The sequence below is a fragment of the Octopus bimaculoides genome, chromosome 5 (assembly GCF_046866305.1).
Source record: "Octopus bimaculoides isolate indiv1 chromosome 5, ASM4686630v1, whole genome shotgun sequence".
Lineage (NCBI taxonomy): Eukaryota > Metazoa > Mollusca > Cephalopoda > Octopoda > Octopodidae > Octopus > Octopus bimaculoides.
In genome coordinates this window covers 126,552,898-126,624,986 of record NC_142932.1, presented here as the reverse complement: position 1 = coordinate 126,624,986, position 72,089 = coordinate 126,552,898, and the positions used below count along the sequence as shown (strand labels likewise).

Sequence of the window (72,089 nt, the reverse complement as noted above, 5' to 3'; positions counted from 1 at the left end):
ACAAATTAATTATTTTCTTGTAAAATATTCTAAAAATAAGTTCCAAAATGCAAAATTGTCAAACTTTAGACTTTTAACTAACTTCACAGACATAACATTTCCTCCTATCTTATCTACAGTTTTCTTTTCTATTCACTTATTCTTTTACCTTAATTATTTTTCTATCGAGTTTCATAGACAAGAGATAATAACTGGTGTTCTTTAGCCCCTGGTCAATGCTGATTAAGAAGATCTATGATCAATGGCATTCCTACTGTGACCATCCTGTCCTATTTTACAGAAATAGAGCATCTTAAGATAACATATCTAAATCCTTCTTCTCTTTAAAATATTAGGGACTTAATTTGAAGGCAATTCAGCAGATATTTCTTGAAGGTTGAATGACGATGTAGAGGCTCCTTTTTTTGTCTCAAAAACCAAAACAATTATTTTTATTGAGAAAAATGAATCATAACTTGGTTGTGATTAAATGTTATGATTAAATGCTTGCTTTGATGTGGTTATACCATTCACAAGCAGCTTCACATGCATACCATCATAGCAACAGGGGTAACAATACAAAATCTGCAAGAAACAGCTCCCAAACCTAAGATTTCAACTTTTTATCCAAAAGACATATAAAGGTGAGATGGCCACAGATGGAATGTCTTTGATAATAGACAATATTGATAGATGGTTGTAATCTATAACAGATTTGTTTGCAGTCTCTTACGCTCATTAGTCTATGGTAACGCTTAACGAAATAGTTTTTGAAATTTGATGAAGGTCCCTGCCTAAATCATCATCATGTCTAACTGCTTCCTCACAGCAAAGAAAAAGGTTTGTCAGGTTACCTTATGGTCCCAGCAGACAAAAAGGAAAAGGTGCTGCCCTCGAGGATGGTAAAGGAGATGTGCTGGAGCAGCTGCTCTGACTCACACTCGTGGGTAGCCATCTCTGCCCTGATAGCAGTGAACAGGGATGTGGTCCAGGGGCTGAGAATGCTGGAAGTCTCCACTGCCACAGGATCAACCATAAACCTGTCAGAGAGCAGCCAATACTTTCACAGTTTGCCCTTCTATGACAACTGTGTTCGTACAATCTTGAATAAAATACAAGGTGATCAAAAAATATCTCTGAGGTAAGTATTTAATGGTTTTCAGGTGATTCTTGTACACTGATCCTTTACTTGCTCCCCAGAAAAAAAAGGTCTGGCAGTGTTAAATCAGGTGATCTTGGTGGCCAAAGTCCCTTCGAAATAATCCATTCACCAAAAAACTCTTGAAATTGCACCATGGGGATGCGCAGGATGAAAAATATTCACTGCGGAGAGACTTTTTGAACACCCTGTAGATGAATTCAGCTGGGTTTATAAAAATAGCAAAAGACGCTGATACCATCAAAGGAAGAAATAGTTTAAAAAAGACTTTGACATACAAGTTCCACAAAATTCTCAAACATTTAGAATGAAATATTTTCAAGATTGAAGTTTTTTCTGACACTGTGCAAGGCAAATAGATTCTATCAAATAGTTGGAAGGCTTTGACAAAGTGATTGATCGTTTTTGTTATCAAGGTAACCTAATTAGGGTGGATGACCTGAAAGCACAGCAGCCAGAATAAAACAGTTTGAAAAAACGTCGAAGAGCTTTTACCTCTGCAAGTAACAATGGCTTCTGTTTGAGAGTGAAGGGCAGATTGTACAGTGTGTGTGTACAAAATGCTATACCTCAGAGTAACAAGACATGGATTTTTGAAAAGTGAGGATTTGTAGAGAGACTTGAAAGAAACGAAGCAAGTGTGATTTATTAGTGTGAAGGGATGATGGAGTATTGAAGGGCATAAGAAGAATTAGAAGCAGAATGCAAGAGAGAAGACTGCACCATTATGGGTATTAGATAAATATGGAGGTTGAGAGATGACTTAAAATGTGCTGCATGCTGAAAGTGAATAAAATGTGTTGAAGAGGAAGACTAAGAAAAAAATGAGATGAAGTGATGAAGGTTAATCTCAAAATGTTGCATCTCTTGTGAGAGATGACAAAAAGTCTGGAAATATATGCTGCTGGGGAAGATCTTAGCAGAGAAAAAGACCTGACCACTCATTCACACATGGCAAGTCAATATGTAACTCTGTGCTCATAAGGTTTAAAAATTTCATTTCTACTATTCAGGTAAATGCTTGGGTGTTGGATTCTCTTTAAAATCGATCTTTTTTCAGTCAGGTACTTTCTTTCAAAGACCAAATGTGATTGGCCAAGTTTGTGACGTTACTTCTCTCCAGGATGCTGAAGGAGGACTTGTAGTTGTTATAGCGTTGTTCTAAAGAGACCTTCAGTTGCTCCTACGTAGTTTCACACGTTTGGCTACCCATTTGGTCCAATGGTTGTTACCTTTGCCTCGTATACGACAGCCTCCGTGTTACAGTGGCCGTTCAATAGACATGTTGTGTTACTCCCTACATGAGCATCCTGCCTCTGTCTCAGGTGTGGGCATACCTACTAAAATCTTTTTTACATTGGGTGCAAAACTAAAGGAAATTCTCAGGGAATGTCTATTGAATATTCTGTTGAACTTATTTGTACAAGGGAAGCGCTTGTCTACTACGCTAAGAAAAATCTTACCTAATCGGGTTTTAACACTTAGAGAGAAGGGCAGTGTAAATCACAACACTTTCTAGTGGCGCTTTCTCTTGGAGGGGTCAGGGTTTGGCATGTAACTAATCCTATCCTTGAAATTGCTGGCGGCCAGAGCCTCATTATGCGCCACCGAGTACAGCAGAAAGTGGAAGAGCCTAGAGAAATGTAAACCGCACTTTAATAGCAGCAGGAAGTGCAGGTTATGCCTGGCTGAGAAAAGAGTGATTTTCAAGAGCATCCCGACACCCAGGCATTTACCTGAATTGCAGAAGTGAAATTTTCAATCCTTGCCCACATGAAAGGAAATATATCCTATCATACCTGCGTGTCCCATCATGATTATAATCACCATTCCCCCAACTTCAGCTCTCCACCAATACCTGAGAGTCCGACAAAGAGTTTGACCAGAACATACACTAACGCACGCACAAACACACAAGCCCTAACACGGTGGACACCTACCCAATAGACTTTTTCTACCTCCTCAACATAAACTCCCACACATGTTGTACACTTACACGCACCGCATGCACACACAAACACCCCGCTGATTTAACCAATTCATAAGAGAAAGAAAATACGTTAAAGAACACAGATGTGTATGCTCACACACTCTGTAAAAGTTACGCACATAGTACCACTACACAAATTCCATTTCCACAGGAACACCAACCTTAAGGACACACACATTTCCCACAAACTTTTTCAGAAAACTCTTCCCGACTTGCAACACAAACACCCCAGTGGCGATGTTTTGGTACCAAGAGACATAACTCTTAACTCAACCCCCTGCTCGTTTTGTTTCATCATCTTTTTTCACAGCAACCGCAAACCGAAAGTGTCTGTTCCCCTCCAACAATAGAGAGCAGTCACTCATATTTCATTCCATGATGGATACCTCTGATGAGCGCAGGGTTACATAACTGGATTGTAACTTAACACTTCGGTCGATCCCTAGCACAAAACTGATTGGTAAGATCGGCCATAATGGATTTACAATACTACACGCTTCGGATTACACACCCACTCTGTTGACAGATATATAAGTGCAGTTTTTGCTCACTTATGGACTCGTAAACGACATACACACACGCACACACACACATATGTACACGCACGCTCATGAAAGCGCGCGCACACATACACACATATATCCTTCCTCCTAACTTGTTTAGTCATGGCTCGCATAAAAGAAATTGGTCAAGTATGTAAATACTTTATATATAGATTTTTTCCAATATATTTGTTGTGTTCTTCTTTCCATAGTGTAATAAGTCACATGTTATTTGTGAAAAACATGTTTGTGATTCTTTAGATTCTGGTCTTTCACTACTTATTATTTCTACAGCTCATAAATGGACAGTGTTAGTGATCTTCTGTGACCATACAGAGTATTTGAACATTGTCTTACAGACACTTCCATAGTTTGTAAATGTTTTTGATACAAACCATTATGTCATAGCTGATTTTTTCTAGTCAGTTATCAAACAACTGTCATTTTCATCGAACTGCAGTAAAATTTGCATGTACCCATTTTTTTAAAACTTTTTTTTTTTTTAAATTTTTTCTCCCTAAAAAATAAAATATTGCTTCTTCCCTCCCACCCCAGCTAGCCAGTCATACTGTCTCTTAAGACAGTAAAACATTCCTTCAATATACACAAGAGAAAAAGGCCAGGTCAGTTCCTTCTCAATTTTATTCGATTGTCAAAGAATATGTATGAGAATATGTATATGTAAGACTTTTGATAATCTTTTTCTAAAAAAGTGAAACCGGTTAAGTAAATAAATATTTTTTAAAAATAAGTGCATTTTCAAACCTTCTTTCATATATATATATATATATATATATATATATATATATATATATATATATATATACATGTATATATACATGTATATACATATATATATATATACATACATACATACATACACACACACATATATATATATACATACACACACACACGCACACATATATACATACACACACACACACACACACACACCTATATATATATATAGGCGCAGGATTGGCTGTGTAGTAAGCAGCTTGCTTACCAACCACATGGTTCCGGGTTCAGTCTCACTGTTTGGCACCTTGGGCAAGTGTCTTCTACTATAGCCTCGGGCTGAACAAAGCCTTGTGAGTGGATTTAGTAGATGGAAACTGAAAGAAGCCCGTCATATATATAGATATGTGTGTATGTGCGTGTGTCTGTGTGTGTGTTTGTGTTTGTATGCTTGTGTGTTTGCATTTGTCCCCAACTGATGCTTGTGTGTTTACGTTCCCGCAACTTAGCGGTTCGGCAAAGACACCGATAGAATAAGTACTAGGCTTACAAATAATAAGTCCTGAGGTTTATTTGCTCGACTAAAGGCGGTGCTCCAGCATGACGGCAGTCAAATGACTGAACCAAGTAAAAGAATAAAAGAATATATATATATATATATATATATATATAGATAGATAGATATGCAGGGCAGGGAATCGTCAATTAGTAATAAAATTAATAATTAACAATTTTGCCGGGTAGCTCAGTATGAAAAAACCTTTTCGGTAAAAAACATTTATAATCATAAATATATAGGGATTGACAGTATGTTGGAAAAGCAGGTTACTGTCAATCCCTATATATTTATGATTATATATATATATATATATATATATATATATATATATATATATATATATATATATATATATATATATATATATATATATATATATATATATATATATATATATATATATATATATATATATATATATATATATATATATATATATCTAGATGGACCAAAAACGCAATCGAGGGCATTAAGACGTTCGGACAGAGAGACGATACAAAGGCGGACAAGAGAAACAACAATTAGAAAGACAGGCAAAAAAAAGACGGGTCATTCGTAGCTTTCTTTCCTCAGTCAAGTCCCAGAGGTCACGACCATTTCGGACAGTTACGCTTGAGATGGTTCGATCTGGATGCCCCACAAATGTCTAAGCTAAGAGCCTTAGACACCTTTGTAAGAATGCTAGCGAATGTGTACGGCAACAAAGACGAAGAAAAAAACAAACCAAAAAACGGAGAACATGGTACACAATTACGCATACAACAACAAGAAATAACAACAGGCGTCTTTCGACTGAGAACGATTCAAATTGAGCTGGCGTGTATGAAGTAAAAGCCTAAAAGGAGGAACATGGGAGATGGACACAAGACGTGTTGGTGGTCGACAACAAGGCCAAGAAACATCATGGCTGGCCGGAAACAGGTCACGTAGAAGGAGGAGAGATGGGTAGGGGACAGCGAGATTGGAGGATTAGAAAAAAAATCAGAGACAAGCAGAAAGGTGTAGGGGATATAATATGGGTGGCTAATTCGCAATTTTACAACCGGAAGGCAGAATATATATCCGTCATTAAAGCACCAGTATTGCTAGAAATGAGAGCCACAGAAGCACTATTTTAATGACTGCCATTAGATTGTAAAATTGCGAATTAGCCACCCATATTATTCAGCGTTTATGAAATCAGCGTACGGAAATCTTATAAGCTGAGAAGGCGAGCTGAGTTTAACCCTAGGCGCAGTGAGAGCCTCTGATAAACATTAAGACGTGTTCAGCATCAAAATGTGAAATCATCGATGCTCTGGCTATATCTGCAACCGTAGAGAGCTTACCTCCCTTGTCAGTCATTAAGATAGTGTTTCTGTGGTTATTGAGTTGTTTTGACACTTATTTCTAGCAATGCTGGTGCTGATTGAAGCCCTTTGTCAATTTTGTGACGCATATATCATAGTTTAACGTCCATCTTCTATGCATGCATGGGTAGGACTGTTGACAGGAATCGGCCAGGTAGAAAAACTACCTGTCTATTTCGGCATGATTTTTACGGCTGGATGCCCTTCCAAACGCCAAGCACTCCGCAGAATGGACTCAGAGCATTTTACATGGCCCTAGCACAAGTGAGGTTAGTTTTGGCATGACTTTTACGGTAAGATGCCCTTCCAAACGCCAACCACTCTGCAGAATGGACTCAGAGCATATTACATGGCCCTAGCTCAAGTGAGGTTAGTTTTAGCCTGGTTGTTACGGCTGGATGCCCTTCCAAATGCAACCACTTTACAGAGTGGACTGGACGCTTTTAACGTGCTACCCAACATAAAATGTCTGTGTATTTTGCTTCTTTATGTATAATATTTTACTTGTTTCAGTTTTTGGACTGTGGCCATACTGGGGCACCTCCAATACTTACTTTTAAGCCTAGTATTTATTCTATTGTTCCCTTTCTACTGAACCCCTAAATTTTGAGGACATAAACAAACTTCTTACAGGTGGTGCCCCAGCATGGACACGGTATAATGACTGCAACCAATAAAAGAATAAAAAGAAAACATAGTTAACAGAGGACAGTCTAAAGCCATCAGCATTTCAGGGCCTGTCAGACTGGTCAGGCTGATGTCCAGCCTAAACAATTGCAGGTCAATGTTTGAAAATAGAAATAAGGATGAACAGGAAACAAGAGGTTGGGTCTGAATACATGTAACACAATGAATTCTCACAAAGGCATCCAAGGGTCGGGGATGGTGGTGCTGTAAAACTGGACTGTATACGAGATCTAAATTCTTGAAAACTGTGAACATCATGTCTTCCTTTTCTAGAATCTTAAGTTGTTAATAAGTCACAGGTGAACCAAGATTATAAGGACATCGGTTCCTAAGCTTCAAGTTGCAGTCATCCCATCATTTTGGAAGGATTTGATATACCATTATGCAATGTAACCAGACAGCTATAAATATCACCCTGAGTGACCATAAATGGTTCCCTCGTTTATGAATACAAACACACATGTACATACTTACATATACACATACGTGTATATATACATATATATATAAACACACACACACACACACACACACACACACACACACACATATATATATATATATATATATATATACATTATATATATGCATATATATAAATATATATAGATATGCATATATGTATATATACATACATATATATATATATATATATATATATATATATATATATATATATAGTTTTAGGGAAAATAACCAATTTTCAAGAATTCATCGATGAAAATCCACTATCACATATAGAAAAATTAATAATTAGAAGCACAATAAATGAGTATAATATAAAGTAAAGTAAATATCATAAGATAAATATAATAAAAAGATTACACGTGTTTCATAACCAATTTTCAAATAGAAAAGAAATTTAAATCGATTAAAATCAATTGAAATTATCGAAAATAAGTTCTATTCAAAAATATAGCTACTCATCAGATCGTAAGTAGAACAATAATTAGATATATATCTCAACCAACAATAAGTACCAAATGAATTAATATGAAATACTTATTATATAAAGATAGAAAAATTATTTAAAAAATATCATAATATCAAAATAATAACCATTCAATAATCATCCCTTCATCCATAATAATAACATGTATATTATATACAAAAAACATCTTACCTAAATTATCATTGTTTTAAATTATCATTGTTTTAAATACATATATATATATATATATATATATATATATATATATAAGCAATGTTAATTCTCTAAATGAAGTATTAACAGTAACTGCACGATAAAGTGTAGTATATTGCCACTTAAGTATGGCTGACCCCTAGGGGTGGATGTTACTGTTGCTTTTAGCCCCAGGAGGACATCTCCTCCAGCTGGCTTATCGACACACTACTGTGTCCTGTTTGCCAAGGGAAGTTATCCCTCTCACCATGATCTGTAGCACGAACGGATCCTTCGTGCTACAGATCATGGTGAGAGGGATAACTTCCCTTGGCAAACAGGACAGTAGTGTGTCGATAAGCCAACTGGAGGAGATGTCCTCCTGGGGCTAAAAGCAACAGTAACATCCACCCCTAGGGGTCAGCCACACTTAAGTGGCAATATACTACACTATATATATATATATATATATATATATATATATATATATGAAAGAAAATTAAGAAAATGGAGATATAGCATTTAATAAAACATAATGAGGTTAATTTAACCTCTAATTGAATGTATTTCTATGTGTGTGCGTGAGTGTGTATATATATATATATATATATACAGAGTGCGATGGGTAAATTGTTGCCATTTTATATTTTCAATTTCATGCATGAATATTGTTTGTTTTTGATTTTCTTGACTACACAGTATAGTAGGGGCAGTTGGGCACCATCTGTGAGAAAAACAGCACCATGATGCAATTCACTCTGTCAGAAATTTGGAAATGACATGCTGTACTGCTTGGCATTTGCGCCGGAAGCTCCAATATGAATGTTTCAGAGTGTTTGGGTGTTAATCTGAGAGCAGTGCAATCTGAGGACATGTACCAAGAGTGATTAAAATCAAACATACAGTGAACATCATGGTGTTTGGATTGATCAGTAATAATGTCGATGTTATGCCTCCATTTCTCTTCCAGCATGACCTCAGACTCAACACAGAGGCCTACATAAAGTGCTTGGAGCAAATAGTGCTGCCCTGGGTCGACCAAGAGAGTGGCTGTTGGAAGACCCTATGTCTGGCAACAAAACTCTGCACCATGCCACACAAGCAGGAGAACCCAGTTGTGGCTGTCAGAGAATTTTTGCGACCACATCACCCATAACATCTGACCACCTAACTCCCCAGACTGCAACCCCACTTCGTTATTTTGTGTGGGATCCAGTTGAGCGAGAAACCAACAAAACTCCTTGTCACATCAAAGATGAACTGAAGGCAAGGGTTATGGCAGCATTCACCAACTTAAACAAGGAGACCGTCCAGAAGAGTTGCAAGAGATTCCGAAATCATTTGGAAGCTGTGGTTGAAGTGAATGGTGATTTTATTGAATATATTTACTCTTTAGTATTTCAAGATATTTTTATGTAATTTTGGTAAATATATCTGTTAGAATGAGATGTCAGTGTTATTTTCATTTTGGTGTAATTTAGATGACAATATATTCATGCACCCAGTATATATATATATATATATATATATATATATATATATATATATATATATATATAAAACATTATGCAAATGTCATTGGAGCTACAATTAGCACCTTGAGGACTAAAAATGGCTCCTTCATTTATTATGTATGTATGTATGTATGTATGTATGTATGTATGCATGTATGTACATATATAAATAAATAGATAGATGTAGGAGTGGCTGTGTGGTAAGGAGTTTGCTTCCCAACCAAAGCCTTGTAAGTGTATTTGGTAGACAGAAACTGAAAGAAACCCGCAGTATACATATACATATATAAATATATATATACATGTATTTATATGTGTGTCTGTGTTTGTCTCCCCACCACTGCATGCCAAGTGATGCTGGTGTGTTTATGCCACCATAACCTAGCGGTTCAGCAAAATAGATCGATAAAATAAGTACTAGGCTTACAAAGAATAAGACTCAGGGTTGATTTCTTTAACTAACACCCTTAAGGGTGTACTCTAGCATGGCCACAGTCAAATGGCTGAAACAAGTGAAAGAATAAAAGAATGTAGGCATGGCTGTGTGGTAAGAAGCTTCGTTCCCAACCTCATGGTTCCGGGTTCAGTCCTACTATGTGGCACCTTGGCAAGAGTCTTTTACTATAGCCCCAGTCCAAACAAAGCTTTGTAAGTGGATTTGGTAGATGAAAACTGAAAGAAGCCCATCATATATATATATAGTGTTTATTCAGTATTAATTGAAATATCTCTAAATGAAGATGACCAATTTGCTGTTAATAATAAACAATTATCAACTTCCCAATCTCCATTTTCTTTATCTTTTAAATGAATATAAACTATATAGTTTTATACATACCTATTATTTTAAGGAAATTCATCCCCACAAAATACTAGGTATTGAACCAGTATTTACTTGGATGAAACCATACCTTCATGAGGTTAACACAACCTCCAATTAAATATATATATATATATATATATATATATATATAAACAATTGCAGTGTGGAAGGTGTTTTTAAGCCATTTAAAATAACACACAAAATCCGTTAGATTCACTTCAACATTTAAATTTAATTTGTCAAAATATTTTCGTCGCTTTGAGACCGCGACCTGTTCATTGACAAAATTCTGTGCTGCATCTCAGAGATGCAGCACAGAATTTTGTCAGTAATATATATATATATATGTATATATATATATATATATATATATATATATATATATATATATATATATATATATATGTATATATATATATATATATATATATATATGTATATATATATATATATATATATATATATATATATATATATATATATATATATGTATATATATATATATATATATATATATATATATATATATATATATATATATGTATGTATGTATGCATGTGTGTCTTTGTTTGTTTTCCCATCACCATTTCACAACCAGCGTTGGTGTGTTTACATCCCTGTAACTTAACGGTTTGGCAAAAGAGACCAAGAGAATAAGTATTAGGCCTAAAAATAATTTCTGAGATCGATCTGTTCGTGACTAAAACCCTCCAAAGCAGTGCTGAAGCAAATAAAAGAATATATATATACATACATACACACACATATATATATATACATATATATATATATATATATATATATATATATATATATATTATGATTGACCGTTGACTGAACACTATTCAATTTTTTTTCTCCGTGTTTTTCTCCTTGTCTCCGTATTCTTTCTGTTGAAGAGCGTAGCTCGAAACGTCAAAGACTTTCCGTATTCCCGAGCGTCATACTAATATATACTTTTGTTATTTACACCACCTGTCCTCGTCTGTTGTTATTATTTGTATATTCTCCCATATATATATATATATATATATATATATATATATATATATATATACATATAAAATAATTCTCTCTTTACAAACTAATTGCTTCCACAGTTACAAGTAGTCAGGCGTTTCATGATGTGATAAGGGGATGCTGTGCCGTTCATGCCTTCCTTAAAGATATTGGTGTCCTAAAAGAAGCGAAATGACTACAACCGCATAGTTGGTTCCAGACTTTGCTTGTTGATAACTTAGCTCAAGTCAATGAAATTAAAGTTTAAAACTAATATTGTAACTTGATGGTGGCGGCGGCGGTGGTGGTGTCGCTGGAGTCGATCGCAGTGACTGTTGTTGCCGTCGTGACGTTGTTGTTGTTGGCACTCCGTCGCTTACGACGTCGAGGGTTCCAGTTGATCCGTTCAACGGAACAACCTGCTCGTGAAATTAACGTGCAAGTGGCTGAGCACTCCACAGACACGTGTGCCCTTAACGTAGTTCTCGGGGATATTCAGCGTGACAAGGCTGGCCCTTCGAAATACGTGTACAAGAGAAACAGGAAGAAAGAATGAGAGAAAATTGTGGTGAAAGAGTACAGAAGGGTTCGTCACCACCCCCTGCTGGAGCCTCGTGGAGCTTTAGGTGTTTTCGCTCAATAAACACTCACAACGCCTAGTCTGGGAATCGAAACAGCGATCCTATGACCGCGAGTCCGCTGCTCTAACCACTGGGCCATTGCGCCTCCACCGTCGTGACGCAAGAAGCCGTTTATTATTATTGGCAGCAGCAGCAAGCAATAGTAGTAGTAGTCGTAGTGGCAATGATGTTGGTGACCATCTTACCTTTGCGTGCGGAGTGAAGCAATGAAGGGAGGTAATGCTGGGTGACTGTATGTGGAACGCCTGAGTTGTGCCTTGTTTTCGTGGGAAAAAAGACAAATCGGTCAGAGTTGGATTGTCGAGGGACGACGACAACGACGACAGGGCGACGACCGTGTTCAAGGGGAGGGCGACGCTTTTATTTTTTTTTTACCTTCGATTATACTTAAGTTGATGTAGACACGTCTCTGTCATTCAGCTTATCTTTATCACTATCTTCGTATTTTTTTTTCCTTCCTCAATTGATGACTTGTCTGAAAATATCTCGAGTTTTGGATTTCTTTCTTCTCGTCTCAAAAGAAAGTCATTCCAAAATATGAGGTTTAAAAAAAAACGTAATTATGGCTTAAAAGAAAAGAAATAGCAAGTTATTTTCATGCAAGAACCCGTACAAAGACACAGTCATTCAGATAAATGTATGAAGTGGGAAAAGCAACACAATTCGAAGTGAAAGGAACAGACTTACTTTGACCGAGGACTTAATTTTCCGATCAACCGATGACTTGGTAACAAATTTGTTATTCTATTCGTATAGATAGATATATGCAATGATATATATTTATACATTATAAATATTTATATATGTATATCAACACATTGGACGCTGCTCCCTAATAATAATTTGTTGTCGAAAGATCCAAGATAAAAGAAAAACTTCTTCTACCACCAGTGATAAGTTAAAACGATACATATATATATTCTTTTACTGTTCCTTAAAAAAATTTGCAACCATGGTGACCAAGAGCAAAGAGGTTCTAACAAATATTCAACTTCGACGGTTATTGGAACATCAGTACAAGGCAGAAGGTTCGTCTCTTCTTGAACCGGTCATGCAGAAATTTTGGCGATGGTTAGTTGAGCAAGTGCCCCGTTGGTGGGCTCCTAATGCTATTACGGCCACCGGTCTTGTTTTGAACATTATGACCACTCTGGTGATGGTTTACTACAGTCCTGATGCTAAACATAAGGTAAGTTTGATAACCAAGCACCTTAAAAATAACATGATAGTCATAACTATATACATTAAATATCTCGTTTCTTTTCTCTCTCTCCGGTTTGTGAGTAACTTACCGACTCCGTTCAGGACATTGGGTTCATCCTTACCTTTACTACCATTATTAATACCCACACCACAAGAACAAATATATCAATTACCCGTCTAATTAATAAACGAATAAACTGAAATATCAAGTCACTCCCCCTTCTAGTCATTTCCCCTTTCTTCAACTGTCAAGCGCCTTCACTTACAAACGATTCCCTTCTTTTCATTAAATTAGCAATTAATTATATGTAATTAATATTTCGCTTGATATAAAACAATATTTAATACAACACACACACGCGCGCATATATATATATATATATATATATATATATATATATATATTCTATGTCTGTTTACGACGTGTTTGGAGTTTAACACCAAGCCAGTCTTTATTAATATCATCCCGTCTACTATAGCTAAATAAACTATTTAAGGTTAATGTTTACCCTACTTAATTGTAACCTTTTATGTTGTAAGTTCGTATCATACCGAGGTCATCTTTGTATTTTGTCCTTCTGTGAACAGAAATAGCAGTCAGATCGGGACTGGCCAATTTGTGACCCTGTGCCAGTTTTTATTAATCGATATTACTTAACTCGAATTCAATAAAAGTCACATATATTGAACAGATGGAGTTATCAACATTAATAGCGAGCTGGTTCAATACTAAATTGTTCGTTATATAGTTTTATTGATATTCGAATGAATAGCGATTACCTTTTAAAAGTTTGGTTTTTTTCTATCTATCTATCTATCTATTTATCTATCTATCTATCTATCTGTCTGTCTGTCTATCTATTTATCTATAGCTCTATCTGTCTGTCTGTCTATCTCCTTCCACCCATACACGTCACTAAATCTCGAAAACTTTTCCTACTTTCTTCGATTCATCTCTCTCTCTCCTTTCTCTCTCTCTCTCCTTTCTCTCTCTCTCTCACACACACTCACACATTCTCTCTCTCTCTCTTTCTCTCTCACACACTCGAACGTTATTCAATGAATCGTTCATGACAAACCTAACCCGAGGCCATCACATGCTTCACTCACTGGTCTAACATGTGTTTTTGTTTATTGTTTTTCCTTTCCTTTATCACCACAATCATCTTTCGTTCCCTACTATTCATTTTTAATCCCATTTTTTTGTTTGTTTCGCTTTATCACCTCCAAATCCCTTTATAATAAACCCACGTACTCCCCTTACCCAATTTCTCCGTCATTAGCGACCATCTTGGGTGTTTTTTCTGTTTATATTATTTATATAACACACCCAATTGCTGCTACCACTGCTAACATCTGCATTCATTCTCAATATCTCCCACACACAAACTTCAATATTATTATTCGACAGTTGCCCATGAAATCTTTTAACCTAAACCAGGAGATCCAGTCTAAACTAACCTCATTATTAGTTCATTATTATTACAACTGATAAACTGCCACTACACTCTTCTACCACTACCATTCAGAAAATACCTATATTGTTTACACCTATCTGTTCATTTCGAACAGCTCTAGTCTAAGATTAGCTTATGCTCAACACATTTCTTTGCCTTTATTTTGCTTCTATTACGTATGTTCAGCGGTGAATTAGACCCAGATGTTTAAAGCATGCCGCACACACAATTACTGATCGAACTCTGTACCTGCTTCTCTGATCACTTGAAACCCCAATATTGTAGCTTTCACTACGGATATCGAGATTTCTTTCCAAGGCTGAACATTATTGGCCATATTTCATTTTTAATTCGGTAAATTATTATTATAGTAATATTTTTTATAAGCAAACCTGCAGGAAACAAAAAAAAACGAACACTCCAGAACATTCGAGTGCGTGTGTATTTATGTATCTACGTGTGTGTGTGTGTGTCTCCGTTTGTATGTGTGTGTTTGTGTATCTCCGTATGTGTATTTGTGCGTCTCCGTATGTATGTGTTTTGTGCATCTCCATATGTGTGTGTGTTTGTGTCTCTGTGTATGGGTATATACTTGTGTATCGACAGTTTTACATTTATATCGTTGATTTGAACTGATGAATGATCGACCTCCGAGTATCGCTGGTACTTTAAACCATAGAATGGTTTAAACCCGGCGAAATCTTTTCTTGAACGTAAAAAGTCAAGGTCTAATTACCTCAACTCATTTATTCACACACACACACACACACACACACCCAGAGAAAAAAAGTAATAAAGACAAAGAATCAAGGCAGAACGGCTGTGTGCCAATGCCCCATTGATAAAAATGTTTGTAATAACGTTTGTTAAATCTTGACTGCGATGTCTGATGGAAGGTGTTTCAACCAGGAGATCCCCTCCTTTTCTTATAGTTGAATGGAATTTGAGGCAGATTTCTGTGTTATTTTTAGCAGATCGATCGACCACGAAGAAAATCATTCACTGACTCTTGTTTAAACACGATGTTTTGGTATTATTGTCGATGTTTTTCTATTATAGAATGGTCAGGACAAAAGACGAACTTGGGATATTTTTTACTTCCTGCGTTCGAATCTCGTCCAAAATCGATTTTATCGCCAATGTTCTGGGGTCGATAGAAAGTATCGTGGTCGATTTAATCGGACGGTTCCTTCCCACTGACATTATGGTCTTGCTGTTTGTAATAGATATTTCATACAGTAGCAATGTGCATGAAATAGAAAAGCGTAAAATATTTCGGTGAACAGCTTCGCAAAAAAACGTTATATAAGGAAGCGAAAAGCAAAGGTAAATGACCGAGCAATAACGTAAACATTAACCACCAATGTTGCTGTAAAATATCGTATTACTGTCTAAAATACGCATTTGTGGTGGAAATGTCAACGATCTCAACACAAAAGAAACCTATTTTTATCTCCAAAATCCATTACCTACAAATTCTTATTCAAAATAATTGTATTTCAAGGATATCGTGCCAAAAGTTTATGCAAAAAGTTTAAAACCCAATTTAAATACAACCGAAGAATTTGCGCACTCGTGCGTGTGTGTTTGTGTAGAGTCCCGTAAACAGGAGTGTCTTTTTAATAACTATTTCGTCTTTAGGAATGGTCTGTTTGGAAGTCCATCCCTCGTCAAATATTTTTTTCCTCGCACGATGAAATAAAAATTTTCTCACAAATATTTCAAATCACTGTCGAAGTCCCCCCCCCCCCCGGTTGTTTTTCAGGTTCGCAATTCCTTTACGTTGTCCAATCTTGTGACTATTATAATCTTGATGGTAGGTGGATTAGCCACCCTCCTCTCACCGCTGCTACACACTAACAAAATACTTCAGTTATATAATAAAAAAAATACCTCTGTATAATATGTTACAGAATAGCGTGAATGTGCGTACTTCTCCACGGTGCCACAACTTATATAGTTTGGTGAGCTGGGTTAATGTTAACTGATTTAATATTGTATCGATCGATCGATAAGTGCTGCTATTATATAGGCCCAGTTCCTTTCATTTGTCTTATTTAGAAGGTGAAAGTTGGTCTAAGTTTTTATTTTACTGTTATGTTTTGTTTTTAAATCTTCCCTGTTAATACCATAATTTTCCTGAAAGATGAGATTAAATCGCATGGCTATAATCCAGTCTTTTTACAAACACATTGATCCTACAAAAGAAATCTTCTCTCGCCTCCTCTATTTTTGTTTCTTTTACTTATGTAAATTTTGATAAAGTCATTATAAACATTCAAAACTTGTTTTTTCTCAATCACTTAAAAGTCTTTCGTTAAATATCGACAACCCGATTGTTGAATCTTTTCGTCCTGTGTACAGATCATTTGACTAGAGTTAAATTAAATGCCTTAATTAAACTCTAGTCATATGTTGTAATTGTTTCAGCGGGATTAAATAAATCCCTTCCAAACATTAAGAAAAGTGTGTATTTTCTTCCCCAACTTTTACCGCTGCTCTCAGGGGACTCTGTTAATGCATTTCTGTATGAACCAAATTCCACATGTCTGGGATGACCTTGCTACATCCATCTACAACTAATGTACGGTAAATTGAGTACATAATAGGCGGTGGGGGGAGGGGACACCGAGTACACCGATTACCCATCCTATAACGATCTTGTCCCGAGTGAGGAGGAGTCGCATGAAGGAAACGTATTATAAATGTCATAATTCTGTCACACACGCACACACACACACACACACACACACACACACTGGATGACAGTTCTGGATCGAAGTCACAACATAGTTTGCAGATGATGATAAATAAGCACGTTGACGACACCAAGCGTGTTTACGCAGACAGTTTTTTCCTTTCCATCTAAGAATGTTGTTTATTGTTTACACTTGTTCATATAATAGCTGAATCACTCGGTACTTCTCATTTACTACTTCATGTCTACTTAGCTCATATTTCCACATCTACCTCTCAAAATGTAACAGGTTCCTTTTATCCTGTTATTTCGCACTTAGCACCGCCACCGCCATCACCACCACCATTTTTCAGTTTAAACATATCACGTTCTATGGCTTTGTTCCCACAATAAACACACACCTGTTGTGTGTGCGTGTTTATATTTGTGTTAATGTATCAACGTTGTTGTTTATTTTTAGCCAAGACATTCATAATGCAAGGATTTTTACAAATCTAAAATATTGGGACATGCCATAAATAATGCACTTTCTTTATACTTTTATTTTGCAAAATTAAGTATGATAAACAAATTTCTTTTTAAATCTGAACTATGCTCTCCTTCATTTTCTACAATGCTATTCCATCTCTCTGCTAGACTTGCAAGGCCTCTCTTCCCAAATTTACTTGTCCATGATGAAAAATACTCCTTCAGTACTGTTCTGACCTCATCTACATTATTCATATTTTTTCTGTCCAAATGATTTCAAAGACTGCAGAATAAATGATAATCAGATGGGGCAATGTCTGGTGAATATGGTAGGTGAGGCATAGTTTCCCATTCGTACTGCTCTAGCTTTTGGAATGTCATCTGCATTGTATGTGGCAAAGCATTATCCTGATGGAAGAACACCTTTCGTTCTGAAACCAAAGCTTGTCATTTTCCTTCTAGCGCTGACTTAAGCCACTCAAGCTGGCCACAGTAGATTTCCTTTGTTATTGCTTGGTTTGGGCTTAAAAGTTCAAAGTGGACTAAACCTTTCCTATCCCACCAAACAGATAACAACACCTCATGCGGTTGAAGACCTTTAGCCCAGTGTCACTTGACATTTTCATAGAGAACCCATTTCTTGTCACCAGTCACTGTTCGGTCCGAAAGAGGTTCGTTCGTGAGACATGACAGCAAAGAAGAGCACGCATTCATTCTCTTTGTGCGATTAGACTCGCAAAGTTTGTGAGGAATCCATTGACCCAATTTGCTGACTTTTCCAACGGCATGCAGGTGTTGATGAATGGTTGAATGACCAACTCCAAGCTTCTCTCCTAGTTCCTTAACAGTTATGATGGGATTTTGTTCCATCAGGGTTTGTAGGATGTCCTTGTTGAGCTCGACAGATCTTCCAGGATGAGGCTTGTCTTCTAGGCTGTAGTTTCCGGCTCGGAATTTCTGGAACCCCCACTGACACTAGCTTACCCTTATTGTCCGATACCCAATTACTGCATTAATATTCTTTGCACTTTCCATTGCGTTGTTGCCTTTATTGAACTCATAAAGCAAAATATGCTGAATATGCACCTTTGTCATTTCCATTATAGTTTTGAAAAAATAACTGTTAAAATCGAACTGCACTCTTCAAAACTTGCACTAAGAATAAGGACAATGTAAAACTACTACCTGCTTTTATAGCAAGTTGTTGCAGGTAATTTATCCTGTCCCCCTCCGACTTTTAGTTCATGCAATTGAGAAAACTGCATTATTTACGTGATGACCCAATAGTTGTTGTCTGCTCAGAAATAAATAGTGGAGGATTTTGACCCACGAGCCTTGTGGATTGAAACAATCATATGTTATTTAATAGTTACTGGTCATACATGTCTTACCAGAAGGTGATTTCCAAAGAGAAGCTACAGTTGGTTGTAGCCATGATGTGCTGGTCACTAAACACATCTGTTGGCTATTCACTGGTCACTCATCTGTTAGCCATTCACTGGTCACTCATCTGTTGGCTATTTACTTATAAAGCATTTTTCTTTTATGTATAATATTCTGAGTTCAATTTCACTATGGTCAGCTTTCCCTTTCATTTTTCAGTTGTCCAAAATTCATTAATCTTTATCACTCTCCAAATGAATTAGAATCTTTGTACCAAATACAGGCTCCCCTCTCTTGACGACCAGGTGACATTCCTAGCTCCCATACCCCAACTAACCCTCACAGACACAGAACTCTTTCTAAAGCAAATTCAAAGCCACTGTTTTTCACAAATAGAACTTAACCTAATGACCCCATTATTTTCTTGTTTTTACATGAATCGCTACCCCATTATCACCCCACTTTTCTTCAATGCTTCCTTGGAACTTTCCATCATCCCAGGGGGGCAGCACCACCCACTTTGGGAACCACTTGTCTAGCATATCAACCCCAGTATATATTTCTAAGTTTGATGCTTGTTTTCCCAATGGATATTTATTGAACTGTTATTTTACATTACACAAACATCACCAGCTCTAAGCAGCATACACATAAACACACACATACATGTTCATATGCTAGACTTCCATACACTTCTGTCTCTTGAACTTCATTCAGCACATTCAATTTGAAGTTATAGCTGAAGATAATTACCTGAGGTGCTACACCATGGGACGGAACCCACAACATATGGTCTCCAAGCATGCTTTTTAACCTTACAGTTATGCTTGGTATGTTGGTAATAGAATCCACTGCTCAGTGGGGCACTAAAATTTCTTTGTCCACTAGAACTATGGTTTCAGGTGTAGCTATATGGTGTTTTTCTGATATACAAGTAAGGATGTAGTACACTGTACAGGACCTTGCTAAAGCTTCACTGAGTGAACATACCACTGCAGAATAATACTATAGTTAATGTATTTCATTTTTACCTTAGTTAAGATTGCTTACTTCTTCAAGTCTTTAGCAGTGGTCTACCCTTGGGCAGTGGTCTACCCTTGTTTTAATATCAATTTATTATTATTGTTGTTGTTAATTTAAGTGACATGCAATCAGTAGTCTTTAAGGAGAGGCGGCAGCCAATAAATAGATCAGTTATCAATCTTTTAAGAATCAGGACTGCTTCTGTCCAATCATTGATCCTGTCACCTTGATACAACTTTCTGACATTCATTGCAGTTATGCTTTTCTTCATATCAGCAACCTTTTTAGTTTCCTCATCTAATCATACCTTCACTCCTATGTAGATAACAACCACTCCGTACCCGTCGAACACATTCTGCATTTAGATTAGACTTAATCTGCAAGTAACTATAGTGGCTGACTTAGACCCAATTGAGGCTTCATATGAGCCAATGAAAAAGCTCTTTGTAGCTACTCAGTCTGCTAGAAATAGAAACAAAATTTCTCTCAAATCACAGACAACCAGATTTAAAACGGAAGGTTACATTGACTAATATAGACCTAGGTATATCATCTTCATCATTTAACATCCGTTTTCCATGCTGGCATGGTTTGACAGGAGCTAGTAAGGCCAGGAGCCGTACCAGGCTCCATTGTCTGTTTTGGCAAGGTTTCTACGGCTGGATGCTTTTCCTAATGCCGACCACTTTACAAAGTGCACTGGGTACTTTTTATATGGCACCAGCGCTGATAGGGCATGTGATACCGACAAAATTGGGATGGGTATAATTGGAAATCTTTGAATCATAAATCTGCTTAAGTTTGATTCCACTTCATAGCACCTTGGGCCAGTCTTCTTCTGTGGCTTGGTGACTGAAATTGTATGAATGCTTATTGGATGGACTGTGTTTTTTCTGGGACAACAGGCTTAATGTGTTGTTCCTGGTTCTTGGGTTCCTTTAGCAGAATCCGTTTCCTTGCAAGCATTCAGACTGGGTCTCCAGTTTGAAGAATATTCTGATGCTTCCTATGGCAACAAGCCATGAGTAATAACTCTTCCTCTCTTTTTCCCCACCAGTCTTACAATTCCTGTAAAAGTAGGTCATGCACTCTGCCCCCCCCCCCCCCCTTCCTCCGACTAGTAATAACTTCCATTCCATCAGTTACAAAGACGAGGGTTCCACTTGATCTGATCACTGGAACAACCTCCTCGTGGAATTAACATGAATCTGGCTGAACACTCAACAGACATGTGTGCCCTTAACGTAGTTTTCAAGGGCATTCAGAGTGATGCAGAATATGACAAGGTTAGTCCTTTGACATACAGGTACTATTCATTTTTGTCAGCTGAGTGGACTGGCGCAACATGAAATAAAGTGTCTTGCTCAAGGATACAACATGCTGTCAGGAATCAAACTCAAGACTTTATAATTGTGAGCCGAAGACCCTAAAAGCTAAGCCTTCAAAAATCATTCTTCAGCTTAATTTCCTTAAACCTTTTGATATCAACCCACCTGAAACCACCTCTGGCAGTTTCAGGTGGGTTGGTCTTGTTTTCAAAAGTTTTGAATTAAAGTCACCCACCAAACCTTAGTCACAATTTATGTTCCTAACACTAGCTTAATGATAACTAAGTTATTTTACTAAATTCTTTGTTATATTTAAAGTAAATGAAAGAAACAGAGAGCATCTCAACAGAAACCTGGTAAGAAAAGGGTTAAAATAAATAATAGGAAAACAATTCTTAACACATAAAAAAGCACCCACTACACTCTCGGAGTGGTTGGCATTAGGAAGGGCATCCAATTTAATAATGTCATTCTTCTTCTCCCCGATATTACGCTAAACTTTTTTTTTCCATGCCTACCTCTCCAGAACTACTTCATTTGGAAATCCTAAACTACGAAGCTGAAAGAATATTAATATAAATCTGTTAAACATGACTTAGCTCTTTGCTGCTCATAGTTTATTTTATGTACAAATTGAGGCTGTCTCCAGGAAACTGGAAAATCCTGAAATCTGGGCCACTTCCGGTCCTAAGCTTGCCAGATATTTGGTCCGGCACTGTACCTAACACCTTTGGTTTAACTAACAAAGTAGATACTTTCTAAAATTTAATCTGTATTGTTTGCAGTGAATGCATTCTAAGACAGCTACAGTCATATTGTTCACCTGGATTAAGTTGGCAGACATCTTTATAACAAACGATAATTGACAATATTTCAGTGTTATCAATGACATATTGTATTGAAATACAAAGTTTATTGTATCAAATTCTGTACTGTCACTTTCAAATATACAAATCTTTTGCAACTCATAAATTGATTTGTGTGTTGTTTTCTATTGTTTTGTGTGAAAACCAGTTATTTGAAAGGCAAGAACCTTACAGTCCGGGTATATAGGTACAAGTTCAGAAATGCCGATACCATTTCACCAAAATGACCTACTTACTGTTGTTTGTAGTGAACATGTTGAGCTTGTTGCTCGACGCGTCTTTCCCTAGTATTGTAGTCTCCAAATTAGAGAGTTAGCATTTCGCTTCCACCCTCAGCCTTCTGTAATCAGTTAAGGGTTGGTTTCAGTTCCCTCTCTGTCGGATTGCACCCCAGTCACTTAGCTCCAGTGTACTTCATACACAGCTGCACAACTGTTACAACTCTTCTTCAAATTTGAACTCTGACCCACATTAGAATGGATTAACAGTAACACCAAGTGAATCCAGTTTCCTGGCGATTTAATGCTGGAGAGAAATGCATTATGTTAAGTAGGAAGTAATCTTGTGGCATGTCATCACCATCATCACCATCATCATCATCATCATCATCATCATCATCATCATCATCAAAGGTACAGGTAAGAAGTTTGCTTCCCATCCATGTGGTTCTGGGTTCAATCCCACTGCATGGTACCTTGGGCAAGTGTATTCTACTATAACCTTGGGCCAACCAAAGCCTTGTAAGTGGATTTGGTTGGGGGAAACTGAAAGAAGCCTGTTGAATGTCTGTGTATGTCCCATCATTGCTTGACAACTGGTGTTGGTGTGTTTATATCCCTGAACTTTGCAGTTTGGCAACAGAGACTGATAGAATAAGTACCAGGCTTAAAAAATAAGTCCTGGGGTCAATTCATACTTCTGAAATCCTTCAAGGTTGTGCCCCAGCATGGCCGCAGTCCAATGACTGAAATGAGTAAAAGAATAAAAGACTCATCATCATCATGTCATGCATAAAAATATCTCAACTCTTTGTCCTAGTTTGTAACACTTCCATGACCTTCACATTGAGGAATTTAAAACTTAACCAAGTCAATTTGATGTCAGTTTGAACAGTCATTGGTGTAAAATTCAACAGGACTAAGTCAGGCATAACGTTGATCATCAATCTTATCTTCCACAGAAAGAACAAACACTTCAGTATTTAAAATGACCATATCTGACTCAAATATTCTTCCTGTTCTACATTCAAGCCAGCCAGATCTGGCCTCTCACACTTGCCTGACGATGTCATTCTAAAAGATAAAATAATTGCATCATTGAAATCTCAGTACTACAAGATAATGCCTGATTAATTGAAAGCAATGTGAAAAAACAAGAATTATATTTGACAGAGTGGACTTGAATGCTAAAGGGTTAGAACAGTTGTGAATCACTAAAGTAAGTGCTTATTCCACATTGTGTTAGGCCCTGCTGCTAACACAATGCGGAATGCAGAAACAGAATGCTGAACCTGAAACTGCAGTTCAAGGTTTGGAGAGCTTCTGTGCTTCCAGACATCTCTCTCCTCTGCCGTACTCCATCTTAACACTTCCCATATTTGCTAGCATTCTCAAACACCCTCCTATATCTATGCTTGTCTTTCACTCCCTATTCACACCATTATCTACTCAACATCTCCCTCTTCCCTGCCTCTCCACCTTGCCTTATAATCCAGCTCCCTTCTTAATTTACTCCACCACTCTTTTCCTTTTACACTCCTATGAAACTAACTCCCCATCCCCAAACACCAGATTCTCTCTTGGGCTCACCTTCTTGTACTTTGAGAATGTGCTCTGACACCCTACCTCTACCATTTTTATCTTCTCCCATGTTTCTTCACCATGTTTCTGTGTTCCCCTGTTACTACTGGGAGATGATGCCTCTACACCACGCCCGCCAACCCATGGGTCTGTTTGGAGTAGTCCTTACTTATGAAGGTCTTATGAGGTCAGAGTGCAAATCCTTCCTCAACCTCTTTTAGTTACCTTTTATGGTCTGCAGAGGAAAACTATGAAAACTGTGACACACAAAGGAAAACTCATAGAAACAAGGATAAGAAGAAACTATTAAATTATTTAATAGTTCATTTTGGTCCCAAGTCTGGATACATTTACAGAAATTATATCACTCATGGTTTGCAGGTTTTATATTCATTCATATCATGTCTGTTATGTTGCTTTGTTATTTTCTTGTATTTGTTTTGTTTCATTGTGTTCTTCACCATTGTTCCAAACTAAAATGTTCTGTAATTATTTATAACTTGTCACTGATGTTAATCAATGGAAACTTTTTTCCTCAGCTCTGTGATGGACATCGTCTGCTCACCTCTCTTTCATCTTGATTACACTCTGGTTCAGTGGTTTTCAGCCGTTTTAATATCTGGGCCAGAGCCAAATCCTGGATTTTTTTTTTAAGGGGTCACACCAAAAACAACTAAAACACAAGTCAATTAAAGAAAAAATTATTATTGAGAAAAGACTGTAGAGGGTTGCTGGAAGGATGCTTGAGGGCTGCATGAGGCCCTGGGGGCTGCATGAGGCCCTGGGGGCTGCATGAGGCCCTGGGGGCTGCATGAGGCCCTGGGGGCTGCATGAGGCCCTGGGGGCTGCCATTCAGAACCATTGCTTTAGATATACAACTCTTCACTGATGAACCCCAATGGCTTTGCAAGCAGTTTCACCACCATATCCTACTTTTTTTTTAGCCATGGGTCAGACTGGTTATCTGCAGGTCATTTCTTTCTATCTCTTGCTGTCATTCCCCTCTTTTGTTTGTTTCAATCTCTTGAGATTAATCTCTGCAACTTCCCTCTCTGTTTCTTCCTTTTCTTTAGGTTCCTTTCTTTCCGTATTTGGCACTTCTCACCTTTTGTCATCATCCATGTGCCATACACATGCCCATGCCAGTGCAATCTTTTCTCTTACCATTTATCTGATTCCTCACTCTGTTGTTCATCCTGTAAAGTATGCTCACTACATTTCGTAGAAGTCAAATTTAAACGCACCACTCCATTTGTGACCATTGCTCCTGATCTGTTATCATGCTATATTCCTTCAAGACATTGCTCTTCACTTGCAGAATGAATCCCTTTGTTAGCAGCAGAGTTAAGAAATAACTCCCAGAATTGTTTCCATTCTGTTGTTCTAGCCATTATGATTTCAGAATGTTAAGTTGATGATTTCAGTTTGTCTTTTCTCACAGAATGGGACAGAATTAAGCTTTGTTGTTTGTGAAGACAAGTGATAATAACAGAAAAAGAAAAAAAATTCATGAAGTTGAAAAGGGCAAATAATTTTTGTGTCTTGGAAATTCAGTAACTGATATTTGAAGATGGAAGCATTTCCAACATGTTAAATCAGTTGTGTTGTATGGTTTTGAGTGCTAATGTTTTAAAGGGTATATTGAAAATTTGTTTTTTTATATAATGGTTGTTGTAGGAATCTATGCCTCAGTTTACAAGCCAAGAAAATTCAAATGTTTTTTTAGGACAAATTGCCTCAGTATGGTACTTGCTAATTAATCAAGTGATGACATTTACATCTGTCATATCATAATTAATACAGCAATATGCTACACTGCAGAAGAAGAGAATTAATTCTAGGATATTGATTTGTAAGATATGAATCTCTAATGGGACAGACCCTGGAATGTGACTCAATAATGGAATAAAGAACAAATCAATTGTTAGAACATCGAAACCATGGTTTGGATAGTTGTTAAGGTGGAAGCCAAACTTGTGAGATGTGAGTAGTTTTCATTCCTTGAACACCTGGCAACATGGGTCTCTCTGATTTCAACCCTTTAGCATTCAGACCACTCAGTCAAATTCATTGCTTATTTATTCACATTGTTTTTAATTAATCATTCTTTTAATTAATCTTGTAGTTTCTAGATTTTGATGATGTGATTATTTATTTTTAGAATGACATTGCAGGGTAGGTGTGAGAGGCCAGATCTGGCCAGTTTGAGCATAAAACAGGTAGAATATTTAGGCCAGATATGGTTGATTTAAGTGCTTAAGGATTAAATAACAACTAGGAAGCTAAAATGGTAATAATACAATCGTTTAAGGATTAGCTTGGTAAGCTTAAGCCTGACTTCTACTAATGGTATGGTTTTCAGTGCTGGGCCCTTCCAAGCTTTTTGTTCTCATGGTAAGGATCTCTGCCAAGCTGCTTGTTCTAGTTATCGTGTGCTTTTCCCGTTTTATTGTCCGAATGGTGGTGGTGGTCCCTTCCAAGCCTGTGAGCCCTTTCTTAAGCATTATTACATGGTGCCAGCATGGGTGCTTTTTTAAGTGGCGCTAGCACACGTACCATCAGCATGTAAATGTGTGTGTGTGTGTGTGTGTGTGTGTGTGTGTGTGTGTGTGAGTGTTTGTTAGCTGAGTTGTGAGCTGTAGGCACTACTTCAATTTTCAATGAATAGAATGGTTTGGTAATGAAATAATACAATTTGGTAATTTTCCAAAGATCAGTTCTTCTACGTTCTTAGCTGTTTGTGCTTAGTGATTAGAATTAATTTTGATTGAAGGCTTCAATTTAGACCTCTTCAAAATGGGAAGTTTGTGTCATAGAACCATGGGCAGTCTCAGACAGATGGCTATCAAAATAATTAAACAGATTTATGTTCAAAACCATTCGACTATGAACATCCTTCCTTTTTATTAAGCAAAGTGTACCTTGAACTACATTATCTAATGTGTCCTTTTCTAAGGAAGTAATGTGGGTTACAGAAATATATTTCCTGCAGGTTAAGTGACCCCCATACAAACCGAGGTCAGTGCCTCCAAATTAGCCTGAAACCACCTTCAGTGTCAGAATTGTATTCCTCTTTTCTGCTCCGCTAAAGATGCAGACAGCATTGCAACTTTAGAAAATGCTGCCAAACAGGAATTACAACAATTATGTGACTTTTTATATCACATCTATTGTTTAATTACAGGATTCTTAATTTTTCTGATGTGGTTTATTTGCAATATTCCATTCCTTCTTCACTTAATCTCAGGTCTTTTAAAAAAGAAAACACAAGCAACAAACAACTCCTGGAAATAAATCTGTGTTATTCCTTGCGTTACAATTCTGGATCAGGTTCAAATCAAAGGGATTCTCTTTTATTGCCAACTCTTTGTTATGGTTCAGCCCTAAATCATCTTTCATTGAGCAGAAATATATAATTGTCTTTCTGCTAGACATAGTATTCTTCTTTTTCTGATGGATGCTTGGTTGCTATTTCTAGCAGGTTGATGATCATGTCGCAGCCCCTTATAATGATATCACTTTTTCATTTAAGGTTCATAATAAAATCTGATTACATTAGTTTGAGTGGAGGCGCATGGCTTAGTGGTTAGGTTGTTGGACACATGATGGTTAGATTGTGGTTTCAGTTCCTGGACCAGGTGATGCGTTGTGTTCTTGAGCAAAGCACTTCATTTCACGTTGCTCCAGTCCAGTCAGCTGGCAAGAACGAGTAATCCTGCAATGGACTGGTGTCCCATCCAGGTAGGGTATATAGACGCCATGAAACCGGGAAACCAGCTCTCAGGAGCCTGGCATGGCTCAAGAAGATGTAGCAAAACCTGTCTTCTATAATTTCTAAGAAAATACCAATAGTTTTACAATTCCTTCATGGCAGAAAGTAACAAAGTCTTAGATTTGAATCCTACTTGCACATATGGATCTCTTCTTTTTAAATCAGTAGAACTCTTCTGCTGAAGACTTCCATACGAAGCTCTTATCCTCAAAACAGTTCTGATATACTTATTCATTCTTTCGTTTTTCATTCTATACAGACAGATGATGGGAAAATAATAAAATAAAACACAAACAAAATCTTCAAGGTAAGAAAGTCTTAGAGAAGTATCTGTCACTGACATATTTTAATACTTAGCTCTAAGGTTTGTATTCTTTAAGAATCTGTCGAAGCTCAATGCTTGTGCAGTAACCCAACCATATGCTTTAGCTGTTTTTGTTTGTCTCATTGATTTTTTTTTTGTTTTTTGTTTGTTTTGTTCTTTTGATTTAAACAGTTTTGTTTGACTGCTTGAAGTTTTACCGTTGAAAATGAAATATTTTGCATTTACTGCTCTGCAAGATGTTTAAACATCTATTTTTATTAGGTTTATTATCCATGTTTCCACACTCGTTATAGATCATATCAGTCTGTTTGACCACAGCTGTCACAATCTATGTTAAAGGGCAGCATTCTCTGCTCCTGAACCATTTTGAGACAGAACCATTTTGAGACAGAACCATTTGCGACAGAACCATTTTGAGACAGAACCATTTTGAGACAGAACTATTTGAGACAGAACCATTTTCAGACATAACCATTTTGAGACAGAACCATTTGCAACAGAACCATTTTGAGACAACCATTTGCAACAGAACTATTTTGAGACAGAACCATTTTGAGACAGAACCATTTTGAGACTGAACCATTTGCAACAGAACCATTTGCAACAGAACCATTTGCAACAGAACCATTTTGAGACAGAACCATTTGCAACAGAACTATTTGAGACAGAACTCACAAATGTTTTTTTTTTTAAATTTCAACCCTAATTTTAAATGTTATGATGATTCTGTAAGTGAGGTGAATTTCTTGTCTTTAATTAAGTCTGATTTTGGTAATTTCGTCAAATATTGTAACAGAGAACATATTTCTGAGAAATTGTAAACATCAAGTCTTGAATGAGATTATTAGATTATCTGCCAGGCATGAATTTATAATTGTCTTGCATCATAATTTAATTCTAAATTATGTTTCTTACCTTCTTACAGTTATACGATTTGGAATGGGCTGATAAAGAGCCTTTATATAGTTTTTTGAGCAGGAGGAATAAACAGTCAAATCTCCTTCAAAGAACAACTATTTAAAAAAAAAAAAGGGCTGAATGTATTGATAATGTATTTGTAGATAGACTTTGTCTGCCAAAAGATGTGATGCTTGTGGATAAGACATCTCTGGGTCAGGGCTAACCTGAACTGAAAAATGAAAATCATTTCGATGAATGTTTTTTCTATGATTTACAAAAATTCAACTTTTCTAAACCGCAGTATTTCAGAGGATTGCCACAGAACTCCTGATTATTGTTGTTTAACTCCAAATCAGCTCTAGATAATCTTTTTGTAACCATATTTCTGTTGAAATACATGATTGCGTTTCAATTAATTTTGAAATTAATGAAGACTTGAGTAAAATAATTTTGTTATTATTGAGCTTGAAACATAAATTAATATAAAATTTTACTGGAAGGTTTCAGTTTAGACCACTTTAAAATGAGAAGTTTGTATCTGAGAACCACAAGCAGTCTCTGACAGATTGATATTTAAATAGTTAAGCAGATTTATGATCAAAACCATTCAACCACAACCATTCTTTCCTTTTTTTTTTTTTTCATGCAAAGTGTACCTTGGACTACATTATCTAATATGTCCTTTTCTAAGGAAGTAATATGGGTTTCAGAAAGATATTTCTAGAAGGTTAACTGACTCCATACAAGATTATTCATTTTCAGGGCCTTGATTTCCATCTCATTGATATATCTAATCCTGAGCTCTCCCAGAGAGAAACCAGTTCAAGTTTTGTAGATATAGATATGATGGTATTCAATACCTGATATAGCACACAAAATGGGACATAATATTGTTCTATATTTAAGAGGTGAGGAATTATATACGTTATGTACTTTATTTACATTATTTACATTTGATGGATTGTAAGAAAAAGCTTTGTTTTAGGTAAACATTACACAAATGCAGCTTATGTAGTGCAGAAAAGAAGCTATTTTTTACTTGTTTCAGTCATTAGACTGTGGCCATGCTGGAGCACCACCTTGAGGAATTTTAGTCAAATGAATCAACCCTCACTGCTTTTTGTTTAAGTCTTGTACTTATTCTATTTGACTCTTTTGCCAAACTGCTAAGTTACAGGGACATAAACACACCAATACTGGTTGTCAAGTGGTGGTGGTGGGGGGACAGACACAAGGACACAACACACACACACACACATACAATGGGCTTCTTTCAGTTTCCATCTACCAAATTCACTCACAAGGCTTTGTTCAGTCCAAAGCTGTAGTAGATGACACTTGCAAGATACCATACAGTGGGACTGAACCTGGAACTATGTGGTTGGGAAGCAAGCTTCTTAGCACACAGCTACAACAGAGATGAGACATTCATTACATGCTCCCATAGAAAACTGTATAGAGTAAACCCCTTTCATTCTAAAAGTATTGACTCCTCAGTAAAGTGACCTCAGAACAATCATGTAAGCTTCCCGTAGTTAATTTTCCCGGCGATTATTTAAAAGAGCATGACATCACCTGTGCAGATTGTTGTTCTGACCACCAAAGTATTCGGTTGAGGAACAGGTTCGTGTGCTGTGTCTTCAAGAATAGTTGTTGTTTTTGAATAAATTCTTGCATAAAAATTCATTATTCTAACACGGCGCACAAACTTTTTCCTCAACCTAATATAATGCCTAGTTCATTGTGCAATGACTTACAATCATCATCATCGTCGTTTAACGTCCACTTTCCATGCTGGCATGGGTTGGATGGTTTGACTGAGGGCTGGCAAGCCAGAAGGCTGCACCAGGCTCCAGTCTGATCTGGCAGTGTTTGTACAGTTGGTTGCCCTTCCTAATGCCAACCACTCTGAGTGTCTAGTGGGTGCTTTTTACATGCCACCGGCATGGGAGCCAGTCAGGCAGCACTAGCAACAACCATGCTCGAATGGTGCTTTTTACGTGCCACCAGCACGGGAGCCAGTCAGGCAGCACTGGGATCGATCATGCAAGAATAGTATCCAACAATATAGTAAGTCATCAACTTTTTACAAACACAAACACACCTGAACAGTTAAAAATGGGAAGTAAGTACTTGTATCGTGATGGTAGAGTGATATAACAATATTTCTTCTTTAAGAATACATTGGAAAGCTGAGTTTATAGAGCGTGATTACAAGTAGATGAAATCTGCACATGTCTCCGATATCCAAGTGACTAAAAAGTGTTCAGCAGACAGGCACTCAAGGGTCATGACCTGGATGCAGCCCAGCCCTGTTAGAGTGTAAGAAGTTAAGGGCCAAAACACTTGCCGAAAGTGGGTTTGTTCTTTGAAGACCTTCTGCTGTTCAGCTCTCTTGAGATTTTCTTACCACTGATACTTCAGAAACATTTACTTGGAATGTTTTTTTTTGTTGCATTATTTTGGAGGATTATAATGAATGGAACAAGCATAGAATCAGAATGTCAAACTGTCTCATTGGTTGATACAGAACAACAAGGAATATTATTCGATAGCAATGTAATTGTGGTTTGAAAAATAATTTTGGTCGGGGAGGGACACTTAGTGGAAGGGACGAAAATAATTTATAGAATTGTATAGAAAATTTGAGTGCATAAATGTAAGTGGAAACACACACACACACACACACACACACACACACACACACACACACACACACACACACACACACACATATGTAAACGTGTAAAAAATACAATTATGTTGGCAATTGTATTTGTGCAAAAATAACTATGAAAGGAAGTAACTTGTAGCAGTTAAGTGTATTTTGTATATCTTTAAAATTGAAGATAAATAGTGGAAAGAAAACAAAAAGAAAAAAAGGTCATTTTATTTCAATTTTTGTGCATTTTGCTGCTTCTGTCAGCCATTTGGAAAGAAATAATTGCTTAGTATGAAGTTTGAAGCATGTCTATTGCTCTTTTAAAAAATTACGATTTATGCATTGTTGTCTCTCAAATATTTAAAATCTACAATTAAGAGCCCTATCTACTCGCTGGCGGTAACCCGCCCTCCCACCCCCTCCACCGGAAGTTCATTCGTCTGTCATCCCTCTGTCATCCCACCCCCTCCACCGGAAGTTCATTCCTCTGTCATCCCACCCCCTCCACCGGAAGTTCATTCCTCTGTCATCCCACCCCCTCCACCGGAAGTTCATTCCTCTGTCATACCACCCCCTCCACCGGAAGTTCATTCCTCTGTCATCCCACCCCCTCCACCGGAAGTTCATTCCTCTGCCATCCCACCCCCTCCACCGGAAGTTCATTTCTCTGTCATCCCACCCCCTCCACCGGAAGTTCATTCCTCTGTCATCCCACCCCCTCCACCGGAAGTTCATTCCTCTGTCATCCCACCCCTCCACCGGAAGTTCATTCCTCTGTCATCCCGCCCCCTCCACCGGAAGTTCATCCCTTTGTCATCCTGTCAACCTCGGCTGTCTCCCGGAACCCATCTAGTGGCCTTGGCCATCCTCTCCCCTACCTTTGGGTAGCGCATTAAGGTTGAGAAATGTTTGCAGGTTGTAGGTAATGTTTTGCTTATGAATTCTTCCAATTGCAAGTTTTCTTTTCAGGTACACGACACTGCTTTTCCCCTTCCCAGGCTACAGGCCCACACCCCCAACACCCATACTGTTAGGATTGGCACTCTCAACGTCGGCACGCTGAAAGGTAGATCTGGTGAAATTGTTGAGATGCTTGAACGGAGATGCGTAGATATGTGCTGCATCCAGGAAGTAAGATGGAGAGGAGGTTCTGCAAGGTTCCTCACAGGCAAAGAACACAGGTACAAGATTTTCTGGGCAGGGAACACTGACGGGGTCGGGGGCGTAGGAATACTTCTAGCGGAGAAATGGGTGGATAAGGTAATCGAGGTCGTTAGAGTAAGTGACAGAGTACTTAAGATCAGACTCGTGCTTCATCATAGATTAGCTACTGTCATCTCAGCCTATGCACCTCAACCTGGGCTACCAGATGGTCTGAAAGACCAATTCTATGACACCCTCTTGCAAACTACCTCGTCGACGAGTGACAGGGACCTTCTCTTTGTGGCTGGAGACTTCAACGGTCATGTCGGACGTCGTGCTGGGGGCTTCCATGGCATACATGGAGGCTATGGCTTCGGTTCCCGCAACGAGGAGGGAACCAGACTGCTGGAGTTCTGTGATGCAACCAATCTTATGGTCTGCAATACCAACTTCAGGAAACCTGCCAGTCACCTAGTCACCTACCGCTCCGGCAGACACTCTAGCCAAATCGACTACATCCTCGCCAGAAATAGGGAAAGAGGGCGGCTTATAAATGCCAAAACCTACCCTGGCGAAGAATGTACCCCACAACATAGATTAGTAGTTAGCGACTTTGGGATCAAGGCAAAATGGGTGCCCAGAATTAGACAGGCTTGGAGAAGAAGGGTGTGGAAGCTTAAAGACCCTGCAAACGGACAGAGACTTAGAGACAAGTTACTTGAAGCATTTAACGAAATAGAAGGGGATATAGCATCATACAACGTGGAAGACAATTGGAGATTTCTGCGGGACAACCTGTTGAAAGCCACCGACCAGATTTGTGGGTGGTGTAAGGTCCCCTCCCAACCCAGAGTAACGTGGTGGTGGAACAAGGAGGTAGACAGGGCTATTAGACAAAAGAAACAAGCTTGGAAGGACTGGAAGAACGGTGGTAGCAGGGAATTGTACCAATGTGCCAGAAGGGAGGCTAGGCGACAGGTTTATTTAGCCAGAGGGGAAGCAGATAAGGAAAGATTTGCCAATGTTCTGCGCCGTGAGGACCAAAGACTCGAGGTATTTCGGGTTGCAAGACAGTGTAGGAGAGAGAATAGTGATGTTGTAGGAGAGAAATGTGTTCGCATGGATGATGGTACGCTTGCATTAAATGAGGATGCAAAGAAAGAGGTCTGGAGATGCCACTACGATAGATTGCTTAATAAAGAGAATGAATGGGAGAAAGAGAGCCTGCCTTATGTCGACCCAATAGAGGGACCAGCTATCCGAGTTGATAGTACCAGGGTAGATAAAGCAATTAAGAGTATGAAGACCGGGAAAGCCCCCGGCCCATCAGGAATCACTGCAGAGATGCTCAAAATATCTGGCAGTGTTGGCTATAGCCTAGTCACCCGTATTACGAACCAGGTGATACACGAAGGAGTCATACCCTATGACTGGTGTAGCAGCATCATAGTCAACTGCTACAAAGGTAAAGGGGACGCTTTAGATACAAATAATTACAGAGGCATCAAGCTGTTAGATCAGGTTATGAAAGTTACAGAGAGGGTCATAGCCCAACTAATTAGGGAGCGAATCAATTTAGATGAGATGCAGTTTGGGTTCGTGCCAGGTAAAAGCACTACTGATGCCTTATTTCTAGTGAGACAGTTGCAAGAGAAATACCTAGCCAAGGATAAACCTCTGTACCTGGCTTTCGTTGACATGGAGAAAGCCTTTGACAGGGTCCCCCGATCCCTTATCTGGTGGTCAATGAGGAAACTTGGGATAGAAGAATGGCTAGTGAGTGCTGTGCGAGCCATGTACAGAGATGCGGCCAGTAAGGTGAGGGTTGGAAATGAGTACAGCAATGAATTCCGGGTAGAGGTAGGGGTCCACCAAGGTTCCGTCCTCAGCCCCCTATTATTTACCATAGTCCTCCAGGCAATCACAGAGGAGTTCAAGACAGGTTGCCCCTGGGAGCTCCTCTATGCTGATGACCTTGCCCTAATTGCGGAGTCACTATCAGAACTAGAGGAGAAGTTTCAGGTGTGGAAGCAAGGTCTAGAATTGAAGGGCCTTAGAGTCAACCTAGCTAAAACCAAAATCCTAATAAGTAGGAAGGTAGATAAAACACAAACCCCTTCAGGTAGATGGCCCTGCTCAGTATGTAGAAAAGGAGTAGGTAGTAACTCTATAAGATGTACCCGGTGCAAGCTATGGACACATAAGAGGTGCAGCAACATCAAAGGCAGGTTAACTAGCAAGTTAGTTTTTGTTTGTGGCAGATGTTCAGGTGCAATAAAGACTGCAAACAAACAGGAAACAACTTCTATCTCATTCCAGGGTGAAAAACTAGAGGTAGTCGATAGCTTCCGCTATCTGGGCGACCAAGTTAGTAGTGGGGGTGGGTGCGCTGAAAGTGTAGCTGCTAGAATAAGAATAGCCTGGGCAAAGTTTAGAGAGCTCTTTCCCCTGCTGGCGACAAAGGGACTCTCACTCAGAGTAAAAGGCAGACTGTATGACGCATGCGTACGAACAACCATGCTACATGGCAGTGAAACATGGGCTGTAACTGCTGAGGACATACGTAAGCTCGCAAGGAATGAAGCCAGTATGCTCCGTTGGATGTGTAATGTCAATGTGAATACCCGTCAGAGTGTAAGTATCTTGAGAGAAAAGCTGAACATTAGAAGCATCAGTTGTGGCGTGCAAGAGAGACGATTGCGCTGGTATGGACATGTGGTGAGAATGGAGGAGGATAGCTGCGTGAAAAAGTGCCACACCCTAACAGTTGAGGGAACCCGTGGAAGAGGTAGGCCCAGGAAGACCTGGGCTGAGGTGGTGAGGCAAGACCTTCGTACATTGGGCCTCACCGAGGCGATGACTACGGACCGAGACCTTTGGAAATGGGCTGTGCGTGAGAAGACCCGGCAAGCCAAGTAAGATCGTTGCCAGTGCCCCTGGACTGGTTCTTGTGCGGGTGGCACATGAGATGCACCATTTTGAGCGTGGCCGTTGCCAGTACCGCCTGACTGGCTCCTGTAGGATTTTCGAGCGAGATCGTTGCCAGTGCCCCTGGACTGGCTTGTGCGGGTGGCACATAAAAGACACCATTTCGAGCGTGGCCGTTTTCGTGCGGGTGACACGTAAAAGCACCCACTACACTCTCTGAGTGGTTGGCGTTAGGAAGGGCATCCAGCTGTAGAAACTCTGCCAAATCAGACTGGAGCCTGGTGTTGCCATCCGGTTTCACCAGTCCTCAGTCAAATCGTCCAACCCATGCTAGCATGGAAAGCGGACGTTAAACGATGATGATGATGATGATGATGGTCTTCTTGAAACAATAATGAATTATTTCTCATTTAACCGGAGCTTACAGTGAAGATAAGGGTTAGCATAAATAGGGGTCAACCATAGAATTTTAAATGCCACAGATCCTTTTTCTTTTTCATGTGCTTTCAGTTATGACTAATTTTCTTTCAAGTTTCTTTAAATCTACGCATATTGTACACTGATATATTTAACCGTTTGTCTTCTTTTGGTTGTTCTTGTCAAAATATTGAAACATTTCGTACTTTCAGAGCTTCTTCAGGTGCTTGGAATTTGTGCTAAAGTTCTCCAAATATTTATCTGCAACCTTTATTAAATCTGGGCTTTTGGTGATTTTCATTCTCTTCTTCTTACCTCTGATGTTCTTTTATTATTCTCCTATTTTCCCTAATTATGGTGTTATTTGTTGGTTCCACTTGAGCTAAAAGATATCCTCTTCTGATTGACCCTGGGATTGAAATCTTGCCTACTTCCTAACTGGCACTCTGTTGATTACAATAACAAGAGTTCCAGTCGATCTGGTCAATGGAACAGCCTGCTTGAGAAATTAATGTGCAAGTGGTTGAGTACTCCACAGATATGCATACCCTTTATTGTAGTTCTCAGGGCATTTTTGCCAGCAGAGTAAACTGGATCAATGTGAAATAAAGTGTCTTGCTCAAGGACACAACATGTTGCTGGGAATTGACCTCATGACCTTATCAACTTGAGCTGCATACCCTAACCACTAAGCTATATGCATTCACTAACTTCCTACATTACTACCATTACTCCACAGTTGGCATTTAATCAACTCTAACATTCCGTCATGTGAAGGTGCCAGTGGTCAAGCGGTCAAGTGCTGCACTCTTGATTATTAGATTGTGAACTTGATTACCAGATGTGGCAGCATGTTGTGTCCTTGAGCAAGACACTTCATTTCACGTTGACTCCAGCAACAGTTTCAAGGAATGAACACACACAGATCTTGCTTCTGATTTTTCCTGGTGAAAGTTTTTAGGAGAGATGACCTCCCCTCAAAGAATTTACGAATGCTGTATGAATGGCAGATCTGACATTTCTCTAACATGTCTGTTATGTAGTCTGGCATATATATACTCTTTGGTTACAATGCCTATGATACTGGTGATATGCTTGTTTGCTTTTCACTTATTACACATAGAATGGACCATTAATGAAATTCTTCATTTGTATTCTTGCATTCTTCCCAAAGTCTTCTCTGCTCTGCTTTGTTCTTTCGTGGTTTAAAATGTTTAGTTCTGAAGAAGATGAAGCTTACAATCAATTAAACAAGATCTTTTTAAGTTTATCTTTCAAATTCTTCTCTTTATTTGTAACCTCTTGTGTGAACTTAGTGACCTTTGTGTGTTATACAGTTCTATACGTCATGTGACCCTGGCCAGATATTTTCTATAAACTTTACTTCCAGATGTTAAATCAACTTAAGCCTATGTCACTGATTTCACATCTTCTTATCAGATCACAGAGCATAATTTCTGCCACATCTCGTGCTAGGGCCACCTAAAAAGCAACAGTGCTGGTGCCACATATAAAGCACCCATGCAGGTGCCACATGTAAAGCATCTGTGCCAGTGCCATGTATAAAGTACCCATGCTGGTGCCACATAAAAAGCACCCAGTACACTCTGTAAAGTGGTTGGTGTTAAGAAGGGCATCCAACCATAGAAACCATGCCAAAACAGACAAATGGCACCTGGTGCAGCTCTGGCTTGCCATCTGTTCAACCATCCAACCCATGCCAGCATGGAAAAGAGACATTAGATGATGATGATAGTGATGATGAGCTCATTGAAAAATAAAAAAACAAAAACAAAAAACAAAAGAAAATGCTATTTCTCTTTTAATTCTATAAAAAAATCATTCTAGAAAGTTACTACAGGTTCATCTTTATTATCCATCATTCTATTGAACCTGTTCTTAAATCAAACATGAAGTCTCATTATCTAATTTAATTAACCCATATGAAATGTGGGTCAGTTTCTTGAAATAGCAGATATGGAATTCTTCATGACTTACTCTAGCAAATTAACACTTCACCATCATCATTTAATGTTTGTTTTTCCATGCTGGCATGGGTTGGATGGTTTGACCAGAGCTGGAAAGGCCAGAAGCTGCCCCAGGTTCCATTGTCTGTTCAGCCATGGTTTCTGCAGCTGGATGCCCTTCATAACGCCAACCACTTTACAAAGTATACTGGGTGCCTTCTATGTGGTACCATCACCAGTGCTTTTTGGTTATTAGAGGATGACAGGGCCCCTCATGGACAAGCATTGTGAAGGTGGTAAATGGAATTTCCTAAACTACAATAGAATTTGGAAAACATCATATATTGACAAAAACCAATATCTTTTTCATCTCATGAAGATAAGGTAATTAAAGATATGAAAACAAGGAAAGCCCCTGGTTCATCAGGGATCACTGCCGAGAGACTCAAAATACTTGGTATGGTAGGGTACAGGCTAGTCACCTGGATAGTTAATTAGATCATTCAGGAAGGTGTAATATCCAGCGACTGGTGTAGCAGCATTATCGTTAACTGCTACAAGGGTAAGGGTGATGCATCAGATAGAAGCAATTATAGAGGCATCAAATTGCTGGAGCAGCTGATGAAAATTACAGAGAGAGTTATAACCCAATTAATTAGGAACAGAACTAGGCTAGAAAAAAATGCAGTGCAGCTTTGTCCAGTGAAGAAGCACTACTGATGCTACTTTCATAGTCAGGCAACAGCTAAAGAAATACTTAACCAAAGATAAGCCATTATACCTGGCATTCATTGACCTAGAGAAAGCTTTGATAGAGAACCCCACTGTGTGATATGATGGGTTCTGAGGAGGCTAGGGGTGGAAGAGTGGCTTGTGAAAGCTGTACAGGCCATGTACAGAGATGCTGTCAGTAAGGTGAAAGTTAACCAGGAGTACAACAAAGAATTTGGTGTATAAGGCTCTGTCCTCAGTCCCCTCCCTTTCATCATTGTCTTCCAAGCCATAACAGAGTTCAAGATGGTAACCCCTGGTAACTACTATGTGCTGATGCTCTGCCCTCATAGCAGATTCTATATCAGAACTAGTAGAGAAATTCTAGGTGTGGAAGCAAACCCTAGAATCTAAGGGTCTTAAAGCTAACTTAGTAAGCAAGAAAACAGACAGGGCCCTACTGACTTCAGGTAGATGACCATACTTGATTTGAAGGAAAGGTGTTGGCAGGAATTCCATATGGTATTCCCAGTGTACATTATGGACACACAAGAGGCGCAGTGGAATAATAGGAAGGTTATCAGAGAAAGTAGTGTTTGTCTGTGGAAGATGCATGGAAGCCATCAAAACTACAGATACTGGGGAAATTGATTTTCTCAAATGCCCTGGAGGCTCTTTAAAGGTAGTGGACAATTTCTGCCACATAGGGGACCTAATTAGCTGTGGGGGGGGGGGGGAGACTGCACAGAAAGTGTAATCACTAGAAATAAGAATAGGATGGAGAAAGTTCAGAGAGCTTTTACTTGTGTTGGCAACCAATGGTTTCTCTCTGAGTGAAAGGAAGATTGTATGATGCATGTATACAAACAGCAATTCTATGAGAGGTGGCATCTGAATGCAGAAGACATGTGAAGGCTAGAGAGAAATGAAGCTAATACAGTCCACTAGATGTGCAATGTTGGTGTACATGTGTGACAGAGTGCTAGTGTTTTGAGGGAAAAGTTGTACAAGAAAGATGACCGGTTTGATTATGTGATGTGTATGGATGTAAATAGTTGCATACAGACATGCCAGTCACTTGACCCATTAAGTCCCAGAGTACTTAAATTTCTGAATATTACTTTTAAATTTTTACAGATGATTAAAAATAAGTTAAAATGAAAAACATTATTATTAAAACTCCTTTACTTCAAGTAGAAATGGAAATACTCAGTGTCCTATAAATAGGACACTAAGACAATGTGATATAGCTTATTTAATGTTCTCATTTAGTGTCCTATTTGTAGAACAGTGGAGCTTAATGGGGTTAAGTGGATGGAATTTATGGATGAAGGGGACCCAGAAAGACATGGGAGGAAGTATTGGAAGCCAATCTTTAGGCACTGAGCCTTATGAAGGAGATGACTAACGATCGAGTTATCTGACACATTGCTGTACTCAAGAAAACCTGACCACCACAACAGCAGTGTTAAGGCCACTGCCTCCAGTGGGAAAGAGGATTGACCTGCAAGAGTCCTGTGTTGGTGCCACATAAAAGCACACACTGTAAGGTGGTTGGTGTTAGGAAGGGCATCCAGCTATAGAAACCAAGGCAAATCAGGCTGGAACATGGTGCTGCTCTCCTGCTTGCTGGCTCTGGTCAAACCATTCAACCCATGCCAGCATAGACAATGGACGTTAAAGGAGGTGGAGGAAGATCTCATGCCTTTAAATGAAGGCATACGTTTAACTTATTATCTCACTCATAAATCAAATAGTTAACTTGATCTAATATGATTCAACAAGTTTTTCTGATTGCTATTGTTTGACCCTGTTCAGTCACGATTGAGCAGACTTGTGATATTTCCTTACATTATTGTTTTTAAGACAGTATTAAGTTGGTGGTTGTAGTTAGTGCTAGTAGAAAAATAGGTTACTATGTAATTTCTCCTAAATTTCCTTGTCTATTTAACCAATTATTTGCACAGTCATTTCTTAGTTTTAAAAACTATTTTCTAAACTTTTTTTTTTCAAGAAGCCTATGAAATTGGTAAAGTTTTAAATGCTGTACATGTTTAAATTAAACTGTACCATTCTTATGAAACTGAAGGTTACTGATATCAAACAGACTTCGTAGTTACAAAACTGTTCATCAAACCATTTATCCTTTGATTACTGTGTAATGCAACTAAACAAAAATGTTGAAAAAAATATCTGAAATAAAAACTCACTAAATCTAATAATTCTTGATATTATTTTTAAAATATTTTTATTACTCCTGCATTTATTTCTCTCCTACAATAAGACCGCCCCCCCCCCACTCTAGGGATTATATTACTACAAACAGCAATGACTGTTTGTCTTTCATTTCACAAGTAATGTTTATTTAAAAGAACCATGACACATTTCTGAAAAGCAAACTAAATTTGTTGTCAAAATGTGTTTACAATATTTTGACCTTTCTTTTAAATAGAGAAAATGACTGATATTATTACCTCTGCCTTAGTGAAAGCAGAGGTATCATTTTCAGTTGTGTTTGTTTGTTTGTTTGTTTGTCTGTGGACAAGATATCTCAAGAACCGCTGGATGGATTCGGATGAGACTTTCAGGGATGTTTAGCCTCATGACTGGCACAAACTGATTAAATTTGGGGATCAATCCGGTACCGGACAAGGATTCTGGATTATTTGTTATGTTTACTTTGCATGATTACAATCTTATGTTGACTTTCAAGTCTTTCTCAATCATCTCCCTTTAGGCTGTTTCCAAAGTTTTATTTTCATTTCTTTATTATTAATTTTACTCACGTCTCTATCTTAGTAGAAACTGATGGATAAAGAAATCAAACTACATAAACAAACGGCAACAAAACCATTCAGAAATTAAATAACACTAACATATTTTTATAATATATATATATGTGATACTTACATATTAACACTTCACAGTATACTTACGCATATACATACATCTATACATCAATCTAAAGCAACAGGAATACTAAAGGAAGGCCGGAATTTAAGAGAAGAGAAAACCAAAAGGTCTCATGCTATTCATTTAAAAATTCCTGAGTAGAGCTTATTATTATTACCTCTGCCTTCGAAACTATTTTGAATGGTGAATTTGTTAACCTTGGCTTGTATTAGATAAGGATAAACTATTTATTCTTGTTACTAAATTTTCTACAGCCACACTCCATGACCACCATTGGGATCGATCAGGTACCAAACAAAAATTCTGGATTATTTTTCAGCTTTTCTACTTAATTTCTGAGAGCGGTCGGGTTCATTTTTAGTATTCTTATTCGTGAGAGTAGTCGAGTTTATTTCAAATATTCTCATTTTAAAAAATCATCTCCGGTTAATCGTTGAGAGGACGTTGGTGTTGCCTTGGCAGAGGTTTACGCTCTCTGAGTACTCTTGCTATTATTATTATTATTATTATTGAGTGAGAGAGCAGAACATGCCATGAAAATTATTATGGTATACAAATATACAAAGCCCAGCATACCTATCATGACTACCTGTCTGATAAGGGTACACCAGGCACATGCTTGACATGGTGATCTCATATCAAGATAAACAGCGCATAACCATGCAGGTGGGGCCCAGTTAGAATTTTCTTCAGGTTGAGTAATTCATCCTGCTCAAACGGTCCCTGAATAAGGTTTGTTTAAGGATGATGAGCAAAACACCCATGTTTCCAGAGGTAAATCATTCACACCCCAAAGAATCCAACACATGGCTATGATGCCCTCCATCCCGCCACCATGGCTAAGAGTCCAACACATGACTGTGATGCCCCCCCACCACCACCACCGCCACTACTCCTGCTCATGATCAGAGATGCACATACTGTCAACCACTAAAGGACATGCTCAACTGGTTAAGGTCAACTAAAATAAACCCGTCTATTGAACTGATTCAATCAAATGAGCTTCATCTCCAGCCAATCAGGGATTCTAACTCATTACTTGACCTGGTTGAAATAGCAGCTGAATCTCCTTCAAATGACCATCTCATAAGAGGAGGGACACATCGGTTAATGTAGACCGAGACAAGTTATGTACAAGTTATCTTTTCTTTTATCTTTTGCTTGTTTCCGTCATTAGACTGTGGCCATGCTGGGGCAGCACCTTTAAAGGATTTTTTAGTCAGTTGAATCGACTCCAACTCTTATTTTCTTTTTTAAGTCTGGCTCTTATTCTATCAGTTTCTTTTGCCAAACTGCTAAGTTATGGGGATGTAAACACATACTCACATGCATGAGCATGTACACACACACACACACACACACACATACACACACACACAAACAAATTAGGGTCTGAAGAAACGCTAGAAAGCTAAGCACTTTATGGACATGTAACCCAAGGTAACCCCATAGATTGATTGGCTATAACTATTTTTATCTAATTTATTCTACTGTTTTATAACTTAGAGTGTGCTTCTCGTTCAGATTTATGATTCACTGACAATATATATCATCATCATCATCATCATCATACGTCCGCTTTCCATGCTGGCATGGGCTGGATGGTTTGACTGAGGACTGGCAAGCCAGAAAGTTGCACCAGGTTCCAATCTGATCTGGCAAAGTTTCTACAGCTAGATGCCCTTCCTAACACCAACCACTCCATGAAAAATGTTTAGGCACAAGAGTGGCTGTGTGGTAAGTGGTTTGCTTACCAACCACATGGTTCTGAATTCAGTCCCACTGTGTGACTCCTTGAGCAAGTGTCTTCTACTATAGCCTCGGGCTGACCAAAGCCTCATAAATGGATTTGGTAGATAGAAACTGAAAGAAGCCTGTCATATATGTGTGTGTGTGTGTATGTTTTGTCTGTTTGTTCCCCCACCATTGTTTGACAACCAACATTGGTGTGTTTACATCCCAGTAACTTAGCAGTTCGACCAAAGAAAACCGATAGAATAAGTACTAGGCTTACAAAGAATAAGTCCTGGGGTCGATTTGCTCAACTAAAGGCGGTGCTTCAGCATGGTCACAGTCAAAAGAATGAAAAAAGAATAAAAGAATGAATCAACCTCAGTACCTGACTTTTTTTAAAAACCTGGTACATCATATTCTTTTGGTCTTTTTTTGCCAAACTGTTTAAACTATGGGGACATAAAAGCACCAATGCCACAGAATTAGACGAGTAGAAATGCAGTTCAACTTTGTCTGTGCAAGAAGCACTACTGATGCTATTTTCATAGTCAGGCAACTGTAAGAGACCAGTGAAGAATAAACCATTATCCTTAGCATTCGTTGATCTAGAGCAGGCCTGACCAACTCAAATTACATTGCTGACCACTTGAATCACAAAAAGTATGTTGAAGGCCGCTTGTATACTGACAGAATTGAAAGCATTTTACTTTCTCATGCTTTTATTACAATAATGAATGAATGATCGTCGATTCAACATGAAATATTATCTTTGCAAAAACAGTAGTATCTTTCTTTTTTAATTTTCATTGCAATCTTTAATTTTTGATACAATTTCTAAAATGTTTGTTTGAATAAACCCGCTGCAAGATAAACATCTGTGGGCCATGTGTGACCTGCGAGCCTCAGGTTGGCGAACCCTGATCTAGAGAAAACCTTCAATAGAGTGCCCCACTGTGTTATATAGTGGGCACTGAGAAGGCTAGGGGTAGATGAGTAGCTGCTAATAGGTGTACAAGCCATGTGCAGAGACGCTGTCAGTAAGGTGAGAGTTAACGAGTATAGCAAAGAATTTGGTGTACAAGTAGGGGTTCATCAAGGTTGAGTCCTCAGTCCCTTCCTTTTCTTCATCGTCCACCTGGTCATAAAAGAGGAATTCAAGACTGGCAGCCCCTGCCCTCGTATCAGATTCTATATCAAACCTAGAAGAGAAATTCCAAGTGTGGAAGCAAAACCTAGAATCTAAGACTAAGGCCTTAGTAAGCTAGAAAACAGACAGGGCCCTACCCACTTAAGGTAGGTGGCTCTGTTTGATTTCAAGGAAAGGTATAAGCAGGAACTCAATACAGTGTACCCAGTGTATGCTGTGGACATACAAGAGGTACAGTGGTTTGATAAGGTCATCGGAGAAGGTAGTGTTTGTATGTTGAAGATGCACAGGAGCCATAAAAACTATAAAGACTCAGGAAATTAATTTTCTCAAATGCTTTGGCGGCTCCTTAGGGGTAGGAGATAATTTCTGCTACCTAGGGGACCAGAGTAGTGGTGGGAGGAGGTGCAAGGAGAGCATAATAGCTAAAATGAGAATAGGATGGAGGAAATTCAGAGAGCTGTTACCTCTGTTGGCCACGAAAGGTTTCTCCCTCTAAGTGAAAGGAAGATTGTATGATGCATGTATATGGATTGCTGTTCTATGTGGTAGTGAGATGTGGTCCCTGAATGCAGGGGACATGTTGAAGGCTAGAGAGAAATGAGGCTAGTATGCTCTGCTGGATGTGTAATGTAAGTGTACATGTTTGACAGAATGTGAGTGCTTTGAGAGAGAAGTTAGACATAAGAGGAATTACATTATTTACATTTGATGGATATTTGTCCTCATCTTGTTTGTTGTTAACACGTTTTGACACCATCATCAGGTGTCTTGGGGAAATTTCGAACCTGGGTTCTCATTCCTAAGGGATTTTTCGATATTATTATTATCATTATTATTACTATTACTATTATTATTATTTTTCAAGTCACTGGAATTGAACTTGGAATCTTGGGGTTAGTATCCCGCGCTCTTAACCACTACGCCATATGCCCATGGGCAAGTATGGAGTGAATTTTAGGGCTTATAAATCTAACATTTTCCTATCCTTCCTTAATAATAATAGCACCGAAAAATGCCTTAGGAATGAGAACCCTGTTTCGAAATTTCCCCAAGACACCCGATGATGGCTGGAGGGTATATCAACCGAAATGTTGTGTTAACAACAAACAAGATGAGGACAAATGTCCGTTAAATGTAAATAATGTTCAATCAGAATTGTCTGCAATTAGACAACTAAATTGGAATTTTCTTTTCATAATTAAGATAGTGCCCTTCCTTGCTGCTCACTGATGTCTTTGACATTATCCAGAAGAGAGTTTTATAAGAGACATGAAGTGTCTTCACTCCTCATACTCTACCATCAATATAATAGACTCCATTGTTCCAAAATATTTTCTGCCTCAGCATTATCAGAACTCCATCCACTTACTCTTTTCTAATTACGTCTGTCTGCTTCCATAAGTTTGGCACCAGACATTATTATAAGTGGATGTTGACTACCAAACCTCCTGCATTTCTTTTCTAACCACTTCATTTCAAACTTGTCCTGTTTTGGAATGGCTTTCATGTTCTTTCTCTTTGAATGAATTAATAAAAATTTTGAAAAAATTGTATTTTCAAATGTTTATTCAACTAAAACTGGTTTATCAAAATATCCTTTATATTTTTTCAGGTCCCATCCTGGGTATACATTATTAATGCACTGGGAGTTTTTATATACCAGTCTCTCGATGCTATTGATGGTAAACAGGCACGGCGTACATCAACTAGCACACCTCTTGGAGAATTACTTGACCACGGATGTGATTCCTTATCTACAGGTAACTTATATTATAACCACCTTACACGCTTCCCTGTAAAGGTAAGGTTTACTGTTGAAGGATTACCTTATGTCATTGGAAGGGGCAATGGAACTGTTAATTTAGAAAATGTTCTGGTTGAATTGTGAATGTTCTGACTGGAATGTCAACACAAACATTGGGTCTAAAACCATTTCTGTATAACCTTGTTTGTCAGCCTAGTTGAAAGTTGGCCTAAAGACAATGTTTTATGGGGAAGAATTTCATCTTTAACTGTTTAGAATTTAAAATGGCCATATCCAGCCTGAATACTCTACTTGATTTATGTTTAAACCAGCCAGATCTGGCCTCTCACACCTACCCTTCTATGTCATTCTAAAAATAAACAATCACATCATGAAAACCTCAAAGCTGGGAGATAATGCAGAGTTAATGGGAAGACAGAAACATTACATTCGACAAAGATATACTAAAGAGTCAAACACTGCAATTATTGATGCTAATGTCAGGATTTGTGGTGCCATAAAATGTGTCTCTGAATGTGTGAAGAACTGGTGAGCTGGCAGAACGAGTCTGACATTTACCCCTCATGGACAATTACCCCTGGGGACAACAGATGATGATTTAAAACTTCTTGATATATTAGAGAGGATGTATTAACCAAGTGTGGGGGGGGGGGGGAAATTGTCCTCTAGGGGGTGATTGTCCTAGGGGAGGTAATTGTCCTGATGCGGCAGAACTGTTGGCATAGCAGACAGAATTGCTGAGCAGCATTTCATTCAGCTTTACATCCTAAGCTCAGTATTTATTTTTTCTAAGCCTAGTACTTATTCCATCAATCGCTTTTGCTGAACTGCTAAGTTTCGGTGACGCATAAACACACAATCATTGGTTTGTCAAGCAGTGAGGAGAACAACCACAAGCACAAAGACACCCTCCCCACCCTCCATATATATTTATATACGATGGGCTTCTTTCAGTTTCTGTCTACCAAATCTACTCACAAGGCTTTGGTCAGCCCAAAGTTATAGCAGAAGTAGGACTGAACCGGGAACCATGTGTTTGGGAAGCAAGCTTTGTACCACACAGCCATGTCCTTACCTAAAATATTACTGAAAAGATATTTTTAATGAAAAAAATCAGTGACAACTTCTAAAGTTCTCACCTTTGTTGAATGAGTGATGAGTTTGCGTGAGGGCAATGGGTTCACATTGATATTGCTGTCAAACCTCTAATTGAAGTTCATTAGAAAAAGAAATAGATATTTCATTTCCTCGTTATTTGAAGTAATATATACTTGAGTAAAAACTATAAGCAATAATTTTCTTAAAACTAATGTTAGTAAGAACAGATGAAGTCTAGGACTTGAACTAAGGCTCTTCTGACAAATTATGTCCCTCCCCCTGCCACTTAGTCCCCACTCAATCCCAACCATCATGAGTTCTTTTCAAATTTCATTTTGTTTTTTTTACTTCTTGATCTTTTACTTGTTTCAGTCCTTTGACTGTGACCATGCTAGGGCACCACCTTGAAGAGGTCTTGTTGAATTGGTTCCAGTACTTAATGATTTTGTTTTTTCACTGAACGCCTAAGTTACGGGGACATAAACACATCAAGGCTGGTTGTCCAGTGGTAGTGAGAATAGACAGACACAAAGACACACACACACACACACACACATCTATATATGTATACGATAGTCTTCTTTCAGTTTCTGTCTACCAAATCTACTCACAAGGCTTTGGTTGGCCCAAGGCTATATTAGAAGACACTTGCCCAAAGTGCAACGCAGTGGGACTGAACCCGGAACCATATGGTTGGGAAGCAAACTTCTTACTACACAGCAATACTGGCAACCTATATATTTGATAATCTGAAGAAAATTTATCAGCAACCAGAAAGAAGTGAATATATTTAGCATGAGAGAACCAAAACAACAGTTTCAGATATCTGTTACCATGAGATACTTATTAAATCAATTACTAATGTATTAACAGTGTTTGTTTTTCTAAGTAAACTTTACTAAGGAGGGAATCAATAGTATTTCACCCTCACCAGATACTTGTAAACAGGACAGCTGTTTACAACAGTTCTGTGTAATAATTATAAATTCATTGGTGGCTCTAATTCTGTGCATCCACCTCATTGTAAAGTTTAGTATTTATTCTTTTCTACTCTCGGCACAAGGCCCGAAATTTTGGGGCAGGGGCAGTGGGGTGGTGCAGTTGATTAGACTGAACCCAGTACACAACTGGTACTTAATTTATCGATTCCTGAAAGGACGAAAGGCCAAGTCAACCTTGGCGGAATTTGAATTCATTAAGACAGACGAAATACCGCCAAGCACTTCGCCCAACATGCTAACGTTTCTTATTTCTTTATTGCCCACAAGGGGCTAAACATAGAAGGGACAAACAAGGACAGACAAAGGGATTAAGTTGATTAAATCGACCCCAGTGCGTAACTGGTACTTAATTTATCAACCCTGAAAGGATGAAAGGCAAAGTCAACCTCGGTGGAATTTGAATTCAGAACATAACGGCAGACTAAATACCGCTAAGCATTTCGCCCAACATGCTAGCGTTTTATGCCAGTTCGCTACCTTCAGTTTAGCATTGTTATGCTCAGATTTAAGTTTGTGAACTGGCAGAATGGTTAGCACATCTGACAAAATCCTTTATGGAATTTCTACTGGCTTTATGTTCTGAGTTCAAATGCTGACTTTACTTTCATCCTTTTGGCATTGATAATTATACAAGTACCAACTGAACACGGGCATCAATGTAATCGACTGGCTCCCTAACCCCAATTTCAGGCTTTGTGCCTGTAGTAGAAAGGTGAAGACTAGCCTGGTCCTCACTGCCCCCACTTAGGTGAAGTGTACAAGTTAAGGGATGAAATACATGTGAATCTGAGTTATCAGTTGATGTCATGAAGCATTTCCAGCATTGTAGTGGATTTCGAAGATCTTACAAAACCACTGAGTTCCTCCAGCAGTTTCTGTGTGGCACAAAACATCTCTGGTGTTTATTTCACCCAGTTATATGAGGGAAACTCAGGAAGACCTGGACAAAGTATTGAAGGCTGATCTCGGGACACTGACCCTTATGAAGGGGAAGACAAAGAACTAAGATATCTGGTGCCTTGCTGTTCTTGAGAAGACCCATCCACCACAACAGAATTGTTAATGCTCCCCTCACAGTTGAAGGGTTTTTTCCCCTTGCAAGAACCCCATACTGGTACCATGTAAAAATCACCTGTGCTGGTGCCACATAAAAATAACCCATGCTAATGCCACATAAAAAGCACCCAGCACAAGCAGTGGTTGGCATAAGGAGGGACATCCAGCCATAGAAACCATGCTAAGTCAGACTGGAACCTGGTCCCGCTTGCCAGCTCTGATCAAACCATCCAACCCATGCCAGCATGGAAAAGGGACATTAAATGATGATGATGATGATTTCAGATTTGCATGATAGGATGATTACATTATTTTTAGAAAGTTCTGCTGGTGAACTCATTCACCATTGAATTCTTTCCTTTATTTTTTGCTATATTTAGCAGCATGACAGTGTTTCATTGCTGATTTATGATGTCTAGATGCAGCGAAGGAGATTTCTCATAGCAGAGAACAAGATCATTGACATACATTGATGGACTTTGATATTTGTTATCTATAAATTTCATAAAACAATTCATTCAGTGTTTAACAGTTGGACATTTAATCCTCCTTAAATAAAAGCAAAATCTCATTCAACACAGTTTTTAATTCAGATTTCTTACTAAAACTATACGGGACAAGAAATAACAAGATACTCGTTGCTTTAATATAGTCAAATGCTTTTCCTAATACTAACAATGTAGGTGTGACCCTGAAGCAAGTAGAATGTGAGAAACAGACATCTTTGGCCACAACACAACACTGCTAATAAAAGATTATCGTGTTCCAGAATGTCTGCTTTACACTTAGGATATTTCTATCCACAGTTAATCCATTTGGTTGTCTTATTATTGGCACGGTTCAAACTGGGAGCCGTCATTTCCAAAGCAGGATTAATTATATTCTTATTGATAAATTTACTAATGATATAGTTTTGATTAATGACTTTAAGATTTATTTAACCATAATAAGACATACAATCGTAAAAATGGAAGGTAATGAATATGTACATAATTTAACTGTTTTTCACATTGCTGAGCTGTCGATATTCAATGAATATATCAAGTCTGGCAAATTATCACATTACTGTTTCATTTCAGTTTTACAATAGGTGCACAACAACTGTGTCTCGACAGGATTATCCTGTTGATTTGTTTCTGTGGTTAATGAGAAATTGAGAGGAAATATTTAAATCTAAGAGAATGGCAGGAGGTGGGGGATTTCGAAGGAAAGTAGAAACAATAAAACAGTGCAGTTAATAAATGGTTTGTATATCAGTTCCTGTCTAGATCAGTTTTACTTTTCATTCTTTTGGCATCAAAATAATAAGTACCAATTCCTGATCAAGTACTGATATCCATTTTAATTACTTTCTAATTTAAGATCTCGTGTTGTGTAAGGAAATAAAATAGCATGTGCTTTGTCTGCAAGCTGTTAAGCTTTCTCTTCCTCTCCCTGCCTCATCACCATTTAACATCCATCTTCCATACTGGCATGGTTGGATGGTGATGGTTTGACAGGGGTTGTCAAGGCCAGGAGATGCACCAGGTTCTATTGTCTGTTTTGACACGGTTTCTAACAGCTGGATGCCCTTCCTAATGCCAACCACTTTACAGAGTGGACTGGGTGCTTTTTACACGGCACCATTGCCAGCTCTTTTTATGCGGCACCATCATTAGTGTTCCGTATGTGACACTGTCACCAGTGCCTTTTACACGGCACCTGCTTTTTACGAACTGAAATTCTAATTCCAAACACATCTGTGACTTTAAAGCAAAAGGTTTGAATGACCGGAACATTGATTGGTGCTGATTGCAGAAGATTAATCAAAGATTAATCGTAATCTTTGTGTGTCGATGGGGTTAAAATCTTTTTCTTTTTCTATTAGAAATGGAATTTGTAGTTACTTAATAAGTGTGCAAGGTAGAGTTTTGTTGTTTTATATTTCATATAATAAACTCCAACAATCAGTTGTATGACTTATTATTATTGGTGAAACTAATGGAAGAATTGCCACTGAAATTACGAAAGGGTCATGCGTTCGATATGCTTTCAATATAAGCTTAGAAAGGATTAACCCTTTTCTTGCCCTATTTCCGTCCAGATGCTCTCTGTTTCTTTCAATTACTTTTAAATATAACAAAGAATTTAGTAAAATAACTTAGTTATAATTAAGCTAGTGTTAGGAACATAAATTGTGACTAAGGTTCAGTAGAAGATTTTAATTCAGAACTTAGGCAAACAAGACATTTGTATTACAGAGCCAGAAGCGGCTTCAGCTGGGTTTGTATCAAAAGGGTTAATAAAATCAAGTTTACTCGTGAACCTGAGAGCATTGTCTTAGCATGATCCAAATGTTCTCACAAAGTAGGATATTTTTTGAATGAGCGCTTTACAATTAAATGTTCCCTTATAGCAACACACCACTCAATTATAAACTCAAGCTAATTTTAATTTCTCGCTGGAGGCACCGAGGAGCTGGCAGCATGGTTAGCATGCTGAGCAAACTGCTGAATGGTATTTCAGCCATCTTTATGTTCTGAGTTCAAATTTCACTGAAGTGACTTTGCCTTTCATCCTCTTGAGGCCAATAAAATAAGTACCAGTTGTGTACTGGGGTCAGTATAACTGACCTCTGAATTTGATGAATGAATTTGCTGGCCTTGTGCCAATATTTGAAACCCATTTTAATTTCTCATTGAATCTTTCTTGTCTTCAATTATGTATTTCCTCCAGAGCCTGAATAACCGTTGTACCATCTTCGTGTATCACACCTAAACTTACCTTTTTCTACAAAACACTGATTATTAGATCAAAGACACCCTTTAATCCTTTAATCCTCTGATTATTCAGATTTCTCTGTCAAATGTAAAGCTTACTTATTCATTCGTTTTGAATTAATCATGCATTATCTCATAGCTTTGAGATTTCCGCACTGTGATTGTTTATTCTTAGAATGATATTGTAGGGTAGGTGTGAGAAGCCAAATCTGGCCAGTTTGAGCATAAAACAGGTAAAATATTTGGGTTGGATATGGCCATTTTAAATGCTAAAGGGCTAATATTTGGGTTGGATATGGCCATTTTAAATGCTAAAGGGCTAATATAAAATTTAGTATTAACAAAAGACTTGAAAGGGACCTAAAATTGGTTTGGTCCAAGAACCAAGCTTTGGTGACTAAGTATTTCTCTTGGTTGTAGTTGATCTTTTAGTTAGAATTTCTGTGTATGATTTACTGCATTTTTTTTTTGTTGTGTCTTGGGAGGGTCATTATGCCAATAATAATAACACACACACATACTGGTTCGATATCACTTCTTTGTTGTTAATCAATTTATCAAATATCTACCTAGCTAACTAATTGATTGTTTGTTTGTTTGCTTAATGTGCTGGTCCAACAATCAGTTGGCTATTTGTTGGTCAAAGTCCTTTCATTGCTATTTCTAACCTTCGCAATGGGTTGGTGACTTGCTCTACCTCCACAAGGTCTGCTCTGAGTTTGTAAAAGTATTCCTCTCTGGAATCTGATGTAACTTAGACTCAATTCCTGTATGTGAGAGACAAGGATGTAAATGCTGGCTGCAGAAACCCCTTGAAGTGTTAAATGTGAAGTTTGTTTGTGGCAGCGAAGGGCTGAGAGAAATTCTCAACCTGATTGTTAGGTTCAGGTGTCAGCCCATCGAAAGTTTTGACTTTGGTTTTTGAAATATTCATATGGAATACTCTACAGACTCTTGTACCATTTTTCTGTAAATTTCTGATGTAGCTGTGTGGTAGGTTTGCTTCAGAACCATAAGGTTCTGAGTTCAGGCCTACTCCATGGCACCTTGGGCAATTGTCTTCTATAGCCTTGGACTGAGACCAAAGTCTTGTGAATGAATTTGGTAGATGGAAATTGAAAAGAACCTGTCATGTATATACAATATGTTTGTGTGTGTGTGTGTGTCTTTTTGTGTCATTGTTTGTCCCCAACTACAGCTTAACAACCAGTGTTGGTGTGTTTTTGTCCTTGTAGCTTAGTGGTTTGGCAAAAGCAACCGATAGAATAAGCATCAGACTTCAAAATGCTAAGTATTACAATTGATTCATTCGGCTTAAAATTCTACAAGATGGTGCCCCAGCATGGCCGCAGTCTCATGACAGAAACAAGTCAAAGATAATGATGAAACCCAATGTTATAAATATTGTTTATTACTGTTTATGCAGCATAAATGCTTTTTTTTTTCTTCTCAATTCCTGCTGTCATAACACAGCCATTCAACTGACATATTTTAATCTATTTCTAAAACCAAGAACAAATTTTCTTGGCTTCTTTTAAATTTTTTCTTTTTTTTTTCTTTTATTATTATCTATAGAGAAGTTTTTATCAAGTTTTTAAAAGGCCTCCTTTTAAATACAGTTCATCTCATACACTTGTATCGCTGCTGTTTGATAAAGATATCAGCTTTATATCTTTTATCGTTTTTATCTGTTACTTCTTTCAGACATTAGACTGAGGCCAAGCTGGGGCACTTCCTTGTACAGTTTTTAGTCAAATGAATCAACCCCAGCCCTTATTTATTTTTTTTAAGGCTTGTATTTATTCTGTCAGTGTCTTTTGCCAAACCAGTAAGTTCCAGGGGCATAAATGTACCATCACCAGTTGTCAAGTATTGGAGGTGGACAAACGAAGGCACACATGCATATCTGGAAGGCTTTTTTCAGTTTCCACCAACCAAAGACACTTGTTCAAGGTGCCATGCAGTGGGACTGAACTTGGAACTGTGTGGTTGGGGAAACAAACTTCTTACCACACAGCCACATCTATGCCTAATATTAAATGGAAAGCATGAGGAAAAGAGAGAGAAAGTGTGAAGCAACTGTGTTGAGAGAATGTTATGATGGCAGATAAAATGTTGGAACCTATGAAATCAACAATTTGTGTATACATTCTTGTAGTCTGTGTGTTGAGAGAGAGAGAGAGAGAGAGAGAGAAAGAGAGATACACTGATGGATCCAGTCCTTATTTAAAATAGGGATCTTTATCTTTTATTTCAGTCATTAGATTGTGGCCATACTGGGGCACCACCTTGAACAATTTTTAGTCAAATGAATTGATCCCAGTACATATTTTCTTTTAAAGCTTTTGTGGAACTGCTAAGTTACAGGCTTGTAAACACACAGACACACACACAGCAGTGGTGGTGGTGGTCAAGTGGTGGTGGTGATGGGGACAAATACAGGCACAAAACACACATGTACATATAACACACACACACACACACACCTACTTCTTTCAGTTTCTATCTACCAAATCCACTGACAAGGCTTTGGTCAGCCCAAGGCTATAGTAGAAGATGCTTGCCCAAGGTGCCACGCAGTGGGACTGAGCTTGGAACCAGGCTCCTTCCCACACAGCCACATCTACAATTTTTCTAAAGCCATTTGGGAAAAGAAGTGAAAACAAGCAAAACTAAGCAAAACATCAGTTTATGCTTCTTCAGTATTTTGCTTTTAAAAATCCTTTTAACAAGAGAATACAAATGGCAAGTGTGTCTTTTGCACAGTCCTAGTGAGAATGGCTTCAACACGAGCAGGGTAATATTTCAATGGACAATCAGTTTTCCTGCATTTTGTGTATATTATTAATGGGTTTAGTCCGCACGTGAGGATGGACTCTTCAGCATTCAAGTTTCCAAAGCCCTGTTCAGTGGCTTTGACAATCACTGTGTTGTGTTGGGGGTGATATTCTTCCAGATGAAGGAAGGACTTTTGTGAACATGTTCTTTAATGCAATGTGCACTTTGCAGACAATCCTTCCAATCTAGGATCTACCTCATTCACACATCCACATTATTGTTGGGGCAGTTTGCATATTTGCACTAATTGTTGCTGTATATAGGCTGATGCCCAGACAGGAACTTCTTCAGGGAAGGGCTGGAGTGCACCAACTTTTCTTTTATTTCTTTTCTTTGTTTCAGTCATTTGACTGCGGTCATGCTGGAGCACCGCCTTTAGTCAAGAAAATCGACCCCAGGACTTATTCTTTGTAAGCCTAGTACTTATTCTATCGGTCTCTCTTGCCGAACCTATAAGTGACGGGGGATGTAAACACACCAGCATCGGTTGTCAAGCGATGTTGGGGGTACAAACACAAACACTCAAACATATACATACATACATACATACATATATATATATATATATATATATATATATATACGACAGGCTTCTTTCAATTTCCGTCTACCAAATCCACTCACAAGGCTTTGGTCGACCTGAGGTTATAGTAGAAGACACTTACCCAAGGTGCCATGCAGTGGGACTGAACCCGGAACCATGTGGTTGGTAAGCAAGCTACTGACCACACAGCCACTCTTGTAACTGTATACTTAATCTATAAGTCATAAATCACCTGATGGATTATAGTAGTGGTTCTAATTCTGCCCTAGTCTTAGGAAATACATCTTATTGCTGAAGTTAATAAGATGACCTTTTTTGAGAGGTGTTTTTTTTTGGGGGGGTGTATAACAAAAGAGTGTTGGTTAGCCGTTTGTGTACCAGAACCCTTTGCCGTTGCTTGTTGTGGACACCTCTTTTATCTTCGATGCACATACCTGTTGAAAAAGAAACAAAAGTATCAAGTGTGAAGCACACTTCAGTCTAAGCTGGTCTACATAGGATATGGCTTGTAGGCCAGATAGATTGGAACCCCACATCATTTGTTCTGACCCCAGATTTAATATGGAAGTACCAAAGTGGAAATATGTGTTGCTTCCAATAATGATCAGGGGCTGTTGAACATCTGAGTATTATTGAAGCCACCCCTATTACTAGACTGAACCTAAACAACAGACACAAACTATAATCCAGTCAGAACATGTTGCAACCTCTACCTCCACCCCTCCTACTATGAAACTAATGAAGCAACATCACCAAAGGGGTTTTATCCTTGAAATATATAGGGGCAGGTGTGGCTGTGTGGTAAGATGTTTGCTTCCCAACCACATGGTTCTAGGTTCTGTCCCATGGCATTGCACTCTAGGGAAGTGCCTTTTACTAAAGTCTCTGGCCGAACAAAGCGTTGTGGGTGGATTTACTAGACAGAAACTGAAAGAAGCCCATCATATGTGTGTTTGTATTTGTTCTTCACCATCACGTGACAACTGGTGGTGGTGTCTTTATGTCCCCATAACATGACAGTTCAGCAAAAGAGAATGATGGAATAAGAACAAGGGTTTCAAAAGAATAAGTGTCAGAGTCAATTCATTCGAGTGAAATTCTTCAAGGCACTGCCCCAGCATGACCACAGTCTAATGACTAAAATAAGTAAAAGCTAAAAGATAAACACAAAGTAGAAATGTCTAACAGCTGTTTTGTTTTGTTTTTGTTTTTCCCTCTCTTCTTTCCAACCTGTCTCCTCTGCAACATTATCCTGTCTCATCAAATTGTTTCATACAGATTATATTATAATTACAGAGATGTACCTGCATAGCAAGTGACTTGATCTGAGATTGTGTGCTGAAACAGAAACAATTGCAGCATGGAAGATGTTTGTAAGCCATTCAAGAACACACAAAAACCGTTAATTTCACTTCAACATTTAAATTTCATTTGTGTCAAAATATTTTCTTCGCTTTGGAACCACAACCTGTTCACTGACAAAACTTGGTGCAGCACCAAGGTCTCAGTTTCATAGTGCTGGTTGCAATTTCAAAGTGCATGTCATGGTTTCAAAGTGCAGGTTGCAGTTTCAAAGCGACAAAAATATTTTGACACAAATGAAATTAAGATGTTGAAATGAAACTGAAGGTTTTTCTGTCTTCTGAAATGGCTTAAAAATATGTCCCCTGCTGCAATTGTTTTTATATTATAATTATATTCATATAAACAAATATATTTGTTTGATGTTGCCCATATGATTTTATGTTTATCTTTCTTGTTTTTTTTTCAGTGTTTGTGACAATAGGGATCTGCATCGCCCTTGAGCTTGGTCACCACCTTAACTGGTTCTTCTTTAACTGCTTTGCCATTATGTTCCTTTTCTATTCAGCACATTGGCAGTCCTATGTCTCAGGGACACTCAGGTTTGGAATGTAAGTAAGGTTTTTATACTTGTGGCTGTGTGTGGCTCTGTGTGTGTGCATGCACATGTGTACTGTAAGATTTTTATTCTCTTTGTATTACATCATCATCATCGTCATAATTTAGTGTCCCTGTCCCATGCTGACACGGGTTGAATCTAAGGACTATGCTGTGCTCCCATGTCTACTTTGGCATGGTTTCTATGACTGGTTGCCCTTCCTAATGCTAACCCGTCTACTGCATGTACTGGGCAGTTTTTCTGCAGGGCACCAGCACTAGTGAGGTCTTTTCAATTACTATTGTTGTGAGGATCCTGATGCTAGGAGAGGAAGAGAAAGGTCGACTGTATCAGGTACATGGAGCATCTGATCTATGGAAGGACACAGGACTTCAAAACAGGTGGGAGGTTGAGGCTTTTGACTTGTCAGGGTGAGATACTTAAGAAAGATTTCCAGGTGGGGCCTTGATTGAGTGGACACACCACAAACAAGAGCTTGAAAATTTCATGCAAGAGAAAAACACGAGAAAGACAAAAAAAAACACAAAATGAAATGAGGCAAAAAAATGGGAAAGAAGCGAAATCAGTACTTAACTTAGCAGGGTTTTAATTTGTCATATTGGTTTCAACTTTTAGCACAAGGCCAGCAAACTCGGTGGAGTAGAGAAGTTGATAGTATCAACCCCAGTACTCAACTGGTACCGATTTTAATCAACCCTGAAAGAATGAATGGCTAAGTCAACCTCAGAGTGTAAAAATATATGGAATGCCACCAAGCATTTTGCCTGGTGTGCTAACAGTTCTGCCAGTTCTGCCTGAAGTTTTCATCTAACGTATTTGGTTGTTTGATAAACATGAAAGTGGCTTAAGTAGGGCTTTGTATCACTTAAACGGTGACCCCCTTCGGTCATGAATGACCCTGGGATTGCACCTAGAAAATTACCCTCCGAGGCACAAGTTCGGGCAAGGTTGTTTAATGGAAGACCAGCAGTTGCCCATGCATGCCAGTCTCCCTTCTCCACGCCACCAGAGTTATCCAAGGGAAAGACAAAGGGGCCGATACAGCTTGGCACCTGTGACGTCGCAACTCATTTCTACAGCCAAGTTAACTGGAGCAACATGAAATAAAGTGTCTTACTCAAGAACACAACACGCAGCCCGATCCAGGAATCGAACTTACAACCTCACAATCGTAAGTTTGACACTAACCATTGAGCCATGCACCTTCACATGGCTCTGTATCAGAATTACAATGATTTCTACCTGAACTGTGTCCTCCTCCCATCCAAACCTTTCTAAACCCACCCCCACCATCTTCCTTCCTCTTCCAGCTCTGTCTCTTCTCTGAGACACCACCCTAAACACTCTTTCACTCCAGTCCTTTCTCTTCGGAAATTCTAATGTCTGGAATTAATTCCTCACCCACTTCTGGACACAAACATGGCTGTCTGCTTATGGAGTTCACTTTGCATCTACATTGTTCTGGGTTCAGTCCCATTGCACCTCGGGCAAGTGTTTTCTACAATAGGTTCATGTTAAGCAATGCCTTGTCAGTGGATTTGGTTAATGGAAACTGTAGGGAAGCCTGTCATGTATATGTGGCTTTGTGTGTATGTGTTTACATTTACACCTCTTAAAATAAGTGCCAGATTTAAAAATAGGCCCTGGGCTTGATATCATCATCATCATCATCGTCATTTAACATCCACTTTCCATGCTGGCATGGGTTGGACAGTTCAACTGAGGGGTAGCAAGCCAGGAGGCTGCACCAGGCTCCAATCTGATTTGGCAGTATTTCTACAGCTGGATGCCCTTCCTAACACCAACCACTCTAAGGGTGTAGTGGGTGCTTTCTACATGCCACTGGCACAGGGCCAGTCAGGTGGCACTGGCATCGACCACGCTCGAATGGTGCTTTTTACATCCCACCGGTACAGGAGCCAGTTGGGTGGCACTGGCGATGACTACACTTAAATGGTGCTTTTTATGTGCCACCGGCATGGAAGCCAGTCAGTGGGGGTGTTCAACTAAACTCTTAAAGGCTGATGTTCCAGCATGGCCTTAGTGCAGCCAGTGAAATTAGTAAAAAGGATGGAAGAAGTTGAACCCACTAGTTGTTCAAACATCAGCAGTTTAGAAGTATGAGGGCTTTCAAAGATCATGGGCACTGTTCCACTCTTGACCACCTCTTTGAAAATGTGCAAGAAGTTTAGGGAATATTCTACCAAACATTCTATCTTTAGAATATACTATTTTTAGTATATTCAGCAACAGTACTTTGGAGTAAAGATTGTTTGCCAATATAACATGGCAGTCCTGGTTTAGGACTGAGTGGGGGTGCTAGATTCCCTTGTTCGAAAATATAAGGACACAGATCGTGTCGTATAGCCAGCTGGAGACGATGTCTCCTGGGGCTGAATTATAGCAACATTCATCCTAAACCAGGACTACCATGTTATGTTGGCAAACAATCTTTATTCTATCTTTAATAGCAAAGCTGGATTCTGGCTAACAAAAGTGAGAAAACCTTCCACACAAAGGGGAGAGTGCAATACCCTCAACCTTTCAGGCTTATCCAGATTGCTGAGATTAGTGCAGTGGATTATCCAACTTGAATTCTGAAATCTGCCATCGTCTCTCTCATTAACACTCTCTTTATCTTGCTCTCCAATTTCACTCTCCTTTCTACTCTACAAGACACCTATATCTGTCCCCTCTGTACTTTAAACCTCTCAATACTACACCTCCTCATTGCTACTTCCCTACGCCCAGTTGAGGGGTTGTTTTGCGAAGTACCTGATGACCCTATCGGTGCTGGTGCCACATAAAAAGCACCCAGTACACTCTGTAAAGTGGTTGATGTTAGGCAGAGCATCCAGCTGTAGAAACTATGCCTAAAAGACACAACGGAACCTGATGCAGCTCCTGGCCTTGCCACTCCCTGTCAAACCATCCCAACCCATGCTAGCAATGGAAAACGGAAGTTAAATGATGATGATGATGATGATGATAGTTGTATAAGATGGACAATAAATGGAGAGAATCTTCAGCGAAAAGAAAATATTGGGCTGCATACGCTCCGTGATATACAGTTTCAATTTATGTGTATATACACACCCACACACGCACACAGACCCCCTCCTTTCTCACTATCACACTTAAGAGACATCGAGTAAATGTCAACAATAGTTTTCCTGAGACAGAGGACTTGGGGTTAATCCTCAGTTTTAAACTTCCAAGGATATGTAAACAGTTATAAACTCCCTCCGCCCTCCGTTTTCAAACACTTCAATGCAATAGAAACAATGAAATACCCTACCTTACCAATTGACTATATTGAGGTCATCAAAAGATATTCTTAATAAACGCTCAGTACAAAACAATCTTTTATTTTCTATTATTTAGATCTGAGGATTAACCTGAGTGTTGTGTTGTATTTGTTAACAAATCTGTCAACTAGAAATAGTAAAGCTGTATTAACTACTGGTCTATATTTTGACTAAGGATTTTATTAAAAAGTTTGCCGAACTGTTTTAGCTTTCCATTCAAGTGAACATAATTTTATCTGCTTCTCAGTGAAATCACTCCAAACTACTTACTTTCCCTCTTAATGAACTGTGTATTAGTCAAATTGTTTTTAAGCAAACAGAAGCGAAATAAAGTATGTACTTCAATAGATGTCAGTTTATAGGTTTTGGTTGTAGTTATGGGTATTGTAAGGTGTGTAAACTGCTAAGTTATCATCATCGTCGTTTAACATCTACTTTCCATGCTGGCATGGGTTGGACGATTTGACTGAGGACTGGCAAGCCAGAAGGCTGCACCAGGCTCCAATCTGATCTGGCAGAGTTTCTACAGCTGGATGCCCTTCCTTACGCCAACCACTCCAAGAGTGTAGTGGGTGCTTTTACGTGCCACCAGCATGAGGGCCAGTCACACGGTACTGGCAATGGCCACGCTCAAAAAGGTGTTTTTTACGTGCCACCTGCACAGGAGCCAGTCCAGCGGCACTGGCAACGACCTGGAGACGTAAACACACCAACACCAGTTTTCAAGTTGTGGTGGTATTGGTGGGGGGACAAACAAAGATATATACACACACATATACAACAGGCTTCTTTCAGTTTCCATCTATCAAATCTAGGATATACTAAAATATACTTGCCCAAGGTGCTATGCAATGAAACTGAACCCGGAACCATGTGGTTGGGTTGCAAACTTCTTACCCCACTGCCACACCTGTGTCTTTGTCCCCTTTTAGTATTATATATGGAGATTGTTCGTTTGATCTCTTTTAATGTAATTTATCTCTATATTTAGTAATTAGTCGTATAATATATACTTCGTTATATAATTAGTCATGCAAGAGCTGATCACTTGGTCATTTGTTATTTTAATTTTGTTTTTCATGTTTTCCAGGATAGATGTTACCGAGGGTCAATTAATTGTCATGGCTGTATATCTATTTAACGCATTTGTAGGAACAGATTTCTGGCGATTACAGGTTTGGAGCGTTTATTTTTTATTTATTTTTCTCATTTCTTCATTTTCTGGCACATTTATACAATAAACAAAAGTTAATGTCCCATTATTTTCCCTCTACTTATATTCATCATCATCATTGTTATTTAACGTCCACCTTCCATATTGTCATGGGTGGGACTGTTTGACAGGAGCCAGCCATGCAGAAGCCAGCACCAGACTTCTAGACTTCTGTGTCTGTTTTGGCAGGGTTTTTACAGCTGGACCCCCTTCCTAACACTGATCACTCAGCAGAGTGGACTTAGTGATTCTTATGCACAAGCACAGGCGAGGTCAGTTTTGGCAAGGTTTTTACAGCTGGATGTCCTTCCAAACACCAGCCACTTCATAGTGTTGACTGGATGCTTTTTAAGTGGCACCTACACTGACAGGGTTACCAAGTACTTGCAAGACGAAAACAGAAATCTTTTGAGAGGGGAGGGGGCATTGGAGGAAGTTATCTTGTATCGAATGATGAAAGGTTATAGTGAGAGAGAGAGACAGAAACAGGTGTCTTGCTGTAAAAGAAGTACAAGGTTGCCCAGCCAGGGAGAGAGAGAGAGAGAGAGAGAGAGAGGTCAGGAATGAAGACAGAAACAGATGTTCTCCCACAAAGGAGATACATAGTTACCCAACCTGAGGGAAGAGCAGGAAGAGGAGAGAGAGTTGTGGGAGACAGCAGGATAGAAATGGTGGCAAAATGCTGGGTACACTCACAAGGGGGGGACAGGGATCAGAATATAAATGGGATGGTTGAGTAAAGGAAGAGAGTGATATAGAGGGTGGCAAGTGCCAGGGGATACCCTGGAGGTTCGAACGTAATATCATTATGTATCAAAAAAGATGTAAAGATATTACATATGAAATAGATTTTTTATCTGTCACTTGTTTGTCATTAGATTGTGACCATACTGGAGCACTGCAGGGAGTATTGTTAGCCGAATGGATCAACCCCAGTACTTATTTCCTCTTTTTAAGCCTGGTTCTTATTCTATCAGTCTCTTTTGCTGAAGTACTAAGTTACAGGGACATAAACACACCACCACCACCACTCATCAAGTGGTTGTGGTAGTGGTGAGAACAAGCAAACGTGTGCATGGTGAGTTTCTTTCAGTTCCCATCTACCAAATCTAATCCCTAATCTTTTGTTTGCCTGGGGCTGCAGTAGAAGACCCTTGCACATGGTGCCACAGATCAGACTAAACCCAATATAATTTAAAATTGAAATATCACATTTCTAAATCTCTCAGAGAAGGTTATGCAGTAGCAGCATGAGAAATTCTATAGGTTTCCAACAGCTGTTTAACAGCGACATCTAGCAAGGCCAAGCCATTCCAAACTGATGAAGGGCAATTACCCTGAAACTAGTCACTGAATGCTGGCTTTGTTGGGCGGAGGTGCTTATCTCCCCTGTTTGAAAACTTAAGGACACAGAATGCTTGTGTCACGTAACCAACTAGAAACGGTTTCTTGGGGCTAAATAACAGTAACATTCTTCCCTTTCCTGGGACTGCCACATTAAGTTGGCAACAAGCCATCATTTTAATTTAAAATTGTTTTGATTAAATTTTTTTTCTGTTTCCTTCAAACAGAAATGTTGCTTCTCAAAATCGAATCCAACAATTGAAAATTCTTAATGTCAAAATTGTTCTTAGCACAAATCTTTGACTGGAAGGGAAAATGGGATCCCATCCTGCTTTGAAATTTAAATTATATTTTGTCTCCTGGGCTGTTTCAGGATTTTTTTTTTTTTTTTGCATTTTGGAATTTGCAATCTAATTCACTGTTTGCTTGATGTTTTTCCATTTATCAATTTACCCCATACACCAAGAGAGTTAAAGAATGTTTATTCTTGATATTGGTGTTGGTTCTACAATGCACAGCATATTTTCCTGATTAAAAAAATGACTTTGTCTGGCAACTGGAAAAAGCTATCAGTAAAACCTGCAAGATAGTATTCATTATACGTGTTTTAATTAGCATAAAAAAATATTATTTAAAAGCAAGTGTCAGCTGATTCCTATTTCAAAATTCTTTTATTTCAGGTACCTGGTTTAGGCACAAGTTTCCAGCTAATTCCTGTTTATTTTGGAATATTTGCTGCTGTTTTACAATGCATTCAAAATTTCTCTGTGATAATCATAAAAGGAGGTGTTGGCAAAAACCGGTCAACTGTTGCTGTGAGTAATAAGGAAGTCTGCTTCCAAATTTTGATTTAAAATTTTCTTTTACTTTTATCCTTAATTCCAGTAATTAAATCATTAAATATCTGAGATGAGTTATTATAAAGATTATGGTTTTCTTCCTAATAAGAATTATGTATCTCACATACAATAAAATGCAATGCATTTCACACTGTGGTCATGCTAGTAGAAGGCAACTAAAACAATAGATGGAGTGGAAGTCAATGGAATGGCACCACTCTACGTCACCACCACCAAAAAAGTTCAAGACACAAAAGTCAGCTGGAAGAATCATGGCTGCACCAGATTCTATTGTCTGTTTTGGCATGGTTTTTATGGCTGGGTTGCCCTTCCTAATGCCAACCACTCCATTGAGTGTATTGGGTGCTTTTAATATGATACCAGCACCAACGGTCACCAAGCAATTTGCAAGACAAAACACCTCGGCTGGGAGGGGGAGCTTTGTGCCAGTTGAGAGATTAAGGGTATAGAGGGACAAGGATAGGTGTCTTGCAGTTGAGTAGCCCTGCTGGAAAAGAAAGGAGACCAAGTTAGTAAGAGCAATAGTGAGAGAGAGAGGGTAGCAAAGATGTGTTGAGACATGCTCTCGAGGGCCAGGAGGTGTGGTGAGAATAAGCAGCAGTTATTATATTTGGTTCAGAAAATTATTGATTTTATTATATATTCTATTTTGTATTGTATTTTTATTTAATTATCTAATTTTATCTCTATTTTCTGTTTTTCAGGGCACAAGCACAATATTTCCCATTTTGCCAATTTCCATAATAATGTGCCTGGCATTTGTAATATATCACAAATCTCCTACACACATATACATGAACCATCCATGCTTGTATGTGATCAGCTTTGGCATGGCATCAGCAAAAATAACAAACAAACTAGTGGTAAGCAGATTATTTGAGCTTCTAACTTAATTATTTTTTGTTGTAGCTGAGTCGTTGTTATTAACATAAGGTGAGACCCTGGTTGAGAAGATCTAGCTACAAAAGGTGTTCTAGCTGTGACCATTCCGTTATCATCATTTAACGTCCATTCTCCGTGCTGACTTGAGTTCAGCAGATTCACCGGGCTGGCACGCTGGAAGGCTGCACCAGATTCCAGTCTGACTTGGCAGGGTTTTCTATGGCTGGATGCCCTTCCTAACGCCAACCACTCCGTAAGTGTATGGGGTGCATTTACATGCCACCAGCACATAGCCAACAAACTCTGCTTCCATAAATCACAAAGGTTAAAATTTCTACATATTAATCAAAGTGCTTATAGAACAATGAACCCCGAGAGAGAAACATAGAGACAAACAACCTTTATACCTACCTACATTCTCTTATGAACATGAGAGCACAAGAAAAACAAGTTTCCATACAAACAACACCATGACAAGCCAGACTAATGACCTTCACCTTCCAAACACAAACAGGAAATACTTTCAATAACAACAAGTCAAGAAACTGACCAGCTAAAACACACCACTTGTTTAAATGTTTTTGTGAACTTTTAAGTAATTCCATTGAAAAAAAAGATGACACACCCAATTACGAAGTTTTTGAACACTGGTCTTTGTACCTTACACCATTACATTGCCAAAGCAAAGAATCAAATCCAGTGAAACTACTGGCACATCCTAGACCTGCCTATGTCCTCTTTTTGAACCACTTAAAGCCAATCCCATGACCTGAAGGGGACACACCTGAATATACATGCCTGCTTACAAAGTTCTACATACATGAATAAATTCTAAACAATAACTTAACCCCAAATTTAATCAATAAAAATTTCTTCAAAACGCCTTTCCATAACAACCAACTCTATAACCTAATTACCACTCCACTTGAATTTACACGCCCAAGGAAAATTTTAACTCAACAGAGACTATAAAAAGCCAAGATTAATTTCAATGCATCGCAGTCCAACAGTGGCTTAGCTGAATAAAGACTTTGTTGAATAAAGACTTAGCTGAATAAAACTTTGAAGTCACTGTCAATAATATTCTTGTTTAAGAATAATAATTTTGTACTCTACAAAAGTATAGAGTAAGCCATCAGATTAATGTGAAATTGTTTGTATTATAACTGAACATAAAAACAAGCATTAATATCTATTCATCCATCCATCCTTCCATCCATGTTTTGATCTAAATATCTGTCTATCAATCTCTTGACCTTTTTCTTTTTTTTTTTCTTAGAGCAGTCGCTCATTACAAGGTCGTTAGACCACTGAAAACATAAGAGCTAGTAGAATAAAATGGACACTGGATAGAAGTCAATAGTTGACGATGTACATTAAACTTAAAAGACTGGAGGAGGCCATATTGAAGAGGGAAACAAGACTGTGGAAGGGAATTCCAAAGTTCAGAGGTGCGAGGGAAGAAACTGGTACTGTAAAGCGGAGAGCTGGCAGAGTGGTTAGCATGCCGGGCGATAATGCTTAGCAGTATTTCATCTGCCGTTATGTTCTGAGTTCAAATTCCGCCAAGGTCAACTTTGCCTTTTATCCTTTCGGGGTCGATAAATTAAGTGCCAGTTTCGCACTGGGGTCGATGTAATTGACTTAACCCCTTTGTCTGCCCTTGTTTGTCCCCTCTATGTTTAGCCCCTTGTGGGCAGTAAAGAAATAAGAAACTGGTATTGTAAAGGACTTTACAACACTGGGGAGGTTGCACAGTATACTGATGAGAACTGGATGCAAGTCTGGTTGATTGCTGATAAGTTTTTAAAAAAGGAAGAACCAGAGAAGAGAGCTCAGCTGAACAATGTCCATGGAAATACTCATAGAAAAGAGACAAGGAAGCCACAGGACGATGTGTCTCATCTATTTAGGCTACCTATCTACTTGTACATAAATTTCTATATCCATAAACCTCTTATATATCCTTAAACTTATAAGACCATTATGTCTATGAATCTATTACAGAAAATTAACCCCCCCCCCCCTTCTACCCCCCCCCCCCTTTACCTTCTTTGTACTTTGCTGCATTTTATTGTCTTCCATCTTGTTTTGCTTTATTCTCTTTCGTCTTCCACCTTTACCTTTCCTGACCTCTCCTACCAATGTTGTTATCCTCTTATCTTCACATGACGATGTATTTAATGTGAAAGCATTCTCTCTTTCCAGATTGCACATATGACGCGCAGTGAGATGGATTTGCTTGACTACACGTTGCTAGGGCCACTCTTTGTCTGCCTCAACCAATATTTTGACTGTAAACTAAATGAAGTCTTCGTACTATGGATATTTTGTGTAAGTATTAGTTTGCCATCAAATGCTTTGGAATCACAGCTGTGATGGCACACATTTGGAGAATGTGGTTTTATGTCCTTTCTTTTTTGTTTTTTCTGCACTTAATTGTTAGCAGTCAGGACACTACATCCTTCAAAATTTCCATGCTTTCTGAAATTTGTAATTAGTACACACCTGAAGTTACCTCCATCTTCTTTTTATTATCTCTGCTTTAGTAAGACAGAGGTATTGTTTTCAGTTGTGTTTGTTTGTAGACAAGATATCTCAAGAACCGCTGGATAGATTCGGATAAAACTTTCAGGGATGTTTGGCCTCGTAACTGGCGCAAATTGGTCAGATTTTGGGATCGATCCGATAACGGAAAAGGATTCTAGATTATTTGTTATATTTACTTTACATGAAGTATTACGATCTTACATTGACTTTCAAGTCTTTCTCTGTTTATCTCCCTTGAAAGCATGCTCATGGTTTCCATGTAAGTTATGGCAGCATTGCTGCTTCCAAAGTTTTATTTTAGTTTCTCTATTATTAATTTTACTCGCATCTCTATCTTAGTAGAAACTGATGGATAAAGAGATCAAACTACATAAACAAACGGCAGCAAAACCATTCAGAAATTAAATAACACTAACATATTCAGTCACAGTAATAAATTTAATTTATCCTTGACAATTCTTCGTTTTACCAATTTTGAATATATCACTCCTGTTTAAAACTTCTTACCCACTTGACAATTGCATTTCTAGCTCTGCCTTGAAGGAAGCTTTATTTCTTGGACTCATGATGTTGTTAAACCTCCGTTAACAGCACCATATGCAAGTCCTTTCCATTTTCTTTCATGCATGGATAAATCTTTAACTATAGACCTTGATAGTTGTAAAGACACTATATCAGTGGATAGACTAAAAAAAGGCCTTCATAGAGAAAACTGTCCCTGTTCCCACTGCAGACGACACACACAGCATTACAAACATGGCCTGCACATTCACATTCCACGACTACCATTGGGATCGATCAGGTACCGGACAAGGAATCTGGATTATTTTTCTGTTTTTTCTTTACTTAATTTTTGAGAGTAGTCAAATTCATTTTTAGTATTCTCATTTATTTCAGATATTCTCATTTTAAAAATCGTCTCTGGCAAATCATTGCGAGGATGTTGGTGTTGCCTTGGCAGAGGTTTGCGCTCTCTGAGTGCTCTTGTTTAAAACGACTCCTTCACTGTTCACGTCCTGTGCATTATTCTATGTACGGTCGGTGCACTTTTGGCTACTTTCTCTGATGAGTTGTAGTGCACCTGAGCACTGCAAAGAATAAGTTCTTTATTATCATTATATGAGTGGTCTATTTTGTCAGCTTGATAGACTGAGACCAGCATCCATGTACCACGACCAGTAAAATACTATTACCTGAATTATATATTGTTTATAAATACTAATCACAGGAGTGGCTGTGGGGTAAGTAGCTTGCTTACCAACCACATGGTTCCAGGTTCAATCCCATACGTGACACCTTGGGCAAGTGTCATCTACTATAGCCTCAGGCCGACCAAAGCCTTGTCAGTGGATTTGGTAGATAGAAACTGAAAGAAGCCTGTCATATATATGTGTGTGTGTGTTTGTGTGTCTGTGTTTGTCCCCCCACCATCGCTTGACAACTGATGTTGGTGTGTTTACGTCCCCATAACTTAGCGGTTCGGCAAAACAGACTGGTAGAATAAGTACTAGGCTTACAAAGAATAAGTCCTGGGATTGACTAAAGGTGGTGCTCCAGCATGGCTGTTGTCAAATGACTAAAACAAGTAAAAGAATAAAAGAAAACTGGAAGAATTTGAGTTGTGAGACTTTCCTGGTCATAATTCTTTCCCCAGTATTGCTACTGGGCACCAATTAAGTCAGTTCTTGTCTTCCTCTATAACTGTGAAGATCAAACTGTGTGTGTGTGTGTTTAACTGGCAAAAGATGACCCTCCCCGAATATAACAATATCTGTCTCAACACATGATTTCACATCAAGAATCTAGCAAAACAAATACAGAAAGAAGAAATAATTTTACATTTAAGAACAATCAATGTTATATATTTTGTTTTATTATCTTAGATTTATCCTTCTTTTCATTATTCTACAAACGATATAAATTTTTGATTTTTTTTCTCATTTTCTAGATTTACTGCACATGTAACCTGTTATATTTTGCCAGACAAGTCTGCCTACAAATCAGCAGATATCTAAACATCTATATTTTCACCATTACAAGAAAGCCAAACCAGGTGAAGGAAAATACTAGAAACAACCGAACTCGTCAAAATCATTAGAGGCCTACTTCCAAGTCCAGCAACCCTGTTGTCACCACAACCCGTCTTTGGACTGGCACCAGGAGAAATGTAATCATTGACAATACTTCCTGATATGGCAACTAATTTGTTGGAGTCTTTTTTTTTTTTTTTTTTTATTGTCTTTCATTCTCTAACTTCGTGAACAGGAAATGGTATTATTACAGATAAGCACTAGTCTATTAATGGAATGGACCAAGGGACTTTCAGTCTACACCAACCTTTCAATACACTAAATGCTGTATAGTATTGAAGTAACTTCATGTTATAAACTAGTGCCCATCACAACAAACTAACACAAGTGATGTTTTGAAATTAATCTGTATTTTTACCAAAATCCCCCCCTCCCCTTCCTCACCATTTTGTTTTATTTGCCTGTATCTGGCCAAAAAGATACTATGTCTGGTTACATAATGTTTTTGTTATCATTATTATTATTATTATTATTATTATTATTATTATTATTATTATTATTATTATTATTATTATTATCATCATCATCATCATTATCATTTGTATTGTATTAATTGAGTGAATTTATATATAATTTTTTTTTTAAAAATTTTATTTTAAAAACTGATTTTAGATTTAGTCTCCATAGCAAATCCCCCCCACATCCGTATTTCTGAATTGAAAGGAAAGACAATTAGGAAAAATCAAATAATAAAAAAAAAAAGCATAAACATCTATTTTTTTTTTTTTTATTTAAGTGCTGAAAGAAGTTCAAACATAATTGTGCACGTTTAAACAATTTGACAAAGCTGAGCAAATCTTATGAAAAGAGTAATTGATTCCTAAATAAATTTGGTAATATCATTCATATTAAAAAAAAAACCCCGAAGACTTCCTTATCTCTTTTAGTTTTGTTTTTAATAGAGAAAAGGGAGACAACAAACACAAAACATGATTCGTAAATCTTCATTTGTTTTTTTTTTTTTGACAACTTATTATTCTTAGATTGTGAAGTTTAAATATATATTTTAATCAAAATGATAAATAAATAAATAAACAGTTTTTTTTTCTTTTATATGTTAAAGGTTTCATTTTGTTCTCCAAATTGAAATACAATAATTTCTTAAATTGTTTTTTAAAGCCACTTCATGGATGCTCCAAGGAGATTGAGAATTTTTGAAACAAGCTTTGTTGGCCCCGGAATAGATTTGACACTGCTAAACAAATTGAGCTCAATAAGTGACTCTTTTCAGAAATTCATTCATTGTACACTTCTAGCAATGAAAACCAGTCAAGTTACAAATTTGAATACATTACAATGATTGAAAAGCAAAGAGGCTTTGAAGTATTTAAGTCAAATAACTATTTAGAGTGATATTTCTATTTTCAACCAAAATATGTATTCTTAAATTTAGATGTTTGTGAGACAGAGTTTGTCATACAAAGAAACTGTGAACCGCTTTTATTTTATGTTTTTTTTCATTTTTCGTTATTTTCAGATTATTTAATAAGGCCAAATTAAATTACTTTTGTATTAAACTAAGGCTTCAAGGAAAAAGTAAACACCATCAAGTGAGCTAAATCAATATAAGAAAACAATGTAAGATCAAATAAGCAGTTTCTCTCTGCTTTAATAAACATCATTGAAAGGTAAAGTATTTGATGAGATCAAATAAAAATCTCGCAAGATTTTAGATTAATTTTCAGGTCGTTAACAAGTTCTACTTAATTTCGTCATTTCATCCTAAATCTTTTTATTTTATTTCTAAACCTGACCTGAAGCTATTTTCAATTAGTTTAATTACCAACTAAAATAAATTTTTTGATGGCAAGAGTTTTTCTCTCTTATCCTTTATTATTTCAAGGTTCTGTTTTATATTTCACAAAATGTTTTGATTAAACTGAGGAAGCTGTTTAAAGGAAGCTAAT

General features: G+C 38.1%; 1 protein-coding gene across 1 annotated transcript; it reads left to right on the top strand.

The window, feature by feature from the left end:
• The first annotated feature begins 12,271 nt into the window (after positions 1 to 12,271).
• On the top strand, positions 12,272 to 71,127 carry LOC106867824 (cholinephosphotransferase 1). The gene is made up of 8 exons (XM_014912849.3): positions 12,272 to 13,295; positions 46,566 to 46,713; positions 57,786 to 57,927; positions 62,334 to 62,418; positions 64,481 to 64,615; positions 65,365 to 65,523; positions 67,751 to 67,876; positions 70,041 to 71,127. Exons 1-8 carry the CDS (start codon positions 13,059 to 13,061, stop codon positions 70,188 to 70,190), a joined length of 1,182 nt encoding a protein of 393 aa, XP_014768335.1. The 5' UTR covers positions 12,272 to 13,058; the 3' UTR covers positions 70,191 to 71,127.
• The last annotated feature ends 962 nt before the right edge of the window (positions 71,128 to 72,089 follow it).

Coding starts and splice junctions, on each gene's coding strand:
- LOC106867824 (XM_014912849.3), top strand. CDS start 13,059: ATGGTGACCAAGAGCAAAGAGGTTCTAACAAATATTCAACTTCGACGG. Junction 13,296..46,565: donor GTCCTGATGCTAAACATAAG/GTAAGTTTGATA, acceptor ATATTTTTTCAG/GTCCCATCCTGGGTATACAT. Junction 46,714..57,785: donor ATGTGATTCCTTATCTACAG/GTAACTTATATT, acceptor TTTTTTTTTCAG/TGTTTGTGACAATAGGGATC.